The sequence below is a fragment of the Scyliorhinus torazame genome, chromosome 18 (assembly GCF_047496885.1).
Source record: "Scyliorhinus torazame isolate Kashiwa2021f chromosome 18, sScyTor2.1, whole genome shotgun sequence".
NCBI lineage: Eukaryota > Metazoa > Chordata > Chondrichthyes > Carcharhiniformes > Scyliorhinidae > Scyliorhinus > Scyliorhinus torazame.
Window position 1 is genome coordinate 57,188,512 of NC_092724.1, and position 72,089 is coordinate 57,260,600.

The window sequence follows — 72,089 nt, forward strand, 5'->3', positions numbered from 1 at the left end:
GAGCTGGTGGTACGCGGACTTCAAGTCAACTGTGGAGAAGACTCGATTCTGTGCAATCTGATTGACCATGTCCGATATGTGGGGGAGAGGGTACGCATCGAGCTGCGTGTACCGGTTGATGGTCTGACTGTAGTCAATGACCATCCGGTGCTTTTCCCCAGTCTTGACGACCACCACTTGGGCTCTCCAGGGGCTGGTACTTGTCTCAATGATCCCCTCTTGTAGGAGTCGCTGGACCTCCGACCTGATAAAGGCCCTATCCTGGGCACTGTATCGTCAGCTCCTAGTAGCGACAGGCTTACTGTCCGGGGTGAAGTTAGCGAAGAGCGAGGGTGGGGCGACCTTAAGGGTCGTGAGGCTACAGACGGTAAGGGGGGGCAGGGGTCCAGTGAACTTTAAGGTAATGCTTTGGAGGTGGCATTGGAAGTCAAGCCCCAGTAATAGGGCAGCGCAGAGATGGGGAAGGACGTAGAGTTTGAAGTTAGTGTACTCTAGGCCTTGTACAGTAAGGGTCGCGACACAGTACCCCCGGATTTCTACTGAATGTGATCCGGAAGCCAGGGAGATTTTCTGGGTCGCGGGTAAAATTGGGAGGGAGCAGCGCCTTACCGTATCTGGGTGAATGAAGCTGTCTGTGCTCCTGGAGTCGAAAAGGCAGGCCGTCTCGTGCCCGTTGATCCGGACGGTCATCGCAGATTTTGTGAGGTTATGAGGCCGGGACTGGTCGATCGTGATGGAGGCGAGCTTAGGAAGATGATGGGTAGGCCGGTCGGAGGTAGCGCAGCCAGCTACCCAACACCAACCGGGTGAGCAGGGCTCCCGGGAGGCTGTGGAGTGGTCCCAAGATGGCGGCCCCCATGGGTCGCGCATGGCGGGTGGCATCGGAGATGGTGTCAAAGATGGCGGCCCCCATGGGTCGCGCGTGGCGGATGGAGTACAAGATGGCGTTAAAGATTGCGGCCCCCATGGGTCGCACGTGGCAGGCAAAATCAAAGATGGCGGCACCCACGGATCGCACATGACAGGTGGCGTGGCAGCTGGGGGCGGCCCCGACAGGCAGCAGGCAACGCTGCTGGGCTTCGGAGTTTTAGGGAGAGATCGGGCCTGGCAGGCTTTCGCAAAGTGGCCCTTTCTACCACACCCGTTGCAAGTCACGTTCCGTGCAGGGCAGCGTTGTCTGGGATGATTACCCTGGCCGCAAAAGTAGCACTTAGGGCTTCTGGCGTTGGCGGGCTGCTGCGTGGCACAGGCTTGCGCCGCACTCAGGTCGGATGATGGCGGTGCCCACGAGGTCCACGAGGGTGCCGCGCGGTCGGAGGTTTAGGACTCCATGTTCTGGAAGGCCACCTCCAGCGAGTTTGGGAGCTGCACTGTCTCTGGGTGGCTATGTGTACCCCCTTCTAGCAATCGCTGGCGGATGCAGTTCGATTTCATGCCCGCGACATAAGCATCCCTGATCAACAGCTCCGCGTGTTGGGTAGCGATACCGCCTGGCAATCACAGTTCCGGCTGAGTACCCGCAAGGCACGCAGGAATTCTGCTAGTGATTCCCTAGGGCATTGTCATCTCGTGGCAAGAAGGTGTCTCGCATACACCTCGTTTACAGACTTTACATATTGAGGCACGATCAATTGGACAAAGACGATAGCAATAAAGCCTCCGTTGGATTCAACTATCAAATGTGTGGCCTCCCACAGCAGCTGGCGAAATGGCTGCCGGCTGGAGGACACATATATTTCACGCAGGCAGGGACTACCGGCGAACCTGTAGTACAGGTCCTACCGTACATCACCTAATACAGGTGCAACAGTGGTTTACCACATTCACCCCCTATTAAAAATTGATTCCGGCGGGGGTGGTGGATAACTATATACAACAATCAGTTAATATTTACAAGATTTGAGCAAACAAATGTCCTTTGCTGTCCGGTGGACCGGTCAGAGGTTTAGCCGGTCCAGGGCCTTGATTTTCCTCTGGGAGCGACGCAGTGGTGTCGGCGATGTTGGTGATGATCTGGTCAATGGTGACTCCGGGAGCGTGTCGAAATCCTCTTCATCGTCGGGCGTGGGCAGGGGGAGAACGGATGGTCCTGGTTTCTTCATCGTCGGGCGTGGGCAGGGGGAGGACGGATGGTCCTGGTTGAGGGGGGGTGGGGGGGGGGGGGTGGGGGGAGGGTGGCGCCGGGGGGGTGGAACCTGCTGGTGCCAGGTCCCTGAGGGAGACAGTATCCTGGCGGCCATCGGAGAACGCCACGTAGGCGTGCTGGGGATTAGCGTGGAGCAAGTGCACCCTCTCCACCAACGGGTCCGCCTTGTGGAGTCGGACGTGCTTACACAGAAGCACGGTTCCCGGAGCTGCGAGCCAAGTCGGGAGCGACACCCCGGATGTGGACTTCCTTGGGAAGGCAAAAAGACGTTCATGGGGTGTATTGTTAGTGGCAGTGCAGAGTAATGAACGAATGGAGTGGATTGCGTCAGGGAGGCCCTCCTGCCAGCGGGAGGCCGGGAGGTACCTTGCAGCACGGTAGCATTGTGGATAGCACAATTGCTTCACAGCTCCAGGGTCCCAGGTTCGATTCCGGCTTGGGTCACTGTCTGTGCGGAGTCTGCACATCCTCCCCGTGTGTGCGTGGGTTTCCTCCGGGTGCTCCGGTTTCCTCCCACAGTCCAAAGATGTGCAGGTTAGGTGGATTGGCCATTCTAAATTGCCCTTAGTGTCCAAAATTGCCCTTAGTGTTGGGTGGGGTTTCTGGGTTATGGGGATAGGGTGGAGGTGTTGACCTTGGGTAGGGTGCTCTTTCCAAGAGCCAGTGCAGACTCGATGGGCCGAATGGCCTCCTTCTGCACTGTAAATTCTATGATTCTATGACCATTGTGCCAGCTGGTCGGCCCTTCACACCGTCCCATTCTCCCTTTCTACCTGTCCGTTTCCCCGGGGGTTATAGCTTGTCGTTCTGCTGGAGGCGATACCCCTGCTGAGCAGGAACTGACGCAATTCATCACTCATGAATGAAGATCCCCTGTCACTATGGATGTCGGAGGGGAAACCGAACAGAGCGAAGATTGTGTTGAGGGCTTTAATGACGGTGGCAGACGCCATGTCGCGGCATGGGATGGCAAAGGGGAATCTGGTGTATTCGTCGACCACACTGAGAAAATATGTGTGACGGTCGGTGGAGGGGAGTCCACGCTGTGGCGTTCAAAGGAGCGGGAGGCCTTCACCAGACGTGCGCGGTCCGTCCGGTAGAAGTGCGGCTTGCACTCTGCACAGACCTGGAAGTCCCTGGTGATTATCCTTACTTCCTCGACGGAGTAGGGCAGATTTTGTGCCTTAATGAAGTGGTACAACCGTGTGACTCCTGGGTGACAAAGGCTGTCATGCAGGGCCCGGAGTCGGTCTACCCGTGCGCTGGCACATGTGCCTCGTGATAGGGTGTTTGGGGGCTCGTTGAGTTTGCCGGGGGGATACAGCAGGCAGGGACTACCGGCGAACCTGTAGTACAGGTCCTACCGTACATCACCTAATACAGGAGCAACAATGGTTTACCACACATTGTCCCTTCAGCAGCATTATCGTTTCCGTATACAAGGGGGCGTCCTGATGAGAAGGAAGACTTGCGGGCTCACCCGTGCGTTGAGGATCTGCTACTTTTGGAGGTCGGTGAAGTCTTTGGTGGAGGATCCGAGGTACGCTTCGAAGCAGCTTAGCCAGTGCTCGAATGTTACAGTGGCGTTGGCTGCCTGTGGGTCCAGCTCCAGGCGATCAGGCTTGAGCGATGAATTCATCTTAGATGTTTAGTTTATTAAATTGATATGCCATCAATGAACACACGACGAGTGGCGAACGTAACTGAGGCTTTAATAAACTAAACAGAAAGCCTCCTAGCCTCTGATCCTGAACTGGATCAGAGGCGGAGACCAGCCACCTTTATACCGAGCCCGAGGGGAGGCGGAGCCATCGGGCAGTGGTTTACCACATTACATATAATACAGTAGCCATTTACAATACACATATTATACACTACAGTGGTTTACTACACTCCACACGAGCAGTGACCCAGGGCCGGGATCGAACCCAGGTCCTCGGCGCCTTGATGAGACAGAAATTCTACTTTTCAGTCCGACCCCGGCCAAGGAAGAGGTGTTCATAACACGGTCAATCAGGTTGATTATTATCCTGCACATCCTTCCACCATGTGTCAATGCCAGGCAGTGAGAGTGGGAGAGATTCCTAGTCAGCCATTTGACTGCAAGAAGATTGGATCCTCTTTCATCACTATCCATAAAGCCAGACTAAAACATGTAAAAATGCATGTTGCCACAGCAACTCAAGACAGCCTGAGAGAACTGCACCACACCACCAAGATTAATATCAGAAAGCACATCTTCACATACCTGGAAATTCCATCGAGGTATTGAGGGAAACATTGTGGAATAATTGGAGACACAAATGATACTATAACAATAATCTTCTATTGTCAGAGTAGGCATACATTAACACGGCAATGAAGTTACTGTGAAAAGCCCCTGGTCGCCTCATTCCCGCGCCTGTTCGGGTACACAGAGGGAGAATTCAGAATGTCCAATTCACCTAACTGCATGTCTTTCGGAACTTGTGGGAGAAAACCAGAGCACCCGGAGGAAACCCACGCAGACACAGGGAGAATGAGCAGACTCCGCACAGACAGTGACCCAAGCCGGGAATCGAACCTGGGACCCTGGAGCTGTGAAGCAACAGTGCTAACCACTGTGCTACCCACGCTATGACGGCGAGAGAAGAGCCTTGCTCATTCCTACATACCTAATGTGTAGGAGAAAAGAGCTCTGAAGCCCAAGTAACTTGATATTCACATTTTTAAAGCAAAGCCATCGCTTTGGATTGCAATTTGAGATCGCTCGGTGTTAAGATTTGTCGAACTTAATAAACTAGTGTCCATAATCACTTTCTCTGCATGTTTGCAACTATCAATTAAAAGATAAATGACTAATTCTGTGCTTGCAGCAAGCAGCCGTATTTGAGGATGAGTCAGCCAGAGGTGGAACTATGAAAGTACTGCAAACTCTCCAACAATTCCTGCTGGGAATGCAGGATTAGTGACTTAACCCTCTCAATCACAAAACTGAAGACGGAGTAGGCTCGTCCTATTTTCTCTAATCGAAAAAGTTTTGGAGTGACCTAATCAAGGTCTTTAAAATTATGAAAGGTGTGGGGAAGATGTTTCCATCTGTGGAGGAACATAATAATTAGAGGATACAGATACAAGATAATCATGAAGAATCTACCAAGGAATTCACAAGAAATATCTTTTCTTAGTGAATACTTCAAATGTGAAACTTACTACCACATGGAATCATTGAGGTGAACACAGAATTATCCCTCAATCAAGGTCACTAAAAAACAAATTATTTGTTAATCATCACATTGTGGGAGACTGCGGTTCGTAAATTGGCTACAATGCCTACAAGAGTGACTATGCTTCATTTGCTGTAAAATACTCAGCAAGGTCCTAAGATAATGAAAGGGGCCATGTAAGTGCACATCTTTCTTTTTAAAAAGTATCAATGCATTTAAAGAGCCATTAGATGAACACAGGAGAACGAAAGAAATAGAAGGATATGCGGGTTGGGTTAGATGAAGCAAAGAGGATGGAAGGAGCAGTCAGTGATTTATAAAAGGGAAATTATGTTTGATAAATCGGTCAGAATGATTTTGAGGATGTAACTAGTAGGATGGATAAGGGAGAAGTCAGTGGATGTGGAGTAGTTGGATTGTCAAAAAGTATTTGATTAAGTGCTAAACAAGTGGTTATTCAAATTATGATCCAGGAATTGCCGGGGGGGGGGGGGTAAATATATTAACATGGATTGATTAATGGACATAAAACAGTAATAATGGGCAATTTGGGGGGTTGCAGGCTGTAACTAGTGGGTTGTCTCAACGAGCAGTCCTTCGGCCTCAGTAAGCTATATTAAGACTAGGATGAGGGGACTGTGTAATCTATTCCAGCTTGCAGAACATACAAAGTTTGGTGGGAAAGTAAGCAATGGGGAGAATATAAAGAGGCTGCAAATGGAGGTGAGTGGGCAAGAAAATGAGAGATGGAATACAATATGGTGAAGTATGAAGTTATCTGGCATGCAAAATGAAAAGGCAGTTTGTTTTCTTTTGAATGGTGAGAGACTTAGAAATGCTTGCATTCTGAGGGCTTTGGGTGTCCTTGTACATGAAAGAAAGCTAAAACGCAGGTACAGCACCCAATTGGGAAAGCAAATGGTGTGCTAGCTTTTTTTTAAAACAAAGGGATTGGAGTATAATTTTTTTTCGCATATTCTCACACCTCATACTGCTTTTCCCTTTGGGAATAGTGGGGAAGCAGTGGAAGGAGGGGAAGCAGTGGAAGGATGACAAGCCTGGTGACCCATGGGGGAGGCAGTGATGTAGTGGTATTGTCACTGGACTAGTAAATTAGGGACCCAGACCTGGGGACCAAGGTTCAAACTGCAGATGGTGAAACTTGAACACAATAATCTGGAATTAAAATTCTCATGATGAACATGAAACCATTGTTGCCTGTTGTAAAAATCCATCTGGTTCACTAAAGTACTTTAAGGAACGAAATCTGCCATCCTTACCTGATCTGTCCTCCACATGACTCCAGATCCCCAGCAACATAATTGACTCCTAACTACCCCAGGGCAATTAGGGATGGTCCAGTCTGCACGTTCCATTCATGACAGGGAAGGGCAGCACATGGTGCAGTGGTTAGCACCCCACAACCCAAAGATGTACTGGTTAGGTGGATTGGCTACGCTTCGTGTAGGTTAGATGGCTTTGTTTCGGTGCAACATCGTGGGCCGAAGGGCCTGTACTGCGCTGTATCGTTCTATGTTCTATACCAACATTGAGGGCATTTAAAAGTTTATTGGATAAGCATATGGATGATAATGGTATGAAGGAATTGTGGGTTGTCATCCACAACCCAAGATCAAAAGGAGGAAATTATCAGCCAGCCTTCTCCATTGTTATTTAATAACATTTTTCTTGTAAAGTCACATGTTGTGATATCAGGTTCGGTTATAACGCTGGAACAGCTTCTGACAATTGGCAGAAAACGTCCCTTAAATTATGCTACGAATCATTAAGCTTTACAGAAAGCAACATAAAACTTTACAGCACAGGAGGGCATTGAGCCCATCATATCAGTGTCAGCTCTTTGAAACAACTATCCAATAAGTCCCATTATCCCATGCTGTCCTCCCAGCTGCTTCACTCTTGTAATAATTATAATAATCGTTATTATTGTCACAAGTAGGCTTACATTAACATTGCAATTAAGTTACTGTGAAAATCCCCTAGTCGGCACACTCCGCCGCCTGTTCGGGTACACTGAAGGAGAATTCAGAATGCCCAATTCATGTAACAGGCATGTCTTTCGGGACTTGTGGGAGGAAACCGGAGCACCCGGAGGAAACCCACGCAGACACGGGGAGAATGTGCAGATTCCGCACAGACAGTGACCCAAGCCGGGAATCAAACTCAGGACCCTATGCTGTGAAGCAACAGTGCTAACCACTGTGCTACCATGCCGCACACGAGATCACAGATTACATAATAAAAGCACAAGTCTGATAGAAGTTATAAACTTTATTATTCACTTTTAGTAAACAATCGCGTTCCAATGAGAATCCATGAACTTTGTAAAGTTTTACGACGGGACATCAAGTTACCGAGTCTAGAAATTATCGTTTGTGATATTAGTGGATAATTGTTTGACATGTTTGATACAATGCTCCCTTGTCCACTGTTTTAGTTTGCTTATTTTAAACGGACCATTGACTCTGCTGAAATAGGACACAGGGAAACATATCAGGGTGATTGATTCCTTATAACCAACTTCAGGCAGATACAAGTGAAGTTTTGGACAACAAAGGTGATCACATTGTTTGGAAGGCAAGACTGATATTCTTGAAAATATTCTGGGATATTCAGAATAGTATGAGTGTTTGGAGAGGCATGTTTTTTAGCCTCTTAACTCTTAGGAATTGGTTGGAAAGGATGGCTGAAATCTTATGATGGATGGTGGCATGATGGAAGAAACTGATGGCATTTTCTCTTTCTGGATGCATAAATGTAAAGAGTGTCCATCCACCCATTAATGTTGCAAATAATAATTCAGTCTATAGTCTGGAATGAGAAAAGGCCGTCACTCCATACTCATGGATGATGCAGTGGTGGGCCTTAGAAAGATGTGTGGTCAGTAAAGAAATGTGGAACATGTCATCTCCCTGGCTGCTTGCACCTGGCAAACAGAACAGAGAATGCATCAAAATTAAACTTCCAAATCCTTCAGCTTCTATCTTGGGGAAGTAGTTCATTACCTGCTGATGAGTAGACACAGGAGTCAGACAGAACTCATGAAAAAGGGAAGTGGAAAGATATGGTGCAGTTCTTCGATCAAAATTAAAATTAAGATTTTCAAACTTTTTGTGCTTACAAATCATGCAAAAATAGAATCTGGTGGCTAAGCGTTCATCTAAAGAAGCAAAATCTTCACTAGGAAGACAATTCACCGAAAAATATTCTTCAGTCTCTCTCTGCTGAAGCCTTGGTTTTCACAGTGGGAGTAGTGTTATGTCTCTCAGGTTTCCATGGTCCATTGTCTGGTTCAGTTGTTTTCTTTTGATGCTGAGGTTTCCTTTGAGTGATAGAAAGAAACATGGTCACTGATATAGAATCCCTACAGTAAAGGAGACTATTCGGCCCATCGAGTCTGCATCGACCCTCCAAAAACAGCGCCCACTCCCCCGCCCTATCCCTGTAACCCCACCTAACCGTTGGACACTAAGGAGCAATTTTGCATGGCCAATCCACCTAACCTGCACATCATTGGACTTTTTCCTAGTCTAAAAGATCACTCTTTCCTTGATAATCATTAATATGAGAGCATTAATTAACCTGTCTCATTACAATGTCTAAAATAGCCCGTTTCCTGGTTGGTTTCATGATGTATTTGCTGTGTTTTGGATAATATTAGGATACTTTGGTGTGATATTCGAGAGCATGGGGGTTTAAAACAAAGAAGCTTTATTTACAGTGTGTTATCTGGCAACACGGTAGCACAGTGATTAGCAGTTGCTTCACAGTTCCAGGGTCTAGGGTTCAATTCCCGGTTGGGTCGCGGTCTGTGCGGAGTCTGCAACGCTTTCCTCCAGGTGGTCCGAGTTTCTTCCCACAGTCCAAAGATGTGCAGGTTAGTTGGATTGACCAGGATAACTTGCCCTTTGTGTCCAAAAAAGGCTAGATGGGGTTACTGGAATAGGATGGAGGTGTGGTCTTAAGTAGGGTGCTCTTTCCAAGGGCCGATGCAGAGCCTTCTGCACTGTAAATTTTATGATTCTCACATGGCTGTTCTTCTCTCTCTCATCCCTGCTAGGACTTATGTCACTTCCGGTGAATACAACAGAGCTTCACGAGAGCCAATAATAGTTTTTTTTTTTTATAAATGTATTTTTTTTAATCACTTTATCAGAGTTAAAAAGCCAGAGCTCACGTGTGGACAGGGGCAGACCCCTAATTCAACTCCTCGTCTGCTCCAAAAACCAATTCAAATTGAATCAAATTCATGGTCCTCACAAGAGACAGACTAGATCCTGGTATTACCACCGGACCTCACGCTCATCTTAGCCAAAAGCCCGAGAAGCAATGCCAATAAGAATTAATGCAAATACATAACAATATCGTTACAAGTCGAGCACAATTTTTCATTTCACCTACAACTTTTGTTCTGTCTCTGCTTACAATACAACAAACAGTTTTTAAAGTCACCATAGTGCCTGAGAGCCATAGGCTGCTCTCCCCTTTTGAGAGAGCGAGAGCGAGAACTGACTGGTGGCGATTTAACCGGAGAATCACCACACCTCAGGTGAGGGGCAAGGTGGCTTCCGGTTGCGGCTATGCTGAGCTAAGTCGCACGTTCGGCAGCTCCCGCCAGAAACGGACTTTTGGGCTCTTTTGAGGGGCCCCAACAGCAATTGTTCGACAGTTCCCAGCGTGGGAAGGTGACAGTACGGTTCCCCCGGCACTGTATGGATTGGACCAGGAGTGGAGCAGTCAAGAAAGTGATTTTAGTGCAGCAAAAAGTGCAAGGGAGGAGAAGCAAGATGGCGGCGGGTGGAGATCAAGCAGCGTGGGCGCTATGGTCACAGGAGCAGCAGGAATTCCTCAAACGCTGCTTTGCGGAGCTGAAGGCAGAACTGCTAGAGCCGATGAAGGCGTTGATCGACCAGCTGGTGGAGACCCAGAAGGCCCAAGGGGCGGCGATCCGGGAGGTGCGGCAAAAAGCCTCGGAGAACGAGGATGAGATCTTGGGCCTGGCAGTGAAGGTGGAGGCGCTGCACAAGAAGTGGCAAGAAATATTTGAGGGCATGGAGAATCGGTCGAGGAGGAAGAATCTCTGGATTCTGGGTCTCCCGGAGGGAATGGAGGGGTCTGATGCCAGGGCATATGTGGTCACTATGCTCGATGCGCTGATGGGCGCGGGAGCTTTCCCGAGGCCCCTGGAGCTGGACGGGGCTCATCGAGTCCTGGCGAGGAGGCCCTAGGCCAGCGAGCCGCCAAGGGCGGTAATGGTGCGTTTCCACCGCTTTGTGGACAGTGAGTGTGTCCTGAGGTGGGCCAAAAAGGAACAGAGCAGCAGGGGGAGAACACAGAGATCCAAATATACCAGGACTGGAGCATGGAGGTGGCCAAGAAGAGGGCCGGCTTCAACCGGGCTAAGGTGGTTCTACATCGGAAGCGGGGGGTGAAGTTTGGGATGCTGCAGCCAGCGCGATTGTGGGTCACATTTCAGGATTGGCACCACTACTTCAAGACGCTGGAGGCGGCGTGGACCGTTATCCAAACTGAAAAGTTGGACTCGAACGGAGGGTTGGCTGGGAGGGGGTGCCTAGGGGGGTTCTGTTCTGTTTTCTCTGGTGCTGGGTGGAGTTGGGCGAAATGGTTCGATGTGGGGGCTGTGTGATGTGGGCGTCGGTGTTGGAAGGACAGGGCCCGGGGGGGGGGGGGGGTTGGAGGGCCGGGGATGTAGAGTTCAGACAAGGCCGCAAAAAAGGGAGCTGCGCCAGAAGGGGCGGGGCTGGCTTGGATGGAGAGCGCGGGCTTTCTCCTGCGCTAGGGAAGGAAGGGGGCAGGGCCGGGGGGGGGGGGGGGGGGTGAGAGTAGGGCGGGGAGAAGGGCAGTGCTGGAGAGGAGCACACATTGATTGACATGGGGAGGTGGAGTGGTGGGAGAGGCTGGGGTCAGCAGGAGTCAGCTGACTTACGGGAGTGCCATGGGGGGAGCAAAACAGCTAGAGGAGGATCTAGCTGGGGGGAGGGGGTGGGGTGGAAACTGGGTTGCTGCTGCATTGGCCAAAGGGGAGCTGGAGCTAGGAGAGGGAGTCGGGGCGGGGGTCCGCCGCCTGGGGGAAATGGAGGATGCGGGGTGGCGCGGGCACGGCCCGGGGGGGGGGGGGGCCTGATCCGGCTGATAACTTGGAATGTGAGGGGCCTGAACGGGCCGGTCAAGAGGGCCTGGGTGTTCACGAACCTGAAGGGACTGAAGGCAGATGTGGTTATGCTCCAGGAGATGCATTTGAAAGTGGCAGATCAGGTTCGGCTGAGAAAGGGGTGGGTAGGGCAGGTCTTTCACTAGGGTTTGGACGCGAATAGAGGGGTGGCGATTTTGGTGGGGAAGCGGGTATCATTTGAGGCGCTGAACATTGTGGCAGATAATGGAGGTTGGTACGGGATGGTGAGTGGTAGGTTGCAGGGGGTGCGGGTGGTATTGGTGAACGTATATGCCCCGAATTGGGATGATGCCAGATTTATGAAGCGCATGTTGGGTCGGATTCCGGATTTGGAGGGAGGGGGGGAACGACGACATCAACACGGTGCTGGACCCATTACTGGACCGTTCTAGGTCCAGGATGGGTAAGAGGCCTACTGTAGCCAAGGCGCTTAGGGGGTTTATGGACCGGATTTTGGGGGGGGGGGGGGGGGGGAAAGAGTGGATCCATGGCGGTTTGCCAGGCCTGTGGTCAGGGAATTTTCCTTTTTTTTTTTCCACGTCCATAAAGCCTACTCCCGGATAGATTTTTTCATTGTCAGTAGGGCGATAATCCCAAGAGTGGAGGGCACGGAATATTCGGCCATAGCCATTTCAGATCTTGCCTCGCATTGGGTAGAGCTGGAGCTGGGGGAGGAAAGGGACCAGCGCCCGCTGTGGCGCCTCGATGTGGGACTGTTGGCGGATGAAGAGGTGTGCAGGCGGTTTCGGGGGTGTATCGAAAAATACTTAGAGGCCAATGACAATGGGGAGGTGCAGGTGGGGGTAATCTGGGAGGCGTAGAAGGCGGTGGTCAGGGGAGAGCTAATCTCCATTAGGGCCCATAGGGAGAAGAGAGAGAGAGAGAGCGAGAGAGGGAGAGACTGGTGGGGGATATATTAAGGATGGACAGGAAATATGCTGAGGCCCCGGAGGAGGGAATACTTAGGGAGCGACGGAACCTCCAGACGGAATTCGACTTGCTGACTACTGGGAAAGCAGAGGCGCAGTGGAGGAAAGCGCAGGGGGAGGCGTATGAGGAGAAGGCGAGTCGGATGCTGGTACATCAGCTTTGGAAGAGGGAGGCAGCGAGGGAGATTGGTGGAGTTAGGGATAAAGGGGGAAACACTGTGCGGAATGTGGTGGGAATAAACAAGGCATTCAGGGACTTCTATGAGGAGCTGTATAGGAGCCCCCGACGGGGAGGGGGGGATGCGCCAATTTCTAGATCAGCTGAGGTTCCCGAGGGTGGAGGAACAGCAGGTGGTTGGGCTTGGGGCACCGATTGGGCTGGAGGAGCTGGTTAAGGGACTAGGGAGAATGCAGGCAGGGAAGGCCCCGGGGCCGGATGGGTTCCCGGTAGAATTTTTTAGGAAGTACGTGGACCTGCTGGGCCCGCTGCTGGTGAGGACTTTCAATGAGGCGAGGGAGGGGGGCCTTGCCCCCGACAATGTCCAGGGTGCTGATCTCTTTGGCCTTGAAGCACGACAAGGACCCATTACAGTGTGGATCGTACAGGCCGATCTCGCTCCTCATATGTCGACGCGAAGTTGCTGGCGAAGGTTCTGGCCCCGAGAATTGAGGACTGTGTCCCGGGGGTGATTCAAGAGGACCAGACGGGATTTGTGAAGGGTAGGCAGCTGAACACCAATGTGCGGAGGCTCCTCAATGTAATTATGATGCCTTCGGTGGAGGGGGAAGCGGAGGGCAGTGGCGGCTATGGACGCAGAGAAGACCTTCGAAAGGATGGAGTGGGAGTATCTTTGGGAGGTGCTGCGGAGGTTTGGGTTCGGGGAGGGGTTCATCAGTTGGGTTAGGCTATAAAGCCCCAGTGGCGAGTGTGGCTACAAACTGGCGGAGGTCGGAGTACTTTCAGCTGTACCGGGGGACAAGGCAGGGGTGTCCCCTGTCCCTCTTGTTGTTTGCACATGGCATTGAGGGAGTCCAGGAACTGGAGGGGTTTAGTTCGGGGGGGGGGGAACACCGGCTGTTGCTGTATGCCGATGACCTGTTGTTTTATGTTGCGGATCCAGTGGAGGGGATGGCGGCGGTCATGCGGATCCTTCGGGAGTTTGGGGACTTTTCGGGGTATAAACTTAACGTGGGGAAGAGTGAGCTCTTTGTGGTGCATCCAGAGGACCAGGGAAGGGGGATAGACGAGCTCCCGCTGAAGAGGGCGGAAAGGAGCTTTCGGTACCTAGGGTACCAGGTAGCTAGGAGTTGGGGGGCCCTGCACAAGCTCAATTTGACGCAGTTGGTGGAGCAGATGGAGGAGGATTTTAAAAGATGGGATATGTTGCCACTCTCACTGGCGGGTAGGGTGCAGTCGGTTAAAATGACGGTCCTCCCGAGGTTTCTCTTTGTATTTCAGTGCCTTCCCATTCTGATCCCCAAGGCCTTTTTTAAACTGGTAAGCAGGAGCATCATGGGATTCGTGTGGGCGAATAAGACCCCGAGGGTAAAAAGGGTTTTCCAGGAGCATAGCAGGGACAGAGGAGGGCTGGCATTGCCGAATCTATGTGGCTACTACTGGGCAGCTAATGTGCCGATGATCCAGAAGTGGGTAATGGAAGGGGAGGGGGCGGCATGGAAAAGGCTAGAGATGGCGTCCTGTGTGGGCACGAGTCTGAGGGCGCTGGTGACGGCACTGTTGCCGCTCCCGCCGTCAAAGTACACCATGAGTCCGGTGGTGGCGGCGACTCTGAAGATTTGGGGGCAGTGGAGGCATCATAGGGGTGAGGTGGGGGTCTCGGTTCGTCCCGGGAAGGATGGATGGGGGGGTTTCTGAGCTGGCATCGAGCAGGGATTAAAAGAATGGGGGACCTGTTCATTGATGGGACGTTTGCGAGCCTAGGGGTGCTGGAGGAGAAATTTAGGCTACCCCCGGGAAACGCTTTTAGGTATATGCAGGTGAGGGCATTTGTGAAACGGCAGGTGAGGGAATTCCCGCTGCTTCCAGCACACAGGATTCAAGACAGGGCGATCTTGGGGGTATGGGTTGGAGAAGGCAAGGTCTCTGTGATTTACCAGGAGCTGCAAGAAGAGTAGGAGACCTCGGTGGAGGAGCTAAAGGGCAAATGGGAGGAGGAGCTCGTGGAGGAGATAAATGAGAGTCTGTGAGCTGATGCCCTGAGTAGGGTTAATTTGATACAGTTTAAAGTTGTTCACAGAGCGCATATGACAGGGGCGAGGTGGAGTAGGTTCTTTGGGGTGGAGGACAGATGTGTGAGATGCTCGGGGAGCCCAGCAAATCACGCCCATATGTTCTGGATGTGCCCGGCGCTGGATGGGTTTTGGAGGGGCTTTGTGAGGATTATGTCCAAGGTGGTGAACGCCCGGGTCAAGCCGAGCTGGGGGGGGGGGGGTAGCATTATTTGGGGTATCGGACGAGACGGGAGTGCAGGAGGCGAAAGAGGCCGGTATTCTGACCTTTGCATCCCTGGTAGCCCGGCGGAGGATTTTGTTACTGTGGAAGGATGCAAAGCCCCCTAGTGTGGAAGCCTGGATTAATGACATGGCAGGGTTCATCAAGCTGGAGAGGATAAAGTTTGCCTTGCGAGGGTCTGTGCAAGGGTTCTTCAGGCGGTGGCAACCGTTCCCATACTTTCTCGTGGAGCGTTAGGGGGAGGTCAGCAGCAGCAGCAACCCGGGGGGGGGGGGGGGGGGGGGTTCTTTTGGGTGTGGCATGTTTCCCTATTTGTGTTTTTATTGTTATAGGGGGGGGTTATTGTAGTTTGGGGAAATTCTATGTATAATTCTTGCGGGTTGTGTTCTTATTTCTTTTTTCTGTGGGGGGGGGGGGTTTGTTGAAAATCTGTTGAAAATTTGAATAAAGATATATATATATATATATTTTTTTTATTTTTTTTTAAAAAGGTGAGGGGCAAGGTTGAGAAAGTGAGGCATTCATGGAGAACCTCAGCAAGTACTGGAATTGAACCCGCATTGTTGGTCTCGTTCCACATCACAAACCAGTTATCTAGCCAACAGACCCCCAGCTGAACTGTACTCCGCGTCTGTACACTTTTCAGCTACACTGCAACCCTTCTGCTGAACTACAGTATATGAATCCCTTACAAAAAGTCTGCGATACACATTAAATGTCCCATATGATTGTATCCCTCCCAGGCATTATACAATAGTGACCCATATGATCATACTACTAAGATCCTCTCCATTTGCAAAGAAAATCTCTTGTAGCCTATACTTTCTCCACTACTGTGTGCTATACCCAAGAATGTTTCTCTACTGATAGATGTGATACAGCCAAAGGTCATATCCATGATGTTGTGCTGCAGCTGCATCGAAACATGCAACTTAGTATGTCACCTAATTACACTGAATCCCAAGTGGTTGCGTTCACCCTGTAACTGTGTTACTGTGTGCTCCAGCTCTTGAAAGTTAGCTCTGCCCAAGAAATTCTCCTTTGGCTATGTCCATGCTGTTGCTGCTAGTCTTCAGAAGCAAGAAACTCAGATTCCATTAGGATGGATTCTAATTCTCTGCATTTAAATACATTATGTGATTGCATTTCCTTTTGATAACTTGGTGACAGGTGGCTCCTTCAAAATTATCTTAACATTTGATTGTGTATCTAGGAGGAAAAAAACAGAAATAAATTGAATTCATAAATAGCTGAATGTGGACAGGCCACTGCACAGGGGCATGGAGTAAATATAGATTGGAAGTATCAATGCATTGTGCAATAAACCACCAATGCAGTGTTACGAAGAACAAATACATTGTAGCAAAGGAATATTGCACTGACGTTTAAAGCTAATGTTTTGTACCATGGCATACAGTATCTCCACGAGGCACCTTTATAATGCCACCCGGGTGACTGGTTTTTCCTGTGCCCTTCAGGGAGCTGCCCACAGTGATAGAAAACAAAAATCAGATGGGCACAGTAGAAAGAAAGGTGGACACGTGGAAACATGACAAGACATTCACTGGCAGCTAGGTTATTTTCCACAAAACATGTGCTCCAAATATTTTCCCTCCTTTCCTGAATGTGCTGACTTTTGCTGGAGTGTGGTTTCACAGGTGCACATCATCTTCTGACAGTTTGTCCAAGTAGCTTAGAGAGTGAATATCAACAGACTTTGAAAGCCTGGAGGACATCACAGATATGCCTTATCCTGTCTTCATTGACATGGATAATGATTGGGAGTGGAACCATGGTCAGATTTTCCTCTCCTATATTCAGGGTGTTCAGAACAAATTTAGGACATATACCACTGCCTTGGCAGTGTAACAGTCTAGGGGTTGAACGTGGGCACCTTTTTGTTTCTGCCCAACTGAAGTGTCACAGTGGGTAATGTATTAATCCACTGGGTTGCCAAGGAGATATTCATGTGCTGATTATACCACATTTCCAAACAAAAAAAAGAGATCTAGGACAGAATGAAATCCCAATTGCGACTGCCATGTCATAATATTGGACCTCTATTGCCAAAGTTCAGGGGTGTTGAGAATCTCAAGCATTGTACCCCACAGCTATTATCCAATGCCTTTCTTCGCCACTTACAAGAGGATTTTTTTCACCAAATCTGCTCCAGAAAGTCATTTTGACTTGGTTCTTGTGTCCTGTTCTTTCGTCAAAACAATGACAACTATCGAATGGTGGACTGTACAGGTGAAGGCTGACGGCAGATTCTGTGTGACTCACATTTTCCACACGGTGCAGGCCAATGGTATCTGTGGTTTGAGGGAGGGAGTATGCATCAGTTAGTTCATTGGAGTAAACTTGCCAATTTGTTTTCTCTCCGTACAGGCATAGGCTGCCCTTTGGCACCTCATGCACATGGCATCATCATTAAATCATGAGCATCAGCCAACTGTTCCATTGAAAGGAACATCAGAGTTGACTGAAATAGTGATCACATGTACAAACTTCGGACTACAATTTTTCCTCTCCAAAACAGTTCACAGCACCTCTGTTGACCTGGTGTTGTTCATCATTCGCCACTCACTGACAAATGGATCTGATACTTTTAGTCAGGTCAGAACAGAAAAACAAAAATTGAACTGTGCATCCAGGCCACTATTTCTCATTCAGTATGGTCATTCATTTATTTATTATTTGTGAAACCTGTACACATTTTTCTCACATGATGACAGGAAATACAGTTCAAAAGTAATCTATTGATTGTAATGCACTTCTGGAATGTGCTGTGGTCATGATAAAGCTGTTTATAAATGCAAGTTCTTTGCTTTGAGGGCTTTTAAAGCCCCCCAAAAAAAGGGCAAACTTTACAGCTGGAAATTAGTCAAACATGAGAATCCTTCATCCAATTCCAGTTATTTATCCTCTGATATGTTATCCTTCATCCAATTCCAGTTATTTATCCTCTGAAATGTTATCCTTCATTCTTTCTTATTGGCTGCACTCAAATTCAGTTCTTCCTCCCTACATCTTTGCCAAATCAAAATGAAGACTCATTCCAGGATCTCCTATAGTTGTCGGTGAGACCTGACTATACAGCTCAACATTCCTCTCCTGCTTTCAACCTACGCGGAATTCTGCAAGGTGGCCTTCGGGTTGAAATCGCAATTTCTCTACCTTAAAAACCTCAAGAGCTTTAAAGAGTGCTTTCTGCAAACATGGTTTCCAAAGTGCTTTTACTTGCAGAACCCAATACAGTCATTGGCTACAGATTTAGAATAACAGCTTAAAAATGCCCGTTAGAGTAAAGCTTTAATGTTCCAATGTAATTAACAGGTCAAACCATCTTAAAACCCAGACCAATTTTAAATTTAAGAGTGCCCAATTCATTTTTTCAAATTAAAAAGGGCAATTTAGTGTGGCCAATCCACCTACCATGCACATTTTTGGGTGGTGAAATCCACGCAAACACGGGGAGAATGTGCAAACTCCACACGGCCAGTGTCACAGAGCCGAGATCGACCCTGGGACCTCGGCACCATGAGGCAGCAGTGCTAACCACTGCGCCAACGTGCTGCCCAAAGTTGTAATACATTTATAAGGATTTATTTGGAACAATTGTTGATGTTTAGTTTCATTTAACTATGTAGTTTATTATGCAATCTTTGCATTTCAATGTTTTATAAGTATTGTTGATCACTGCTATAGTTACATTGCAGCAAACAAATGCATTACATGAGTTTTCCTTTGGGAGTTCCTATACCCCACACACACCTAGACCAATGCAATCGAACACTGTCAAGTAGCAAGAACGTTTATTTCTAGTATACAGCAGCTTTGATTCTACTTAAAATGACCTTACCATTGATGTAGGTGCACTCATTTTCATGAAAGGTTTTCTCCCATTTCCTGGTCAGTTCCTCATTCTGGTGATCACCATCTGGCCAATTAAACAGAGTTTCTTTCAGCTGCCCCTGTAGTAGCTTCAGGAAGCAATGAGAATTGGAGTGGTCATGGATACTGCTGTGGAGTAACCAAATGAAAAAGATACTCAACACAAATGGTAAATTAAAGAGAGTTGATAAAGCACAGATCTGAGAACCCTAGTTTTATCCGAGATGCTTGTGTATGAAAACAAGGAGCTCCCCAAATGCAAGAGAGCTAGTGCCCGTGGTAGCGCCGACTCTCATTCGGTACAAATGTTTGTGCTGATCAAAGCCAAAATGAGCGGTGAGCTTGCTATATAGTGACTTTGGGCTAAACTTTAGTCAGGTACTTGCACCTATTGTTACCCAGTGAATCTGGAATGACTAGTGTATGTTTGGTGAGACTATCATTACAGCCCCCATATTGTAAAAGCCTGCTGACACTGTTTTCCAGCAGAGAAGGGAGAAAATGGTGCTCAAAAGTATGCAACACATTGTGAATGGCACTGAAGACATCTGAATTTTACATCAATTCCACAGTAGCGATCAGAACATGCAGGGAGATAGTTTTGGAGTCTTGAGAGCTAGTAGTTTAGCTGTGTTCCTGTAGTAATGGAAATCAAAGCAAATGAAAGCCATGTCAAAAAAAAAAAAAGAGCATTTAGCACACTAGGGGAAGATGTACATGGATTCCTTTAGTGACCACAGGCGAGTCTGAGGGAAGTGGATAAGAGAAATTAGATTTATTACGAGGTACAAGTACGTACAATACTCTTCAGATCCCAGCCGGGTCTCCGTGTTATTGGTTCCAAACTTGGCCGAACTTTATATTACAGGTTATTAGAGTCCCAAGGGCTCCATGCCCCTCAGTGGGGGAGCTTGAACTCAACGAGGCTCATGGGAAAGCTAATTGCTTCTACCCTGTAGGTCTTGTGCAGGTTATAACAATTCCTCAAAGTTGGATGGACACCAGTCACGTGAAGGGATTGGAAAGATTCACAAAAATGATTCTAGGGATAAAGAACTGTAGCTGAGACTAGATTGGAGATGTTGGGACTGCTTTCTCTGGGGAAATGAACGCTAGGAGGAGACTTGATAGAGGTATTCAACATCCTGAGGGGTATGGACAGGGCAAATAATGAGAAGCTGTTCTCGCCTAACAATGCATCGAAAACTAGAGGGCAACAGATTCAAAATAATGAGCAAACAGAGTAAAAGTGATGGGAGGAAATATTTTTTCACCCAAAGGGTGGTCGGAACTTGGAAGGAACTGGATTTTTATCTGAAACAAAAGAATGTGTATGGATCAGGAGTGCTGAGGGGGACCAGAGGTCGGGAGGGCTGGTGGGTGCAGAGAGAGATGGAGATCAGGCCAGAGAGGCCAAAGGCTTGCATCAGGGCCTGGGAGAGCATTAGCCAAAAGGACTCCACAAAGGAGTGCTGGAAGATTTACACGCTCTGGGGAGCTGCCAGGGATCATAGCTTAGATCCCCGATTGGGCTGGGGTTGCCCACTGTGGGCCTCGAAGATCGGGACACCATTTAAAAATAGCATCCCGATCTCTTGCTACAACGGGGAGTTCTGGCAAGCAGAGCTTGTTCCCAGTTCAGGCCCCTTATTCAAAGCGAGGGGCATTGAACACCCATGTGTTTCTCGGCACTGCAAGTGGCTGGGAGTGTAGAACTAGGTTATAGTCTCAGGCTAAGTGATTGATCTGTAGTGAATGTATAATTACTGATAATTCACCAGTGCACTGTGTTATGTTATTAACCCTGTGGGCTCTACCTATGGGCCATTATGTGGCTTCACCCACAGGGAATATGTTGGGGCATGTACGGACTCCGCCCATGGCTCCACCCCCTTTACAGGAAGTATAAGAGCTGCTGACCTGCGGGGCCGCACGGTCACAGGCAGGCTCAGTTCTAAGCTGATTAAAACCACGGTTTACTTCTCCACGTATCTTCGAGTGAACTGATGGTCGCATCATGATCATTTAGCACCAAGTTGGGAACACACTTCTTCACTCGAAATCCCTACCTCAGAGCTTTTTAAAAAAGTATTAATTTAGGGGATATGAATGTCACCGGCTAGGCCAAATGCCCTTGAGCAGAGCAGCTTGCTTGGCCATTTCAGACTGCAATTAGGAGTCAATCACATTGCTGTTGAATTGGGAGTCACATATAGGCCAGACCAGGTAAGGAGAACAGATTTCCTTGCCTAAAGACTTTAGTGAACCAGATGTGTTTTTACAACAACCCAGAATGGTTTCAGGACTTTTAATTCCAGGTATTTATTGCATTCAAATTCCACCATCGGCCAGGTGGGATTTGAACACAGGTCCCCACCTTAGTTTTTGGATTGCTAGTCCAGTGACAATACCGCAACGCCACCATCTCCACACTGTGGATTTGCAGACTGTGTATATTGGAGGCCAAGATTGATAAGATTTTTCAAGTTTTAAGTGATAATGGGGGGCAGACAAGAAAGTGGAACTCAGTTGAAAGTCAGCCACAATCTTTTCAGTAAAAAGAGACCAGGCAACAGAACCTATTCCTGCTCCCGATTCTGGAGCTGAAACTAATTTCTGACCTAACTTGCATCGTCTCTCCTAATTTCTCCCTTATTGACTCACCATCTGTGAAGCTCCTTGAGACTTTTTTTTTTTTTTTAAACATTAAAAATTTCATCATAGAATTTACAGTGCAGAAGGAGGCCATTCGGCCCATCGAGTCTGCACCGGCTCTTGGAAAGAGCACCCTACCCAAGGTCAACACCTCCACCCCATCCCCACAACCCAGCAACCCCACCCAACACGAAGGGCAATTTTGGACACTAAGGGCAATTTACCATGGCCAATCCACCTAACCTGCACATCTTTGGACTGTGGGAGGAAACCGGAGCCCCCGGAGGAAACCCACGCACACACGGGGAGGATATGCAGACTCCGCACAGACAGTGGCCCAAGCCGGAATCGAACCTGGGACCCTGGAGCTGTGAAGCAATTGTGCTATCCACAATGCTACCGTGCTGCCCCTAGTGTTCTAGTTAAATTAAAAATAGTTTTCTCGGTCACTGTTTTCCCTCCCCTACTGTAGGAACATTCACTACAAGGACTGTCGCAGCTCAAGGAGACGATCCATCATCTCTTTCTCAAAGCAACTATAGAAGGGCAATAAATATGACTTTCTAAAAATTACCGTAAATCACAAAAAGAGTACCCAATTATTTTTTCCAATTCAGGGGCAATTTAGCATGGCCAATCCACCTACCCTGCACATCTGGATTGTGGGGGTGAGGCCCACGCAAACACGGTGAGAATGGACGGGTGACCCGGGGTTGGGATCGAACCTGGGTCCTCGGTGCTGTGAGACAGCAGTGCTAACCACTGTGCCACCGTGCTGCCCCAGATTTCACTCTCATAATCGGCATGCAAGTCAACATTTTTTTTTGAAGGATTTTGAATTTTGATTAATTTATACACCTACGTCTACTGGTAATTGCCTGGAAGAAAACAAAGCGTCTCCTGGACAGAAGGGCCAAAATTCAGGGAAGATATACCTTTGAGGATACAATACATTGTGAAGGGCACAACACCGGGTGGCACAGTGGTTAGCACTGCTGCCTCTAGCACCAGGGACCTGGGTTCAATTCCAGCCTTGGGTGACTATGTGGAGTTTGCACGTTTTCCCTGTGTCTGCGTGGATTTCCTCCGGGTGCTCCGGTTTCCTCCCACAGTCCAAAGATATGCAGGTTAGGTGGATTGGCTATGATCAATGCAGTGTTATGGGAAGTGGGCAGTGGAATGGGTTGTGTGCTCCTTCGGAGGATCCGTGCAGACTCAATGGGCTGAATGGCCTCCTTCTGCACTATATGGATTCTATGGAAGCATCAGTTTGCTTTATCCTGGGAATTGGTATGGAATCAGGTCACCATGTTTCAGGACATCCAATTGAATTTAGAAATGGGTACATGTATCCCTGTATTTGACAGATGCTTCAGTTAGCTTTGCACCATGACAATGGCTGTAGAATAGATGTCAACAAATTCAGGTGGAATTTGCTTTTCAGATGGAAAACAAAGAAATCAGGGTCAACTGACTCACCTGGCTGGCTCTCAGTTAGTCTGCTTTGTGGGACTACTTCTCTCACAACAATCATATAAAACATGTGATTTTCGATGAAGGAATTCCAAGTAGAATGCACTGTCCTTGAACCACCCACTCCGTGATTGATAATATGAGTTGCCATTGTAAACACACGCCCTCGTCTCTCAATAATGCATGTGACATTGAAATATTGAGCCTTCCAATAATGGTTAATGGAGAAGCAAGTCCATTTTGATATTTCGCCTCGATTTTAAGAAGATGCAAATGGAAGGGCCTCCATATCCCTGGGTTTGCCAAGTTCTTGATTTAAGCCTCACTTGTATCCTTTCCACCTCCCCTTAGAAATATTATGGCCATTAATCATGTGTAGGTGATTAACATGCCCATGCCAGTAGTTCAATTAGTTGAATGAGAGTAGGGCTAATTGTGCATAAACATATACTTGAACCAACTTTGAATCTGCTCCAAATTCCACTCTGCAGTAATTGGAAATTTCATAACTGAGATTAATATAGATTTTTATTAGGCATAGGTAATGTAATGGAACGAAGGTATATCGGCAGAATTGAGATACAGCCATGATTGAATTGAACGATGGAAAAAGCTTGAGGAGTTGAATGCACTCCTATAGTTTCTACATTTCCCCCCTGAAAATCGCTTAAAACTGACCTCTAAAAAACCGTTTTATCATCCATCCTCATTATTCCATCTTCTCATTATCAATCTTTTTTACTGGCATCTCTGTAATTCTTTTATCTCATATAAACAGCTCACATCCTTGGTCAGTTAGTGAAAAGGGAGGGCATTTGGAGAAGGAAAGGGTTGATGATTGTGATGGGCACAATCTGGTGAAATCTGTTAATATTTCAAATAATTGCCAGACATAATTGAGCTAGAACGCGTGCAGCCTTGTAGGCTTGAGGTTTAGCGGTGTTCCCAGAACAATGCAAATCAAAATACGTATGACATTAAAAGATTTCCATGTCATGATGGAAACAACTGATGCATTAGGTAATTTAAAAAGGGAGAGAAAAAAAAGGTTTTGTTCGTCCAAAGTTGGTTGGCCCCAAGTCAGGATGTTTCAGGAGAAATACAGAATTTATTTAATCGCTTGACTGAGATGTTTTGACTACTATTGCACAACAGTTATGAACTCGGGTCCAATTTGCCTTTGAAAACAAAGCAACAATGGTTAACTTATCAGGTTGGCTTCACAAGAGTTTCATTTCGTTCTCTGGGTTCATATCATTCATGGCAATCATATAAACCAAGTTCTTTTCTATAATGGGAATCAATCACCATGTGTTCCAATTAGATTAGACATTGCCCTTGTATCTCCTATTTCACTGACAATTGATCATGTGACTTCCCACTGTAAAAACACCAGCCATCTCTTTCTAGAGAAAGCTGGTGTTACAGTAATATTGTTAACAGAGAAGACCCACAGTGGTAATGATTGTCACAGGTACCGAAGTACAGTGAAAAGTATTTTTCTGCAGCCAAGGCAACAGACACAGTAGACAAAAAGAATAATCAACAAGAGTACATTGACACAGTGATTGGTAACAGTGTGGAACAAGAGCCAAACAAAGGACTTCCGGGTGCGGCGATGACCAGCTAAGTCGCACGTTTCGGCAGCTCCCGGTGGAACGGACTTTTGGGCTCTTAATAAGAGCCCCAACGGCAATTTTAACGGCTAAAAGCACTGTGCGGTAAACCAGAAGGGAATCCCCCCTGGATACGGATGGAAAAAGGAGAGGAAAGTGGCCGGATTGCGGTGGATCCTTTAGAGCAGCGGCAAGGAAGGCAAGCAAAAACCAAGATGGCGTCGGAAGGTGGCAGTTTAATATGGGGCCCTGAACAACACGAGTTTTTGAAACGCTGCGTGGAAGAGCTTAAAAGGCGATGAAGAAGGAGCTGTTGGCCCCGATATTACAGGCGATTGAAGGGCTAAAAGATGAGCAAAAGACCCAGGAGCGGGAGCTTCAAGTCGTGAAGGCAAAGGCTGCCGAGAACGAGGACGATATACAGGGCCTGGTGGTGAAGACGGAGATGCACGAGGCACACCATAAATGATGCGTGGAAAGGCTGGAGGTGCTGGAGAATAATGCGAGGAGGAAGAATTTAAGGATTCTTGGTCTTCCTGAAGGTGCAGAAGGGGCGGACGTCGGGGCATATGTGAGCACGATGCTGCACTCGTTGATGGGATCGGAGGCCCCGACGGGTCCGCTGGAGGTGGAGGGAGCCTATCGAGTTATGGCGCGAAGACCGAGGGCTGGAGAAATTCCTCGAGCCATAGTGGTGAGATTCCTCCGTTTTAAGGACAGAGAGATGGTCCTAAGATGGGCAAAGAAAACTCGGAGCAGTAGATGGGAGAACGCGGTGATCCGCGTATATCAAGACTGGAGTGCGGAGGTGGCGAGAAGGAGGGCGAGCTTTAATCGGGCCAAGGTGGTGCTTCATAAAAAGATCAAATTTGGAATGCTGCAGCCGGCAAGACTGTGGGTCACATATCAAGGGAAGCACCACTACTTTGAAACGGCGGACGAGGCGTGGACATTTATTGTTGAAGAGAAATTGGAATGAGTGGGTTATTAAAAAAGAACGTTTGAGACAAAGTGGTGGGGCAAATATGGGGGGCGAGGAGGGGGGAAAAAGGGGGGAGAGATGATTTTTATGTTGTTAATCCTGCGACCCGGTAACTTTTCTCTCTTCCACAGGTTGTGGGGGAGGAAGGGAGGTGGAGGAGTTGGGGGCGTTGGCCATTGGGGGCGGGGCCAAAAGGGAAGCGCGGGCTTTGTTCCCGCGCTATGATAATTATGGCGGGAATAGGGAAGCAGGAAGGAGGGGGCGTCGCACGGTGCGAGCCGAGGTCAAGGGGGGAAGCCGAGGTCGGCCAGAGTTTGCTGACTTCTGGGAGCAACATGGGGGGTGTAACTACGCTAGTGGGGGATCTAGCGGGGGGGGGGGGGGGTGGGGGGGGGGGGGGGGGGTGGGGGGGGTGGATTTACTGGGTTGCTGCTGCTGGGGAGAAGGGGGAGCTGGTATGGGGTGGGGTGGGCGGGGCAGGGGGGCACAGCCTGGGGGGGACACAGCTGCGTGGGAACCGGGTGAGGAGCTGGGTAAAAGGGGATGGCTAATCGACAAGCGGGGGGGGGGGGGTAAAGAGCCCCCCAACCCGGCTGATCACGTGGAATGTGAGAGGGCTGAACGGGCCGATAAAGAGGGCACGGGTACTCACACACCTAAAGAAACTTAAGGCAGATGTGGTTATGTTACAGGAGACGCATTTGAAACTGATAGACCAGGTTAGACTATGCAAAGGATGGGTGGGGCAGGTGTTTCATTCGGGGCTAGATGCGAAAAACAGGGGGGTGGCTATATTAGTGGGGAAACGGGTAATGTTTGAGGCAAAGACCATAGTGGCGGATAGTGGGGGCAGATACGTGATGGTGAATGGCAAATTACAGGGGGAGGCGGTGGTCTTAGTGAACGTATATGCCCCGAACTGGGATGATGCCAACTTTATGAGGCGCATGTTAGGACGTATCCCGGACCTAGAGGTGGGGAAGTTGGTAATGGGTGGAGATTTTAACACTGTGCTGGAACCAGGGCTGGACAGATAGAGGTCCAGGACTGGAAGGAGGCCGGCAGCAGCCAAGGTGCTTAAAGACTTTATGGAGCAGATGGGAGGAAATTGCCCAAGGAGATTTAGTAGACCTAGGAGTAAGGAGTTTCGTTTTTCTCCTATGTCCACAAAGTTTATTCGCGAATAGACTTTTTTGTTTTGGGAAGGGCGTTGATCCCGAAGGTGAGGGGGACGGAGTATACGGCTATAGCTATTTCGGATCACGCTCCACATTGGGTGGACTTGGAGATAGGGGAGGAAAAAGAACGGCGTCCACCCTGGAGAATGGACATGGGACTAATGTCGGATGAGGGTGTGTGTCTAAGGGTGAGGGGGTGTATTGAAAAGTACTTGGAACTCAATGATAATGGGGAGGTCCAGGTGGGAGTGGTCTGGGAGGCGCTGAAGGCAGTGGTTAGAGGGGAGCTGATATCAATCAGGGCACATAAAGGAAAGCAGGAGAGTAGGGAACGGGAGCGGTTGCTGCAAGAACTTCTGAGGGTGGACAGGCAATATGCGGAGGCACCGGAGGACGGACTGTACAGGGAAAGGCAAAGGCTACACGTAGAATTTGATTTGCTGACTACGGGTACTGCAGAGGCACAGTGGAGGAAGGCACAGGGTGTACAATACGAATATGGGGAGAAGGCGAGCAGGTTGCTGGCCCACCAATTGAGGAAAAGGGGAGCAGCGAGGGAAATAGGGGGAGTGAGGGACGAGGAGGGAGAGATGGAGCGGGGAGCGGAGAGAGTGAATGGAGTGTTCAAGGCATTCTATGAAAGATTATATGAAGCTCAGCCCCCGGATGGGAAGGAGAGAATGATGTGTTTTCTGGACCAGCTGGAATTTCCTAAGGTGGAGGAGCAGGAGAGGGTGGGACTGGGAGCACAGATCGAAATGGAGGAAGTAGTGAAAGGAATTAGGAGCATGCAGGCGGGGAAGGCTCCGGGACCGGATGGATTCCCAGTTGAATTTTACAGGAAATATGTGGACTTGCTCGCCCCGTTACTGATGAGAACCTTTAATGAGGCGAGGGAAAGGGGACAGCTGCCCCCGACTATGTCAGAGGCAACGATATCGCTTCTCCTAAAGAAGGAAAAAGACCCGCTGCAATGCGGGTCCTATAGGCCTATTTCCCTCCTGAATGTAGACGCTAAGATTCTGGCCAAGGTAATGGCAATGAGGATAGAGGATTGTGTCCCGGGGTGGTCCATGAGGACCAAACTGGGTTTGTGAAGGGGAGACAGCTGAATACGAATATACGGAGGCTGCTAGGGGTAATGATGATGCCCCCACCAGAGGGGGAAGCGGAGATAGTGGTGGCGATGGATGCCGAGAAAGCATTTGATAGAGTGGAGTGGGATTATTTGTGGGAGGTGTTGAGGAGATTTGGCTTTGGAGATGAGTATATTAGATGGGTACAGCTGCTGTATAGGGCCCCGATGGCTAGCGTGGTCACGAATGTACGGGGTCTGCATATTTTCGGCTCCATAGAGGGACGAGGCAGGGATGTCCTCTGTCCCCATTATTGTTTGCACTGGCGATTGAGCCCCTGGCAATAGCATTGAGGGGTTCCAGGAAGTGGAGGGGAGTACTCAGGGGAGGAGAAGAACACTGGGTATCTCTGTATGCGGACGATTTGTTGTTGTATGTGGCGGACCCGGCGGAGGGGATGCCAGAGATAATGCGGATACTTGGGGAGTTTGGAGAATTTTCAGGATATAAACTGAACATGGGGAAAAGTGAGTTGTTTGTGGTGCATCCAGGGGGGCAGAGCAGAGAAATAGAGGATTTACCGTTGAGGAAGGTAACGAGGGACTTTTGTTACTTGGGGATCCAGATAGCCAAGAATTGGGGTACATTGCATAGGTTAAATTTAACGCGGTTGATGGAACAGATGGAGGAGAACTTCAAGAGATGGGACATGGTATCCCTGTCACTGGCAGGGAGGGTGCAGGCGGTTAAAATGGTGGTCCTCCCGAGATTCCTTTTTGGGGGATCTGGGGGCAGTGGAGACGGCATAGGGGTAAGACGGGAGCCTCGGTGTGGTCCCCGATAAGAAATAACCATAGGTTTGCTCCGGGGAGAATGGATGGGGGATTTGGAACATGGCAAAGAGCAGGAGTAACACAATTGAGAGATCTGTTTGTAGATGGGACGTTTGCAAGTCTGGGAGTGCTGACCGAAAAATACGGGTTGCCCCAAGGGAATGCATTCCGGTATATGCAACTGAGGGCTTTTGCGAGGCAACAGGTGAGGGAATTCCCGCAGCTCCCGACGCAGGAGGTGCAGGACAGAGTGATCTCAAAGACATGGGTGGGGGACGGTAAGGTATCAGACATATATAGGGAAATGAGGGACGAGGGGGAGATTATGGTAGATGAGCTGAAAGGGAAATGGGAAGAGGAGCTGGGGGAGGAGATTGAGGAGGGGCTGTTGGCTGATGCCTTAAGTAGGGTAAACTCATTGTCCTCGTGTGCCAGGCTAAGCCTGATACAATTTAAGGTGTTACACAGGGCGCATATGACTGGAGCACGGCTCAGTAAATTTTTTGGAGTGGAAGATAGGTGTGTGAGATGCTCGAGAAGCCCAGCGAATCACACCCACATGTTCTGGTCATGTCCGGCACGACAGGGGTTTTGGGTGGGGGTGACAAAGGTGCTTTCGAAGGTGGTGGGGGTCCAGGTCGAACCAAGCTGGGGGTTGGCTATATTCGGGGTTGCAGAGGAGCCGGGAGTGCAGGAAGCGAAAGAGGCTGATGTTTTGGCCTTTGCGTCCCTAGTAGCCCGGCGCAGGATACTGTTGATGTGGAAGGAAGCCAAGCCCCCGGGTGTGGAGACCTGGATAAATGACATGGCAGGGTTTATAAAGTTGGAACGGATTAAGTTCGTCCTAAGGGGATCGGCTCAAGGGTTCACCAGGCGGTGGCAACCGTTCGTCGAATACCTCACAGAAAGATAGAGGGAATGGAAAAGAAGAAGACAGCAGCAGCAGCCCAGCGGGGGGGGGGGGGGGGGGGGGGGGGAGGAGGGAGGAACCAGAAGGACTCTCAGGGATGTTAGTGTATATGTATAAGTTGTTGTTATAGGTAATTGTATATTGGACAGCTGAATTGTATTTTTGGAGAGTATTTATTTGGGACAAGGCAGTTGCCATTTAGTTTTGTTTTGCTTTTTTTTTTTTTAAATTTTGATGTTGTTTATATATATTATTTATTTCTTGCTTAAAACTGGCCATTGTTATTTATATTGTTATATTACTGTGTAAAGGATACACAATGTACTGTCATGGTTGGCCAAAAATTTTGAATAAAATATATATTTTTAAAAAAGAGCCAAACAAAGCAAATACATGAGCAAGAGCAGCATAGGGAGTCGTGAATAGTGTTCTTGCAGGGAACAGATCAGTCAGAGGGAGAGCCGTCGAGGAGTCTAGTTGCTGTGAGGAAGAAATGTTTCCGCACATCGGATGTGCAGGTCTTCAGACCTCTGCCTGATGGAAGGGTCTGGAAGAGGGCAAAGCCTGGGTGTGAGGGGTCTCTGACAATGCTGTCTGCTTTCCTGATGCAGCGGGAGGTATAGACAGAATCAATGGGAGGGTGGCAAGCTTGTGTGATGGGTTGGGCTGAGTTCACCACACTCTGCAGTTTCTTGTAATCTTGGGCTGAGCAGTTGCCATACCAAGCTCTGATGCAGCGGGATAGGATGCTCTCTATGGCACATCTGTAGAAGTTTGAGTGAGTCGATGCAGATATGCCAAATTTCTTTAGCTTCCGTAGGAAGTAGAGACATTGTTGGGACCAGGATAGACTGTTGGTGATAGTGACCCCCCAGGAACTAAAGCTATCGATCATCTCCACTTCGGAGCCATTGATGTAGATCTGAGGGGGTGGGGGTGGGAAGAAGGTGTTGTGCTATGCTTCCTGAAGTCTATGATCAGTTCCTTGGTCTTACTGACATTTGGAGAGAGGTTGTTTCCGGTACACCATGCAACCAAGTGATCTATCTGTACTCCGATTCCGTTGTTTGTGATACGACCCACCACTGACACTTATAGATCGAATTGATGTTAAATCTTTCCACACAGTCGTGTGTGTATAGGGAGTACAGTAGAGGACTGAGCACACATCCTTGCTGGGCCCCGGTGTGGAGGACTATTGTGGAGGAGGTGCTGTTACCTATCCTGGCAGATTGCGGTCTGTTGGTGAGGAAGTCAAGGATCCAGCTGCACAAGGAGGGGTCAAGTCCAAGATTACATAGTTTGGTTATTAGTCTTGTCAGGATGATGGTATTGAGAGGCAGCGCCGTGGTGCAGTGGTTAGCATTGCTGCCTCACGGTGCCAAGGTCCCAGGTTCGATCCCAGCTCTGGGTCACTGTCCATGTGGGGTTTGAACATTCTCCCTGTTTTTGGGTGGGTTTCACCCCACAACCCAAAGATGTGCAGGGTAGGTGGATTGGCCTCGCTTAAATAGTCCCTTAATTGGCAAAAATGAATTGGGTAATCTAAATTTTAAAAATAAATAAATAAATAAGACTTCAGGACCACCGGTTGGTAGTCATTGAGGCAGGCTACCATGTTCTTATTCGATACTGGTATTATGGTGTTGTTCCTGAAAGAGGAACTAACCTCGGAGCAGAGAAATGAGGTGTTGAAAACATCTGCGAATATACTCGCCAGCTGGTCTGCACAGGATCGGAGTGTTCGCCCAGGGACTCCGTCGGGGCCCGTCGCTTTCCACAGGTTCACTTTCAAGAAGGCAGCTCTTACTTCTGACGCTGTAATAGTGGATACGGGTGTGTCCAGGGCTGTTGGGACAGGTGGCTGTCTGTTCAAAGCAGGCATAGAACTTGTTCAGTTCATCGGGGAGGTATGCTCCAGCCCCAGAGATTCCGCCTTGCCTTGCTTTGTAGCCTGTGATCTCATGTAAGCCCTGCCATAGGCATCGTGGGTTTGTGTCATTGGTCTGGGATTCTAGTTTGGTCCGGTATTGTCTTTTGGCATCCCTGATAGATTTACGTACGTCATACCTGGATTTCTCATATAGATCAGGGTCGTCAGACTTCAATGTCTCCATCCGAGACGTCAGGATGGACCCTTCGGTTAAACCAGGTTTCCAATTGGGGAACACCAGTATTGTCTTCTTTGCTCGTGTAGCAGTGGTCCAGGGTGTTTGTGAGAGTTTGGCTAAAGATAGAATAGAGCTTGATGGGAAATGGAATGTCAAAGCTTTGTGTAAACTGTGTACGTAACTTTAGAGATGAATCGCTTCTACACTAGACAGTCTGCAATAACAGGACGTAGCTGAAGGAATAAGTTCCTCATTTAAAGATAATAATAACTTAGCTGAGAACAACAGAATGTGTCCCTAACTTGGGCCTCTAAGGGGGCCGGCCTTAGAAAAGGGACAGTGTCATATTGTATATAAGCTACTGTCGAATGTACTAATATTGGCTTGCTGCTGTGCTCCCCCGAAGTACAGTGGTGCAGCCCCGGCCGTGAATAAACGTACGTTGAAGTGACTTGGTGTTCAATTGATCATTTCTTCTGGACTGAGAATAGAGAATTCTCATTTGCCCCTCTGGTGGGGCAAGAGATATTTGATAGAGTTTGGGTAGAACCCTCCTGGAGGTTGGCCTGGTTGAAGTCTCCAGCCACGAGGATTGTCAGGGCTTCAGGGGGTTTTGTTTCTTGGTTGTTGATGGTAGAGTATAGTTGATCAAGTGCTGTTTTATTATTACACTCAATTTTACCCTCCATGTTAAGAAATTATTAATTTGGCGAGTTGTTAATTGGGAGGCTAGCCCACAAGAAACAAAATGCAAAATACTGCAGATGCTGGAATCCCGAAACAAAAACAGAGAAGTTGGAAAAATCCAGCAGATCTGACAGCATCCATAGGGTGCTTCCAGAGCTGTTGGGGCAGGTGGCACTGATGGCTTGGCTGCCTGTTCAAAACAGAGTTAGCATTTTGAAGGGTGGCACAGTGGTAAGCACTGCTGCCTCAAAAGCACCAGGGACATGGGTTCAATTCCAACCTGTTCGGAGTCTGCACGTTTTCCAGTCTCCGTGTGGGTTTCTTCTGGATTTTACTGGAGCATTGCAGTAGGCCAAGAATGGACATGTGGAAATGGGAGTTAGGTGCGGAGTTAAAATAACAATCAACAGGAAGTTTGGGGTCATGCTTGTGGCAGAGTGACGGTGTTTTGAAAAATGATCACCCAATCTGCGTTTAGCCTCCCCAATGTAAAGGAGACCGTATTGGGAGCAGTGATAGCTGTGGAAAGGGGATGGGAAGTGGAGAGTGATGGAGGAGTGGACCAGCCCATCATGAAGGAAGCGGTCACTGCAGAATACTGACCAGGGTGGGGGAGGGGGCTGATGGTGACAGAAGATGTATTTTGTGGTGGCATCAATTTGCAGTCGGTGGAAGTGGCAGAGGATGATCCTTTGAATGCAGAGGATGATGGGGTGGAAAGAGAGAACAAGAGGACCCCTATCATGGTTCTGGGAGGAGGGCATAGGTGCAGAGTAGAGTACCCAATCAACCACCGGGGGGGCGAGGAGAGGTCTCAGTTAAAGGAATGAAAAAAAGGCAGATATATCAGAAGCACGATTTTCAAAGGTGGCATTATCAGGACAGATGCAACAGAGGCAGAGAAACTGGGCTGGGATGGAGTCCAACAGAAAGTAGGGTGAGGAGCTGGAGTTGAGGTAGTCAGTGGGATTCTAATGAATATTGATGGTCAGTCTATCACCAGAAATGGAGACAGAGGCCAACGAAGGGAAGTGTTGGAGATGGATCGCTCACATGGAGGAGAAGTGGAAGCAAAAACAGAACAGATAAATATTTCCAGATCCAAACAAGAGCACAAGGTGGCACAAATACAGTTTTTGATGTAACAGAAAAAGAGTTGCAAAAGCAGGCCCAAGCACGGCTGAAACAAGGAGTTTCACATAACCCACGAAAAGACAGACATATGGGACCCATAGCCACACTCTTATTTGCAGGAGGTGAGACAAGTTAAAGGAGAAATTGCTGAGTGACAGAACATGTTCAGCCAGATGGAGAAGTGGTGGTGGACAGGATTGTTTGGACCTCCACTCCAAGGAACAAGCGGAGAGCCCTCGGACTTTCCTGGTGGGGAATGCAGATGAGGAGGAATTGAATATCCATCGTGAAGAGGAGGCTGTTAGGGCCAGGGAATTGTTGATGTGATGCAAGCATCAGTGGAATCATGAATGTAGGTGGGAAGAGACTGGACAAAGGGAGTGAAGATGGAGTCAGGATAGGAAGAAATAAGCTCCGTGGGGCAGTGACAGGCTTAATCGATGGGTCTACAGGGCAGTCCCGTTTGTGGATTTTGGGAAGGAGGTAGAAGAAGGCTATGCAGGGTTGGGGAATAAGAGGCTGGAAGCTCTTGAGGGAAGGTCTCCAGAAGCAATGTGGTCACCGACAGTCCTGGAAATAATGGCTTGATTTTTGGTGGTGAGGTTATGGTCCAGGAGGAAGTGTCTGAGATTTGCCACTCAGCCTCTACAAGGCAGATCAGTATGCCAGACAACAGCAGCACAACCCTGGTCAGCAGATTTGGTCAAGGTTTGACCCAAGAGAACGGAGTGCAACAAGTTCAGACGGAGACAGATTGGAGTGGTGAGAGGGTAGAGAAATTGAGACAGCCGATGTCGCGCTGACAGTTCTCAATGAAGGATCAAAAGCAGGTAGGAAACTAAAGGATGGGGTCCAGGTAGAGGGAGGACACTGGAGGTGGATAAAAGGATCCATTGAACAGAGGGGAAGGGGTACACTGCCCAAAGAAGGAACACGGAGACAACAGAAGAAGAGTTCAGCATCGGGCTCAGCCTGAAATGCATTGTGGTAAGGATGGATGGGGATGAATCAGAGTCCTTTGCTGAGTACAGAACCTGTATCATCAGAAAGGGGAAGATCGTGAATACAAGGGATGGGATAAGAAGGAGGAATGGGGTCAGCAGGACAGGAAGATGTGGAGGGTCATACAGCAACTAATTCATGAGGAAATGAATACATTTTTAATAACTGTTGCAGAGACACAATTATATACACAGATATTGTTCTCATTCAGTTACTTACCAGAAGTCAGATACTTGCTTCATTATAAAAGGATAAAGATGTTTGATAAAGAAATATAATACACAAATGCTGTTGATGTTAAATAATTGTTTTAAGGCTGTAGTTCTGATCCCCAGCTTTCATTTTTTTAATAAATTATTTGGAGAGTTCAGTGAGGGCTTATATATATATATATATATATATTGTGGCTCCTTGTTCTGGGTACAATGTGACTATTTTTAGTTGCTTGATGGACTTGGCTTATTCCAAATGATTGTTCTTTCATCAGTCGTAGTTTGACAGAGAAAATTACTTTGACACAAGCGTGACAGAGAAGTGTGTTGGACAGACGTTCCTACTAGACATTATAACCATCATTGTAACCCATTCGCAGAGAGTCAAAGTTGGGCCCCATGTCCCGATATTAACAGGGGGAAGCAGGTCACAAGGCAAACAAACCTGACAAGGCCAAAGATGTGGAGGTCCTACCAATTTCAACAGCAGAGCCTCGTTGCAAGATTGTTGGCCTGCCTCTTGCCCAGGAGGCATGTGGGAAAAATGAGGGGCAGGAAGTCGCAGTGATTTATTCAGTGGAAACGGCATTGGGCTCAGAGTCCTTCAACTCACCAACAACCACACATAAAAAACGTATATTTGGGCCATGGGTGCCTGACACCTGTGGAATTATTCCCCAGCGTGTGTTACTGGCTTCAAAAGAGAAAACTGGCGAAAAAGAAATTCTGACTTTGAGAGTTTCTCCCTTGTGGTTTCTCTTACCTGCCATGACCTTCACCCCAGCACAGAATCATCAGGTTAAACTTCCCATTCCCATGGTCCACAAGGTTTCGAGTGTATCTGTAAAAATACAATCGGATTATGGAACGCAGATTAATATGAAGTGAGAATTTAGAAAAAGCACAGACTCCCATTTCATATTTATGAAACGGTCAACTCCAACGTACTTAATAGCTGTTGAGGTTCAAGAGGGAAGGGACCCATAGGGTAAATTCAACAATCCTGAAGGGAAGCCTCATTCACAGGAAGTGAGTTGGAGGTAGGGTAATGTCTACTTCCATTCAAGTCGGCTGGAAGTGCTTAATTACCCTTATATCTCAGTATTTTTCATGTCCTTGAGCAAGATATGGTACAATTGGTTAATGTGAAGTACAGATATCCTTAAATATACTTCTGGGAAGAGTGATTGACACCACTGAACCCTGGAAAAATATTTAAGATAGAAATTTGTAGTAGACACCCTGTATTGCATGTATCCTATGAGCCTGCCCTTGCTCCTGTACCAGCAGATAGATTGAGATTACCACATTGGGGATCTTAATAACAATCCTTCAGCCAACACACAGTTAATTTATGGGGTATAGTCATGAAATCCAAGGGCATCACAAAATAAACACCGAAAAAAATCACTGTATCAACATAACATTACATAGAATTTACAGTGCAGAAGGAGGCCATTCAGCTCATCGAGTCTGCACCGGCCCTTGGAAAGAGCACCCTACCCAAGTCCACACCTCCACCCTATCCCCATAACCCAGTAACCCCACCCAGCATGAAGGGCAATTTTGGACACTAAGGGCAATTTAGCTTGGCCAATCCACCTAACCTGCACATCTTTGGACTGTGGGAGGAAACCGGAGCAAACCCACGCAGACACGGGAGAACGTGCAGACTCCGCACAGACAGTGACCCAGCGGGGAATCGAACCTGGGATCCTGGAGCGGTGAAGCAATTGTGCTAACCACCATGCTACCGTGCTGCCCTAAAATGATTTGATGCAACTACCAAGCAGGGACTCTCTGAAGAACAGGTAAACTAGTATGTGGGCACACAAACTGGGTATTGCTGCTTAGGTCTTGAGGCATCATTGTGGAACTAAGGTGTTTTGTGGACAAGTGGTCCACAGCAGGATAGACAGGAGAGCAGGCAAGATATATACAGCATCACCCTTTATAACAACTGGTGCATCAATTACATCCCCCTACCCCTCAAGTGACCTGCATTTGTTGTCTTATCTATTATATCTTTCAAAGGACATGTATCTGACCCAAACATTTGCCGAAATTAAGGATTACACAGGTCGAATTTGTCGGTGTCCTGAATTTGCCTTATTGGATTGGACAGAGACCTGACCATCCACAGGCTGGTCTGTGGAAGAGGGAAAATTGTAATGCACCTGGAGGTAATTGGCCTGAACCTACTGTATTTCTGGGGTCCAGGAATTTAGGCTAATCAGACAGATGCCCATGTCAGTCTGGGAGCTTGTTGGGTATCCACTGGGGTGCCAAGGAGAATATCCAAGAGAGCAGGCAAGCAGTCTTCAATTCAAGAAGCAAAAAACTGGCAGAAAAAAGTATTGGAAATTCTTGGGAGAAATCTCCAAATTTAAAATGTCACAGGTTTTCCAGATCATGACCATGGACGGAAACCCATGTGTGCGCAGGTCCCACTTCTTTGTTATGTCATCCTGGATTCAGGAATCCTGCCAATGTCCCTCCTGGCAGAGACCTGCAGGCAACTCAAAGGATGATACTGGAGTGCTGTAGGGTCCCATCAGTTGCCAGTGTATGAAGCCAAGGCTAGAGTAAGCTTTAGAGCGAATCGGATCTCAATACATAATTCTGATACTGAATGGAATTATATTCCCAGCATGTGGAGTTCCCAGTGTTGGTGACATGATGATAACATAACCCTTTTGAGAAAAAATATCATTCACCCTTAAATTATTGCACCTTGCTGTCCATCTGCCCAGAAGTCACTGTGCGAAAAAGAAAAAAAATTCATATCCTTGTGCTTATTAAAATTTATGTGCCAAGTCTGGTTTTGTGACTTTGACAATGTCTATACCAGCAATAGACACAAGGGATCCAGTATTGCATTGGTCGCTCCAATTCACTAATAGGGAAGTGGATTTGATTAGATGTTGGGTGTTAAAGGTTTTAAAGGGAACAAAAGGTACGTTTGCCATTTAAGTTAATCATACCAACTCTTAACAGAATGCAAAACTGGTGCGTAAAGATAAATGGACATAAAGATAAGCGGTTCCAAGACTCCACACGATAGTCAGTACTTAGATTTTCTGACTTAAAATAGATTGGCCCGACATGGGGATGGGGAGTTGAAGGAAGAGAGCAGAATAAATTCCCGAAATGCCGAGGAGGAGAAAACAGCTCCCGAGAAGGACACCATGAAAACCTTGAATAAAGTGCCATTGAAGGGCAGCAAAAAGAGGAAGAGGTTGAGGCAGGGGAGTTACAGCATCTACATCCACAAAGTGATGAAGCAGGTTCACCCTGAAGCTGGTCATCTCCTCCAAAGCCATGAGCATCATGAACGCCATTGTGAACAATATTTTCGAACACATGTCTATTTCATCATGATTTTTCAAAATTCATTTACGGGATGTGGGCGTCGCTGGTTAGGCCAGCATTTATTGCCCATCCCTAGTTGCCCTTCAGAAGATGGTGGGGAGTTGCCTTCTTGAACCACTGCAGTCCATGAGGTGTAGGTACACCTACTGTGCTGTTAGGGAGGGAGCTCCAGGGTGTTACCCCAGCAACAGTGAAGCAACGGCGATATATTTCCAAATCAGGGTAGCAAGTTACTTGGAGGGGAGTGGGGTTCCCATGTATCTGCTGCTCTTGCCCTTCTAGATGGTAGTGGTCATAGGTTTGGAAGGTGCAGTCTGAGGAACCTTGGCGAGTTACTGCAGTGCATCTTGTACAGTCGGTGGTGGAGGGTTTAAATGTTTGTGGAAGGGGGAGCAATCAAGCAGGCTGCTTTGTCCTGGAGCTTCAAGTGTTGTTGGAGCTGCACTCATCCAGGTTAGTGGAGATTATTCCATTATACTTCTGACTTGTGCCTTGCATATGGTGGGCAGGTTTTTTTTTTGGGGGGGGGGGGGGGGGGGGGGGGGGGGTCAGGTGGGGAGTTACTCGCCGTAGGATTCTTAGCCTTAGGCCTGCTTTGGTAGCCACAGTATTAATATGGCCAGTTCAGCTTCTGATCAATGGTAACCCCCCAGGATGTTGATTGTGGGGGTTTCAGCGATGGCAATGCCATTGCATGTCAAAGGGCAGTAGCTAGATCCTCGCTTGTAGGAGATGGTCAATGCTTGGCACTTGTGTGGCACAAATGTAACTTGCCACTTGTCAGCCCATATCCACTGATCAAACACAAATGGGAGAGCACATAAGCAGATAATTTCCACACCACCTGCCGTCCATCCAGTACTCGAGCAACAGGTAGAATGCCTAAAAAAAAGTTACGTGTTTGGTCAGCAGTGTAAAAGGCAGCTGTAGTGAGGCCACAATGTCCACATCTGTCCTTGATCCGGAGTTGCCATAAATGGCCCTGCTGAAAGTCAGATGACAGTGCAGCAAGAGGGCTAATTTGGCCACAGCAGGTGGTGATTTGAGCATGACAATGCAAGCTGGTTGTGGAGGGAGGGGAATGGAGAGTGAGAAAGTGATTTGTGGTTTCTGTACGGGTCATTTCTACGCAGTCTGTTTTGCTGACTTTATCCATCATGAACCTTTCACAACACATCAAACACAGCCACAAGAATGGAATGTACTGGCAAGTAAAATAAAGGGCTGTGTTTGTTTGAGGTCACCAAGAATGAAGAGGTGTTCATGACCTGCAGCAGAGTTTTTGGCAACATTTACAACAAAAAAAATACATGCAAGATCAGTACTCAAACGAACTGGAGACTCCAGATCTAGATTCAGAGTCTAGTCAGACTTCCAGGCACAGTAGCAGATCTAGGATATGGGAATGGTCCCTGCAGAATACTGACATGAGGGGAAGGTATGTTTTGTGGCGGCATCATGCTAGACGCAAATTCTTTATTGTTCGGTCCCTCGGAAAAGACATCTTCAGGTGCTGAAATTCCTGGTAATTTGAGGGGCATTTAAGCGTACAGAACCCAGATCTATGCCGTTTCCACCCCCACATGCAATATGTTGGATACAGTGCACTCCACCATCACTACCTGCAGACAGCTTTTGGATGTGGCTGGAATTATTCGGAGGCGATCCTGGGGTTTCTGGTCATTCCACCTTCCCGAAGTACAATGAAAGTCACTCACCCCGGATGAAAGATGGCTTAGCCTCTGAAGGCTTCAAAAAATTCATGGGTTGAAGGCCAATCCCATTCCAATGCAAGCTATGGTCTGGAAAAAGTCAGTTTGTACATTAAGAGACTTCAAAAAGAATGGGTTGATAATTTTGCTAGGACGTGATGAGGAAATTTTCCCTCTCCCAACACGGCAAGAGAAATATTTGCTATCCTGTTTTCCCCTCCGATGTCATTAATGTGCTTTGTAAGCAAGATAGAAGAAATGGAAGGTCAATATTCACTGATATGGAGAGATTAGCAAAATGTCCAATTTTTTTTGAGAAGAAAAACAATAAATCAGCCAAAACAAATGTTTTTTTTGGGCCCGACACACTGGTCACCAAGTAATTTTCATCATCTGTGTCCTTGTATTGTTAATCTTAATAACATTGTGTTTATAATTAACCAGATATTTGGCACGATGTACTCAACTTTTAAATTGAGCTGTCTGCCAATAATTGCAGCTGATTTTTTGTTTTTTTGCCCACGCCAGAGAAATCGGGGAGGGGGGTCGAGATATTTAAAAATGGTGGCCTGATCTCTTCCTGCATTGAGGACCTCAGAGCGGAGCAGAAATTATGCTAAGTGCGGCGATGCTCAAGTGCGGCCTCGGAGGGGCTTTCTCCATTGAGGTCCAAAATTAAAACAGAGTGCCGTTGGATAGCGGGGTGTTTCCCGGCGCTCTGCTACTCCCGTCCAGTTTCTTGATACATGAAAGTTTTTTTTTTTTTAAATTTAATAAACATTTTATTGAGGTATTTTTGGTATAGTAAAAACAAAATAAACAATATACATGAAACCATAAACATAGTGCAAAAGCCATTTATCTCTCGTACAGGTCCTTCCCTTATTGACCCCCTACTCTAATCTAAACTACTCTTTCCCCCCCCCCACCTGCTGACGATTAATTTTCCGCAAAGAAATCGACAAACGGTTGCCAACTCCAGGTGAACCCTAACAGTGACCCTCTCAAGGCGAACTTGATTTTCTCCAAACAGAGAAAGCTAGCCATGTCCGATAGCCAGGTCCCCGACTTGGGGGGCTTTGAGTCCCTCCATGCCAATAGTATCAGTCTCCGGGCCACCAGGGAAGCAAAGGCGAGAACGTCTGCTTCTTTCTCCTCCTGGATCTTTTGAAACCCCGAAAATCGCCACCTCTGGACTTAGCGCCACCCTTGTTTTTAACATCGTGGACATGACGTCCGCAAACCCCTGCCAAAATCCCCTAAGCTTTGGACATGTCCAAAACATGTGGACATGGTTCGCCGGTCCTCCCGCACATTTTGCGCACCCGTCCTCCACCCCAAAGAATCTGCTCATCTGGGCCACTGTCATGTGAGCCCGGTGAACAACCTTAAATTGTACCTGATTTTTACTTCCTCTCGGAAACAAAAATCGACAGGGATATAAAGCAAGCTACCTACTCATTATAACCCGTTTTACACTATTGGACATAGTCAAGGTTCAGTGAGGATGTTCTTGGCGAACAAATGCAAAACACTTGGGCACAAATTCAAAGTCTTGTTCTGCAGCTACTATGGCACTGGGCTTGACCTAGATTCAACTGAACAAATATACACATTCAGAGTCGAATATGGAAACAAAATTCAATGCAGCTTTAATTTTGTCTAGTCAAATGAGACCATGGGTGCAATTCTCCCAATTTCAAAGCGTGGTCTCCAGCAGGAAACGAAGTGGACCTCAATCCACCCACACAATTGGGGGGAGCTTGGAGTGAACTGCACCCCAAATGGGCAGCACGGTAGCAGTAGTTATCACTGTTGCTTCACGGCGCCAGGGTTCCAGATTAGATTGCCGGCTTGGGTCACTGTCTGTGCTGAGTCTGCGCGGTCTCCCAGTGTATATGTGGGTTTCCTCCGGGTGCTCCGGTTTCCTCCCACAAGTTCCAAAAGACGAGCTGATAGGCAAATTCAACACTCTGAATTCTCCCTCTGTGCATCCGAACAGGCACCGGAGTGTGGCGTCTAGGGGCTTTTCACAGTAACTTCATTGCAGTGTTAATATAAGCCTACTACGACAATAATAATAAAGATTGTGATTAAGATAAATGTATGCGAGACTATAAGATGCTGGCATGTCTGGCTTCAAAGGGTGCCTACTCTCAGACTAATGCTCCACATCTCTCTCTCTCTCTTCCCCCCCCCCCCCCCCCCCCCCCCCCCACACAGGTAAGCGACACCCCGCTATGGGGTTGCCATATGCCCCCCCCCCCCCCCCTTGCACTGCCAAGTTGCGAGAGGGCAATGCTATGGCCCCAACCACCCGGGGGTTACACTGGCCTCCGAGCATCCCGACATGGCCATCTTGTCTGGTCTCCATTTGTTGAGACCGGTAGCGATTCGCGCTGGTTCCACCTGCACATGAGAATTACGAGAGTCGGGAGACTCCAGCTTTAAACAGACCCTGAAAATGTTAATATGCTAATCTGGTTCACGCCAGATGGAGGGGGCCTGGAGCATCAGAAACCGTTTGACACCCGGTGCAAATCCCTTTTCAGGCATCTCCCAGCATAGCGGGATTTGTGGCGGACTCAAAGTGACAAGAGAATTGCCTTGCACATCTCTTCTCGCTAAATAACCTCCTGTAGACAGTTTGAGTATTCTACTTGCATTGAAAAGCTACTCGATTTCTTGAGGCTTCTCTTGATCTGCTATCATAACTTCAACAGAATCACTAAGCAAGCTTTCTGCTGAACTTCTAGCAAAGTTATGGTGGTGGAGAGGGTCCAGTTATTTACCTGCACCCTTGTTGTTGGCTATCCTTAGATTTGCTGATGATGTCAATTTACAGACAGTGGTTTCTGCAATGGGTCTTCATGCGACTGAACAGGCTGAGATTCACAGATCTTTGGGCACAATTGGACAGGACATCCCACGAGCTAGTGGAACCCGGAATGCAAGATTTGCTTCCTTTATTGCTGCCATTTTGCCCCATTACTAAATACCAGTGTGATGTAGTTTTTGTTTTTTAAGTTAAGTGCTCAATTTGTTCCACCCCCCCAGTTAAGGGGCAATTTAGCATGGTCAATCCGCCCACCCTGCACATCTTTGGGTTGTGGGGGCGAGACTCATGCAGACACGGGGAGAATGTGCAAACTCCACACGGACAGTTACCCAGGGCCAGGGTTGAACCCGGGTCCTTGGCACTCTGAGGCAACAGTACGAACCACTGCGCCACCCGTGTTGCAGGTTGTTGCTATTCTGAACGTTTCAGGTGCTCCTGCATTTAACGAGAGCTTCAAACTGCCTTTGAGGCATTGGCCCTGCTGAGTTCAAATAACAGGATCTGGTTGGGAGGGGGGGGGGGGGGGGAAAGGTGGTTTACGGCCATTTGGAGCTGACTTTGCAGGATCCCTAATGATAATAATAATCTTTATTGGGGCAGCACGGTGGCCCAGTGGTTAGCATTGCTGCCTCACAGCGCCGAGGTACCAGGTTCGATCCCGGCTCTGGGTCACTATTCGTGTGGCGTTTGCACATTCGTGTGGAGTTTGCACATTCTCCCTGTGTTTGCGTGGGTTTCACCCCCACAACCCAAAAATGTGCAGGGTAGGTGAATTGGCCAAGCTAAATTGCCCCTTAATTGGAAAAAATGAATTGGGTACTCTAAATTTATATTTAATAATAATAATCTTTATTGTCATGAGTAGGCTTACATTAACACTGCAATGAAGTTACTGTGAAAAGCCCCTAGTCGCCACATTCCGGCGCCTGTTTGGGTACACAAGAGGGAGAATTCAGAATGTCCAAATTACCTAATAGCGCATGTTTTGGGACTGGTGGGAGGAAACCGGAGCACCCGGCGGAAACTCACGCAGTCATGGGGAAAACCTGCAGACTCCACACAGACAGTGATCCAAGTCGGGAATCAAGCCTGAGACCCTGGTGCTGTGAAGCCATAATGCTAACCACTGTGCTGCCCTAGTGTCCAATATTCCAATCTGCACTTTGCTTTGGGATTAATTGGAATGTTAAACCCTTTGGATCAAAAAGGAAAAGGCAGTAATCTCAGCACAGTCAGACTGTATGGGTTGAGGTAATCTGACCTCCAAAGCTGTGGCTTGTTTTGGACAAGAGAATGATTGCAGAGAGTGAAAGTTAACCAGCATTTGTGTACACATGTTAGACGATCATCTGGAAGAGTCAATATCACGGAGCCATGAATTTTGAATTTGTGCTCAGGATTTCCCCTTCAGTGAGTTGCTTCCAATATTAGTTTCCTGGAGGTCACTGGTGTGGAAAGCGTATGCCAGAAAAGAGGAAGAATCACGCAAAAAGATGCCCGAGCTACTCCGTACTCAACTATTCTCAGAATGATCCCAATTTTTCACTCCAAGTCATATTGACCCAAAACATTAACTGTTTCTCTCTTGCCAGACCTGCTGAGTTTTCCCAGCAATTTCTGTTTAGATTTCAAGTTTCCAGCATCCACACAATTTTGCTTTATTACCCAATTTCAACTCTCCCTCCCAACGGAAACTGATCTGGGGCAATTAAAAATGAGGGGAAAAAAACAACAACTTACTGCCCCCTCAGATGCTGAAGGCATCACTTGCTATTTTAGTCAGAGATACAAGTGAGTCAGCAGTGATGACTTCCCTAACTGGCAAGAGCACTTATTGAACTACTGGGTAATGATCCTGCGGACAACTGACTGCAGACTTTTGCAAACTATCCAACCGGGTATGTAATGTAATGCAGTCAGAAATAGAAACCGAAGGACACCACGGTGGCACAGTGTTTAGCACAGCTGCCTCACGCCGCTGAGGTCCCGGGTTCGATCCTGCCTCTGGGTCACTGCCCGTGTGGCATTTGCATGTTTTCCCCGTGTTTGTGTGGGTTTCACTCCCCACAACCCAAAAGATGTGCAGGCTAGGTGGATTGGCCACGCTAAATTGCCCCTTAATTGGAAAAAATGAATTGGGTACTCTAAATTTTTTTAAAAATAGAAACCGAAAATACTCAGCAGGTATGGCAGCATCTGCGGCGAGAGAAACGGAGCGAAAATTAGACCCTTCACCCTCAACCTGGAACCTTTTCTCCCTCCAGTGATGCTGCCAGACCTGCTGAGTATTTCCATCATTTTCGGTTTTTATTTCAGATCTGCAACAGCTGCAGTATTTTGCTTTCGCAACGGGGATGGATGCAGACATCCCAGGTTCAGTACTCACATTTGGCACTTGCATGCACAGTATATACTCTCCCTTCCCCTTTAAAATTGGGGCTATTGGGTAGCAGAAAGCATGGAACAATAACCCAATGTCAAAGACTTTTCATTGTTTGCTTCATTCTTAGTGGCAATAAGCGTGCTGCAAACATCCTGTTTTAACCAACCAGTCTGACCGTCTCCACTCAGTGCCTCATTTGGAACATGCACCCAACATAGCTGCAACTTCAGGGAAAGATCAGAAAGATGTCACTAAACATTCAAGTGAGTTCCAAGATTTATTTTGTATGTAATAATGTGCACTGATAAGTTGTCAAGGAAAAGAAAACCCAAGGCCTTTTAAGGCAAAAATGTCAAGGCCAGAAGGGAGGAATGGCAAGAAGTGAGCAAAAGCATTAAAAAAAAAAGATCGAGAGTAGTGAGGGGGCTCCTGAGAACTGGATCTTGCCCTCACTGGGCAAGATCCAGATTAACATATTTAACTGAGCCATTGGGCTCTTTTTAAAAATTCATTTACATGAGGTAGGCGTCACTGGCAGGCCAGAATTTATTGCCCATCCCTGGTTGCCCTTCAGAAGGTGGTAGTGAGTTGCCTTCTTGAACTGCTGCAGTAGGTACACCCACTGTGCTGTTAGGGAGGGAGTTCCAGGATTTTGTCCCAGCGACAGCAAAGGAACGGTAATATATTTCCAAGTCAGGGTGGTGAGTGACTTGGAGGGGAACCTCCAGGTGGTGGGGTTCCCAGCTATCTGCTGCTCTTGTCCTTCTAGACGATAACAATAACATATTGTCACAAGTAGGCTTCAATGAAGTTACTGTGAAAAGCCCTGGTCGCCACATTCCGCCTGGGAGGGCAGTACGGGAATTAAACCCGCGCTGCTGGCACTGTTCTCCATTACAAGTCAGCTGTTTAGCCCACTGTGCTAAACCAGCCCCTTTGATGAAAGGGGTCGTGGGTTTGGAAGATGCTGTTGAAGATACCTTGGGCGAGTTACTGCAATGCATCTTGTAGATGATACACAAGGCTGCCACTGTTCGTCGGTGGTGGATGGTTTGAATGATTGTGGAAGGAGGAGCAGTCAAGCTGAGCGTGTTGTTAGAGCTGCACTCATCCAGGCTAGTGGAGAGTATATGCCATTACATACCTGACTTGTAGATGGTTGACAGACAGGCTTTTTATTGTGAGGGGGGGTGGTCAGGAGGTGAATTATTTGCCGTATGATTCATGGCCTTTGACCTACCCTGGCAGCCACAGATTAATGTGGCTAGTCCAGTTCAATTTCTGATCAATGGTAACCCCCAGGATGTTGATTGTGGGAGATTCACTGATGGTAATGCCATTGAATGTCAAGGGGCAGTGGTTAGATCCTCTCTTGTAGGAGATAGTCATTGCCAGCTGATTCAAATGGACAAGGGGGTGGGATTCTCCATTGCCCGCACCGAAATAGTGTTTCACGATTGGGCTCTGACACTGAAATCGGGCCAGTGCTGGTTTGATGCCGGTCAGCCATGCTCCACCCCCTCCAAAATCGGACCATCGTGACGCGCGCCACACGCAGTTGCAATGCCGTTGGCGCCTTATCAGCTGGCCCACTCGCAATGCTCCGCCCCTGATGGGCCGAGTTCTCGATGACGTGGCCAATCGTGAACCCGGGACCACGCCATTGTCCGGCCATTTTTGGCGGGGGAGGCAGGAGTTCCAGTCGGTGCCGGTGCTAGCCCCTCACCAGTACCAGAATCGGTGAGGGGTTCGCACTAGTTTTTTGACGTAAACCTCCCGCAGATTCTCAGTTTGAGCCAGCACATTAGCCACAGAAACCCGCCCAGGATGTCGGCTATTAAAGCTTTTCCGCGATCCTGCACTTCCCCCATAGTGACTTGCGTGGCAGACCTGTTGTCCATCGGGCTTTAATTCCGGTCTTGGGAATCTCGACCCAGAATGTAGGTTTGCTATGTACAGAGATTTATAATAATAATAATCTTTATTCTTTCACAAGTAGGCTTACTACACTGCAATGAAGTTACTGTGAAAATCCCCTAGTCGCCACACTCCGGCACCTGTTCGGGTACACAGTGGGAGAATTCAGAATGGCCAGGAGTACCTGGGAGGAATCCCACACACACACATGGGGAGAACATGCAGACTCAAGCCAGGAATTGAACCCAGGTCCCTGGCGCTGTGAAGCAACAGCGTTAACCACTGTGTTACTCATTAAGGAACGACTGAATTACAATGACCAAATAATATTCTTTTTTAAACCTTGGATATCTGCAAAAGGGAACTTGTGCTTTTCGCATCCTCAGGATGTCTCAATGGGTTTCCTTCAATTAAGTACTTTTTGAAGCATGGCTGCTGTTTATTATAGAATCGTTACAGTGCAGAAGGGGGCCATTCAGCCCATTGGGTCTGCACATTCAGCCCATCGGGTCTGCATCGACCCTCGAAAGAGCACCCTACCCAGGCCCACTCCCCCCTGTCCTTTCCCTGCATATTAATCATGACAATCCCCTAACCTGCACATCCCTGGACACTAAGGGGCAATTTACAGTCAATCCACCCACCTGCACATCTTTGGACTGTGGGAGTAAACCAGAGTACCTGGCGGAAACCCATGAGGAGATGTGCAAACTGCACAGAGACAGCCACCCAAGGCAAGACTTGAACTTGGGTCCTTTTTTAAAAAATATATATTTATTAAGATTTTTAACAAAATTTTCCACCCATACAAACAACCCCCCCCCCCCCGTAACAAATAGAAAGAAAACGCACATAGCAAGACATAAACATGGTAAGACGATATGTTACAGAACTTTGTACATTGGATTCCTCCCGTATGTCAGTTTTCCAGATCCTTCATGTATTTTCTTGCTCAAATACCCCCAGACAGACCCCACTTCCCCCTCCCTCTTTCCCCCCCCCCCTCCCCTAACACCTTGGGTTGCTGCTGCTGCTGACCGACCTTCCTCTAACGCCCCGCGAGATAGTCTAGGAACGGTTGCCACCGCCTGTAGAACCCCTGCGCAGACCCTCTCAAGGCAAACTTTATCCTCTCTAACTTGATAAACCCTGCCATATCATTTATCCAGGTCTCCACGCTGGGGGGCTTCGCCTCCTTCCACATTAGCAAGATCCTTTGCCGGGGTAATAGGGACGCAAAGTCCAGAATGCCGTCCTCTTTCGCCTCCTGCACTCACGGCTCGTCCGCTACTCCAAATATTGCTAGCCCCCAGCTTGGCTTGACCCGGGCTTTCACCACCTTAGATATTGTTCCCGCCACTCCCCTCCAGAACCCCTCCAGTGCCGGGCATGACCAAAACATATGGACATGGTTCGCCGGGCTTCCTGAGCATGTCCCACATCTGTCCTCCAACCCAAAGAAACCTACTCAGCCTCGCCCCTGTCATGTGCGCTCTATGAACCACATTAAACTGTATCAGGCTAAGCCTGGCACACGAAGAAGAGAAATTAACCCTACTTAGGGCATCAGCCCATAGCCCCTCCTCAATCTCCTCCCCTAGCTCCTCCTCCCATTTACCCTTCAGCTCCTCTACCAATGCCTCCCCCTCTTCTTTCATCTCCTGGTATATTGCCAACACCTTGCCCTCTCCGACCCATACACCCGAGATCACCCTGTCTTGAATTTCCTGTGCCGGGAGCAACGGGAATTCCCTCACCTGCCGCCTCACAAACGCCCTCACCTGCATGTATCTGAAAGCATTTCCCGGGGGTAGCCCAAACTTCTCCTCCCGTGCCCCTAGGCTCGCAAACGTCCCATCAATGAACAGGTCCCCCATTCTTCTAATCCCTGCTCGATGCCAGCTCTGAAACCCCCCGTCCATCCTCCCTGGGACAAACCGATGGTTACCCCTGATCGGGGACCACACCGAGGCTCCCATTGCACCCCTGTGCCGTCTCCACTGGCCCCAGATCTTTAGCGTTGCCACCACCACCGGACTCGTGGTGTACCTTGTCGGCGAGAGCGGCAGCGGTGCTGTCACCAACGCCCCCAGGCTCGTTTCCTTGCAGGACGCCATCTCCAATCTCTTCCATGCCACCCCCTCTCCCTCCATCACCCACTTACGGATCATCGCCACATTTGCTGCCCAGTAGTAGCCACCCAAATTCGGCAGCGCCAACCCTCCTCGGTCCCTACTGCGCTCTAGAAACCCTCCCCTTACCCTCGGGGTCTTATTCGCCTACACAAAACCCATCATACTCCTGCCTATCCTCTTAAAAAGGGCCTTGGTGATTACAATTGGAAGGCACTGGAAGACCAACAGAAACCTCGGGAGGACCACCATTTTGACCGACTGTACTCTACCCGCTAGCGAGAGCGGCAACATGTCCCATCTTTTGAAGTCCTCCTCCATCTGCTCCACCAGCCTCATCAGATTCAGTTTATGTAAGCCCCCCAACTCCTAGCTATTTGGATCCCCAGGTACCGAAAGCTCCTTTCCGCCCTCCTCAGCGGTAGATCGTCTATCCCCCTTTCCTGGTTTCCTGACTGTACTACAAAAAGCTCAATCTTCCCTACATTGAGCTTATAGCCCGAAAAATCCCCAAACTCCCTTAGAGTCTACATGACCTCCACCATCCCCTCCACTGGATCCGCCACATACAGCAACAGATCGTCTGCATATTGTGACACTCTATGCTCCTCTCCCCCTCGGACCACCCCCCTCCATTTCCTAGACTCCCTTAATGACATGGCCATGGGTTCAATTGCTAATGCAAACAGGGGGGACGGGGGCACCCCTGCCTCGTCCCACGGTACAGCCGAAAATACTCCGACCTCCGTCGATTCGTAACCACACTCGCCATCGGGGCTCTGTAAAGGAGCTTAACCCAACTAATAAACCCTCCCCCAAACCCAAACCTACGCAGCACTTCCCAGAGGTACTCCCACTCTACTCGGTCAAAGGCTTCTCCGCATCCATAGCTGCCACTATCTCCGCCTCTCCCTCCACCGATGGCATCATTATCACGTTTAGGAGCCGCCGCACATTGGTGTTTAGCTGCCTACCCTTTACAAATCCTGTCTGAATCACCCCCGTGACAGTCCTCGATCCTCGTAGCCAGCACTTTTGCCAGCAACTGAGCATCCACGTTGAGGAGCAAGATCGGCCTGTACGACCCACATTGCAGTGGGTCCTTGTCCCGCTTCCGGATCAAAGAGATCGTCGCCTCCGACATTGTCGGGGGCAGGTCCCTCCCTCCCTTGCCTCATTAAATGTCCTCACTAGCAGCGGAGCCAACATACTTCCTATAGAACTCAACGGGGAACCCATCCGGTCCCGGGGCCTTCCCTGCCTGCATACTCCCCAGACCTTTGCTCAGCTCCTCCAACCCAATTGGTGCCCCCAAACCACCCACCTCCTGCTCCTCCACCCTCGGGAATCTCAATTGGTCCAGGAATCGTCACATCCCCTTTTCCCCCGCCGGGGGCTGGGATCTGTACAGCTCCTCATAGAAGGCCTTGAATGCCTCATTTACTTTCGTCGCACTTCGCACCGTAGCTCCCCTTTCATCCTTGACTCCACCCATTTCCCGCGCTGCCATCCTCTTACGGAGCTGGTGTGCCAGCATCCGACTCGCCTTCTCCCCATACTCATACGTCGTCCCCTGCACTTTCCTCTACTGTGCCTCTGCCTTCCCTGTGGTCAACAGGTCAAACTCCGTCTGGAGACGTCGCCTTTCCCTAATTAATCCCTCTTCAGGGGCCTCTGCGTATCTCCTGTCTACTCAAAATCTCCCCCACTAACCTCTCCCTTTCCATGCCCTCTATCTTCTCCCTATGAGCCCTGATGGAGATTAGCTCTCCCCTGATCACCGCCTTCAGCATCTCCCATACCACCCCCACCCGCACCTCCCAGTTGTCGTTGGCCTCCAAGTACCTTTCGATATACCCCCTCACCGCCTCATCTGCCAGCAGTCCCACATCCAACCGCCACAACGGGCGTTGGTCCCTCTCCTCTCTCAACTCCAGTTCCATCCAGTGCGGGGCGTGATCTGAAATGGCTATGGCCGAATACGCTGTTCCCTCCACTTTCGGGATCAGCGCCCTGCCCAGAACAAAAAAAAGTCTATTTTGGAGTAGGCTTTGTGCACATGGGAGAAAAAAGAAAATTCCCTGGCCTGCGGCCTGACAAACCTCCACGGGTCCACTCCCCCCCATCTGATCCATAAACCCCCTAAGCACCTTGGCCGCAGCCGGCCTCTTTCCGGTCCTAGATCTGGAGCAATCCAGTGTTGGGTCCAACACAGTGTTAAAATCCCCACCCATTATCAAGCTTCCTACCTCCAGGTCCGGAATGCGCCCCAACATGCGCTCATGAATCCGGCATCATCCCAGTTCAGGACGTATACATTTACCAATACCACCCACGTCCCCTGCAGCTTACCGCTCACCATCACGTATCGACCTCCATTGTCCACTACGATACTTTTGGCCTCAAACGACACCCGCTTCCCCACCAATATTGCCACCCCTCGGTTCTTCGCATCCAGCCCCTAGTGTAATACCTGTCCTACCCATCCCTTTCTTAACCTGACCTGATCCGCCACCTTCAAATGTGTCTCCTGGAGCATGACCACGTCTGCCTTCAGTCCCTTTAAGTGCGCGAACACTCGGGCCCTCTTTACCGGCCCATTCAGGCCACTCACATTCCACGTTATCAGCCAGATTGGGGGGCCTCCCTCCCTCCCTCCCTCCCTGCCGACTAGCCATCTCCTTTTCTGGGCCAGTCCCGTGCCCGCTCCGCCCTCACCCTCCAGTCCCCCAGACGGAAGACCCCCGCCCCGACCACCTCGTGTCCCATTCCCCTTCGGCCAGTGCAGCAGCAACCCTATTTCCCCCCCCTCCCGCTAGACCCGGGTCTAGCTTTTTTGCTCCCCCCATAGCACTCCCGTAAGTCAGCTGACTCCTGCTGACCTCGGCTTCCCCCCCCCCCCCACCCCCCGTGTGGGAATCTCCCAATCAGTGTGCGCTCCTCCATTCCCCCCCCCCCCCCCCCCCCAAGTTCTTCCCTAACGCGGGAAGAAAGCCCGCGCTTTCCTAAGCCTGCCCGGCCCCCTCTGGCGCAGCTCCGGTCGCGGCCTTGTCTCATTTCCCCCATCCCCGAGCCTCCTCTCCCTCCAGCACCAGCGCCCACCGTCTCGTACGGTCTTCTCACCCGGTCCCTTGCCTCGTCCATCCCCCAGCCTGTGAAACATTTCCTGCGCGTGATTAACACCCGATGTACAACAAACATCAAACGTCCCCCCCCCCCCACCCTCACAAACCCTCAGTTTGAGTCCAACTTTTCAGTTTGAATAAAGGTCAAAGCCTCCTCAGGCGTTTCAAAATAGTGGTGTTGATTGATCCTTGTATACATGTGACCCACAATCACGCTGGCTGCAGCATTCCGAATCTCACTCCTTTCCGGTGCAGCACCGCCTTGGCCCGGTTGAAACCCGCTCTCCTCTTTGCAACCTCCGTGCTCCAGTCCGGGTATATTCGGATCTCCGCATTCTCCCAGCTGCTGCTCCACTCTTTCTTGGCCCATTTCAAGACCCTCTCTCTGTCCGTGAAACGGTGAAACCTCACCACAATCGCCCTTGGCGGCTCATTAGCCTTGGGCCTCCTCGCCAGCACCCGGTGCGCCCCATCCAGCTCCAAAGGCCTCGAAGGGGCCTCCGCGCCCATCATCGACTCGAGCATCGTGCTCGCATATGCCCTGGCATCGGCCCCCTCCACTCCTTTTTCCTCGACCTGTTCTCCAGGTCTTCGAATCTTCCCACCCACCTCTTGTGCAGCACCTAGTGCGCCTCACCCTCACCGCCAGGCCCAAGATCTCATCCTCGTTTTCATTAACTTTTTTCTGCACCTCCTGGATCTTTACCTCGTGGGCCTTCTGGCTCATCCCCAATCCTTCAATCGCCGACAGCATAGGCGCCAGTATCTCCTTGCGCAGCTCCTCAAAACAGCGCTTAATGAACTCTTGCAGCTTCGGCCCGCATTCCACTTTATCTCCGGCCGCCGCCATTTTGTTTTTCTTCCCTCGCTTCTCCCGCTGCTCCAGCGCCGCTTTTTTGGCCGTTTCGCTTCTAGTCCAATACATAAACGGTGAAGGGGGACCTCACTCTCCCCTTCCCACACGGAAAGTCTTCAAAAAATTCCCGTTGGGGCTCTTCTCGAGAGCCCGAAAGTCCGTTATCGCGGGAGCTGCCGAATCATGCGGCTTAGCTCCGCATCGCCGCAACCGGGGAACTTGGGTCCTTGGTGCTGTGAAGCAGCAGTGTTAACCACCATGCCACCCAAATACTGTGGGTGTACAAAAAGCAGCCACCAGTTTGTGCTCAGCAAGGTACCACAATCAGCAATATTATAAAATTACCAGATCATCAGCTGCAGTGTTCTTAAAAGGATGACTATTGTGTCAACTTGCCAGGGCAGACACCATGGCCCATGATACTTCCCCAGAATTGCACTGGAATAGCAACCTAGATTTGTGCATGGTTCTTGAGTGGGACTTCAACCTTCCACCTTCTGACTCAAGAGGTTCAGGTGCTGTGACTGTGCCCCAGGGTGCAGGATTAGAATTCCAAGTATTGACATGCAAGAGGCCAATATTCCTTTGTGAAGCCGTGTTATGTGGAGCAGTGTTATGCAATAGCAACCTAGATTTGTGCATGGTTCTTGAGTGGGACTTCAACCTTCCACCTTCTGACTCAAGAGGTTCAGGTGCTGTGACTGTGCCCCAGGGTGCAGGATTAGAATTCCAAGTACTGACATGCAAGAGGCCAACATTCCTTTGTGAAGCCGTGTTATGTCGAGCAGTGTTATGCTAAAAGTCAACTGGCATTCATCTATACAGTATTAGCTACTGAATTTGCCTATGCATCAGCTACTTGAAGAATATTAACATAGATCAAGACTCCAAACAGGAGCACAAATCCAATGCTCATGCAAACAGCCAATGTTGTGTTACCAAATAGAGTGACAAGTTTGAAACAAGGAAGTTGTGTAATTACTGTCTCCAACAATGTATCCAGCTTGGAGAATGTTTATAAACTAACTCTACCAACAGAATGTTTGCTGTTACACAAAAGATTCAGTATTGGTGGGCGGGGAGATTTAAAAAGAATATTGTAGGTTGCTGGGGAGCAACGAAGATTTATGTTAATGTTACGTAGTTACATACCTCTGCTTGTAAAGTATCTTTGAAGGAATGGAAGCAGATTGAATTGGATAGGCTAGTTTAGTGCAAGAGGTAAAGCCTCCTGAATGTGTTCAACAAATCTTTCATTCGCTTAAGTCTTACCATTTTAGATCGTGATGAAGGTGGCTCTTTGTACTTTCACTTAAAATAATAAAATGCCAAATAATTACGAGGAAAACAACACTTTCTAACCTCTCCAAGAGGGTGGGGTTTCTTTTTAAGAAAATAATTAACTTTCCTCTCCTGAAGACGCTGAGGAATGGTGCCAGCTGCCCACCTGCACCAAGTTAACAAGCCTACACATGCTGAGGAGTGAGAATTGCAAGCTGTATGACTTGGAAAGGCACATAAACATACCGAGAAAAACCAGTTTTCAACAACAGATGCTGTTAATAAAGTGACAAGACAGACATTGAGCACTAACTTGCAGGCATCCCATTTATATAGATTTCCTAGAAGAAAACACGGTTGTAAATGGCACACAGTGCGAAGTTGTCCATCGGCACTGCAATACATCAAACCATTAATTAATCAATCAATGCATTAACTTAGTTCGGAATTTGGGGGGGGTGGGGATAGGGTTAGCGTCAAAAATTCCCGGACTCTACCCCCAGCGATGGAAAAATGTTGTTAAATTTTAGCTCAAGACTTTGCAACATTATCACACCTTATTGCAACAATTTGACCACATCAACGCTTACAATTGAGCCTCAAGTAAACAAATGTCCCGAACAGCTTGGATTTTACCAGTCTGAAACTTAAACTTATTTTGCAACGTTTAATGCACACACAAAAAAAAAAATGTATGTGGAGGACAAAAGTTCCAGACCAGAGACGATTTAACTTTTCGACGCTGTTTCCAGTGGTGCTGTGAATCTCAATGCTGTGAGCGTTGAAGTGGGTTACCTGTACTGGTCGAACTTTGCGAATTTACTCCAATCCACAGGGTTGCTTTTATAAGATTCCATCAGACCGTGCACTTCTTCCACGTTGACTTTGTCACTGGAGAAGATTTCATGAAGTTGTTTGATCAGATCTTCCAAAGTCTCCGGTACTTGGAGCTGGGTCTGATTCATCTTGATTCCGCGTTTAAATTAAAAGAAATACGCCGAACCAGGCTTAAAGAAATAAAGGTGACTTTAAGACTGCAGCAAAGTACTTTATAAGGAGCCTGGAAAAATTGTGGGCGGGTCAGAGGGAGGAGCTCCAGGGAATGGAAGTAATTAATTTATCAAATCATTCCCACTGTTGGTTCCCTGCATTCTGAATTGATGACTCAACGTATCAAATCGTCTGGACGCTCAGTTTAATATTTTGTGTCAAAATAATCTAGAATTCTGCTTAGTTTTTGGAATTTTTTGTTATTCAACTTATGATTCGAACAAGTGCCCAAGGCTCTGGTGAAATTTTACAGATGATTCGCATTTCTTTAGGTTCTTGAAATGGATGACGATGCACATGGGTTATGCTACATTACTGAAGTAATTTTACCATTATCTTTATACTATTGTGGTGTTACACCACTGTACTTCCCTACCATTGTACATAGTATATAATAGTTGTGTGTAACGTGGCCCTGTAATACTGTGTATTGTACTGTAACTCTGCAGAGGTTCGGTCACTGGTAGGTAACCCGACCTGGCCACGGAGAGCTCCGCCATAGCCACTCCCCCGGGAGTTACGTATAAGAACCCTCTTCTGGGACCGGCCCCATTCTGTCTGGGGTCGTCTGTGTCGGGTAAGCTTCCCATGTAGTATATTAAAGCCTTAGTTAAAGTCTCACATGTCTTTGTGGTTCTTGACGCTTAGTGCATCAATTTGATATACTACAGTTATAATGGAGGCTGCTCTGAAACCCGACAAGCTCTCGCTCGACCCCCACGCTCCACGCGCGGATCACCTTTTCAACTGCTGGCTCCAGTGTTTCGAGGCCTACCTAGAAGCATCCTCCGCCTTCGCCAAAACGGATGCCGACCGACTCAACCTCCTGTACTCACGGCACGACTACGGTCTTTTCGACCTCATCACGGGAACTACGACCTACGCCGATGCCATCGTGAAGCTCAAAAGCCGGTATGTACGAACTGTTAATTCTATTTACGCCCCTCTCACCGCTTCGCCTCCCGGCACCAGCAGCCGGGTGAACCCCTATCCGTGTTCATCCGGGACCTCCGTGCCCATTGAAGGCTGTCAGGATTTAGCTCCAGTATCTCAATCACTGTTTGATTCAGAAGGACACTCCCACATATTGACTTTCTCCCATTGTCAGGGTCCTTGTTGTCCAATTTCTGTGTCTCTGAAGAAAAATCGATGCAAATTCAGCCTTGCAAGTAAATTCCCACTTCTTCCTGTGTGGTTCCCGCTCACCCCCAACTCGCCCTGTCCCCTACCTGAGCCCCAGACCTAAATCCCTGCCTGAATCTCATTCCTACCTGAAGCCCCACTTGAGTCCCTCCCTGACCTGAATCTTGTTGCTACTGAAAACATTTCTGCCTCTGAAACTAGGGGTCAAGTTCCCCAGAGAACTACCACTGCTGCCTCACCACGCTGAGGGCCTGAGTTTGATCCCAGACCCGGGTCACTGGCCGTGTGGAGTTTGCAAATCCTCCCTGTGTTTGCGTGTGTCTCACCCCCATCACCCAAAGATGTGCAGGGTAGGTTAATTGGCCACACTTTTGAGGTCAAAAAATAAAATGGAAGAAAGGAAGCACATTTAAGGACAAAGCAAAAAGGGCCGCTCCTGTTAGGGGCACTGCCGAACGTAACAAAAATCAACGCAAACTTAAAAACATCAAATGAGAGTGCAATTAAAGGGGTGAATAAAGCACTCCAACTCCTGTGGTGCCCACCGGGCCTGGAAGGCCTCAATGGTGGCAGGGGACACCGCATGCTCACTTTCCAGGGACAGCCGACCACAAATGTTGTCGCGGAAGAGGGGCAGATAGTCTGGCCGGATGACCGCCTCAGTCGCCCGCTGCCTGGACCTATAAATGGTGCGCTTCGCCAGGCCCAGGAGCGGAATTTGGGCCTTGACCTCCTCTGGATCCAAGACGAGGGACCCGTCGCGGTCAGCAGCATAAGGAGCTGCTGACATATCTTGCGCCTTTTCCAGGCGAGTAGATGAAGCGAGAGCCGTGGCCCATGTCCGTGAGGATCTCGATCTGCGACCTCACATATACGCCACAGGACCCAACAAGTTGCAGGTCCCGCAGCGCTTTCTTCTCCTCTCTGTACACCAGCCGCAGGGCCGGGTCCTCATCAGGCTGACCGAGATGTGACTCCAGGTTGAGCACCTTCTTCTCCAACTCAACGACCCTGACTTTCCACATCTTTGTCGACCCCCACGCATACTCCTGACACAGGTACGCACCTGAGTCTTGCCAACGTCCCACCATAACCTCAAGGAGGGGAAGCCTCACGCTTCCTTCTCCAGCCGGTCCAGGAGCGACAAAATGAGCCAAGAACCACTCGTCCTCCAGCAGCAGGTTGTTAAAGTGCCAGTACGCGGACCGCGACTGAGTGTGAGACAGAGCGCGCTCCGCCCACAATAGACGGTGGTCCGAACATGGCATCTGCTGCACAGAGGCTGTTGGGATACGGGGCAGGTACGCCCTGAAATGTAGAAGCGGTCGATCTGGATGCTCCGACTCCAGGCCTCACAAAGGTGAAGATGCTGGAGTCAGGATTGAGAGTCCTCTAGACATCCACCAAGTCAAAGAATCTGTCCAGGTTCCTTAACTTCACCACCGCAAGAGAGCCGCACTGGGTACCAAAGCGGTCCTTTGTCTCGAGGGTACAATTAAAATCCCCCAAGATGATGCACTCACCCTCTGCAATGGTGCCAAGATGAATGGACACTTGCTCGAAGAAAGTCGTCTGTTGCTGGCCATATTCACAAAGTGATATACCTTGCCCACCCTCGTGGTCCGTCTGATGCAGCAACCGGCCTGGCACTGTTTCCTTGACCCCCAGGATCTCCGGATGAAAATGTGGTGCCAACAAGCATGCCACCCCTCCTAAACGTGAGGTCAGGTGATTGATATAGACCCCCTTCGCCACTCCAGGGGCCATGTGGTTTTGTCTCCCGGAGCGGTGTGGATTTCTTGCAGGAAGAACGGCGCATATTTCCCGTCCCGGAGGAGCGAGAAGTTCTGGAAGCTTTGGAGCATGTCCCTGCTGCCGTTGATGTTGAGGCTGGCTATGGTCACCTCCATGTCAGCAGTAAAGTGCCACCTTCACCGTCACCTTTTCAGTGGTCGGAGGGAGCAGAGGACCGTGTGCCCTCCGATCCCTCAAGTCCGGTGGGGATAGATTTCAGCCAGCGCTGCTCAGGCACATCCGCATCTCCCGCCTCTCTAACGTAGGCACGGGAAGACTTAATGAGCAGCACCATGTCTGACCACCGGTCGAGGGCTAGCTGCACTTGGTTTCGGCGACCGCAGTTGGCATATGGAAAATCTTGGAGTTCCCCTCGGGGATTGAGGGGCGATCAGTGTCGGGAATGAGGGAGTCCACCGCCTCCCTACAGATGGACTCAAAATCACACCCCGTGCCTCCCACCGAGCAGCTGTCCTCCTCCAGGCAGTCGCCTTCTGAGACCGGGTCCCCCACCATACTGAGTGTGGCGGACGGCATGGACCCACCAAGTAGCCCCGGGTCTGCCTCGATTCCAGCCCCCAGATCGTCGACAGATGGGTTCCCACGGGCTCCTCTCGGGAAACTGGAAAAGACGGAGGCAGTGGTTCAGACCCCCGCTCCTCTCGTGATGCCGGGCCACCGGACAGATCCGGGAATAATTCCGGGAAAAGCTCCAGAATAAAGGTGAAAGCGCCCGGCATCAGAGTCTAGGGTGGAGAGGGGGTCCCTTCACCCAATTAACTTGAGGTCAGACAGCCGTCACAGGCCTCCAGCATCGTGAAAACGAATCCCTCCAGGGTGCAAAATTGCACCAGGTGCAACGAGCACGCGGGGGGTCCCGCTCTCACCCAGCCCAGAGGTATCCTGCTCGGGGGACTGCGACAGCTCAGGGGTCAATATATGTTTCATCTTTTTAGTTTCCTTGCAGGGCAGGGGTCGGGGCACCATCCACTCCGCACAGTTGGGGGGGGGGGGGGGCGTTATGATGCTTATCTCCCCTCTCCAAGGAGTGGCGCCACCTATGGGGGGTGGCCTGCACTGAGGAAACCTCCATCCTCACATCACCCCCCTTACCTCAACACTCTACCCCCCGGGACGGCTCGGGGTCGAGCACATCACCGGTGCCCCCCTTGTTGACCCATGCTGAAGCGACGCTGGGCTCAGTACCCCACGCTGAGGCGCCAATGGGCCCCAGATGAGATGGAGTGTCTGTGGGGCAAGGTGTATCGGTAGCTCCGAAGCTGGAGTTCCGGGGCGTGAGGTTCTCTAGGCCAATGGGATCGGAGGTGTGTGGGGCCAATCCCTGCCTCCCTTTCTTATGGGCCTTGTGTCCTCCCTCCTCCACGCCGGCAGCCGATTGGTCAGTAGGCACCGGCATGGTGTCCCTTCATGGGAGTGGAGTGGTAATATCAGTGGAGGGGGAGAGGACGGTGGTGCCAACCGTGGCCGTCTTGGTATCCTTGGTGGCCTTGGAGGCGGGGCAAATCTTTTGCACATACCCCAACCTCCTGCAGGCATGGCATGCCATCCGCAGACAAAATATACAGAAAGTCGCCCTTGATGGGAGACCTCGAATCCTCCCATTAACACTTCCTCCCCAGCCAGGCGGACAAAAGCCTGGCGCTGGAAGGAATAGATGTGCCTGAGGAGGAGGGGGGGGGGGGGGCATCCTCTAGGCCAAGAGGGAGTAGCACCACCTCAGATCGTACCTCCCCTGGTAGTTGGAGGTGGGGGAGTAGGGACTCCGTAGTGAGGTAGGGCGGGACTTTGAAAGTATGGCCCTCTCAGGGGTGGCCTTAAGAGCGTCCAACGCCATGTAGATCCTGCCCAGCATGAACTCCTTTTCAAGGACGAGGTGGACCGCCCTCTGGGCCCTCAGGAAAACCATGACCTTCCTGTACAATCGAGAGGCGGCCACAATGGCTGAGGGGCCAACGACCCTGGCCATTACGCAAACTCACGCTTCTATGGTGAGGATGGGGTGTGTGTAGCACTTAACCCCCAATTTCCAGGTTAGCAACCGGAAGGGTGGCGGCACTGCGGGAATAGTGGAGGCCGAAGGGGTCACCATTCCCGCATAGGTGACTCTGGACTGTCCGGCCACCGGCATAGGTGGAGTGTCCATCAGGGCAAGTGCCTCGCCCACCCCAATGTGGGCTTTGCCATGTTGGGGTAGATTGGAAAATAGATAGGGTGGTTAGGGGAAGAGCGACGTGGAACAATGTACTCTTCCCCTAAGAAGGTAAGCAAAGGAACGAGGAAAGGAAGGGAAGAGAGAGCAAGGGACACAACGGGAGGATGAGGATAGCGGCACAGGAGGTTGGGGCACTGTGGAAGGATTGGTGCCTGAGGTGGGAGACTCCTGTGAAGCTGGAGGGTGGGAGGATAGGAGAACAAAGGCAGATCTTCAGCCCACGAGGGGGCCCAGCAAAATCACAGTCCGTGCTCCCACCCTAGGTCGGCCACACTGATGTAAGTAGGTGCTGGTTTGCGAGGTCTTTAGCCTGAGTAGGGCTCAGCAAAAACAGTCTGTGCTCCCAACCTGGAGCGACAACCCAATGGAATCCAACGTCCTCCTTGCCAAAACAAGCCGCTGGTGTAGGGGGTCTTCAGCCCGGAGGGGCTCCGAGAACACACTGTCTACCAGATCCACCTGTCCTGGAATAAGATTACCTGATGGGAGAAGGACGGCTTCGTCCTTGCTGAAGGCAGATGTTGATGATTGGGAGAACCGGGCCGGGCAGTTCCTCAGCCCAGGAGGGGTCCAAAGGCCTCTGCTCCCACCTTGGTGTTGAAGTCACTTTCTTCTTGTCCTTCTCTCCTCTCTCCTTCCTTCCCTGACCTCTCCATCCTCCAGGTAGCTCAGCAGCAACCAAGCCTGGGAACAGGCAGCAAACAGAGCAACAGAGAGAGAGCAGCAGCAGCCTCTCTCCACCACATCAACAACCTCACAACTCCAAAGTTTGCACAGGGAGTGCCTGCTTCGGATTGGCCATGCAAAATTGCCCCTTAATTAGAAAAAGACAAAGAATTGTGTATTCTAAATTTATTTTCAAAATTTCCCCAGAGAACATGATTTACTATCTTCACTATAGAGCAGGAGTGAGTTTAAACATGAGCATAAATTGGTGGGGATGACGAGGTTAGAAAGAACATGATACAGTTCTAATTAGGGGGACAGAGGGTGTTCTGTGCACCCACAATCAAGAATCTAGAGGGGTGTGTAGCTTGCCCAATGATCAGTTAAAAGATATCTGAAAGTGGCTGGAAAGGGTTGTGGGAATGGAAAAATAACAGTTGTCATGGCCCATGTCAGAACCATTGATGTAGGATGGAACAGGGAACAAGGTTCCTGGTGACTGAACATCAGGTGCTAAGTTTATTGTACAATATCATTGCGATAGTAATCTTGGATTATTGCATGGGGTTCTAATACTGGGACTGGAAAGATCTGTAAGACTGGAAGGGGTTGCAGCTGAAGCAGGCTGTGATCAAAGCTTCAGTGGAAAGGATCAATAGGACTACACGGGGACTGCAATAGGACTACAATAGCGCAGCACGGTAGCACAAGTGGATAGCACTGTGGCTTCACAGCTCCATGGTCCGAGGTTTGATTCCTGGCTTGGGTCACTGTCTGTGCGGAGCCTGCATGTTCTCCGCGCGACTGCGTGGGTTTCCTCCGGGTGCTCCGGTTTCCTCACACAGTCCAAAGACGTGCAGGTTAGGTGGATTGGCCATGAAAAATTGTCCTTAGTGTCCAAAAAGGTTTGGATGGGTTATTGGGTTACGGGGTTAGGGTGGCAGTGAGGGCTTAAGTGGGTCGGTGCAGACTTGATGGGCCAAATGGCCTCCTTCTGCACTGTATGTTCTATGACTACAGAAAGAATTTCAAAGCAAAAAAGGAGAAAGGTTTGATATAAATGATATTAGAAAGAACAACAACTTAAAAGATAAGAAACAGAACGAATAAGTTCAAAGGTCAGAGCACAAAGATTGATAAAGGTAATAGAAATACTTTGTGTACAGGTAAGGTTCCAGGAATGAAAAACAAGATGCTATACTTTTATAGGAACATATTTGATTTGTTAATTGCATGTGTCAGTCCACTATTTAAGACAAGTGAGAGAGGAAAACGAGCGACTTACGGACCAATTAATCTGACACCTGTTGTTGGGAAATTACTAAGGATATTATTATTTTTAAAAAAATATATATTTATTCAAATTTTTCAACAAATTTTCAACAAACCCCCCCCCCCCCCCCCAACAAGAAGAAAAGAACAAGAACACAGCAATCAGAAATTATACATTGGATTTCCCCCATATACAATAACCCCCCATATAACATTTAAAAACACAAATAGGGAAAAAAACCCGCCTTCACCCAAATGCCACCCCAGCTTGATGAACCCTGCCATGTCATTGATCCAAGCTTCCACACTAGGGGGCTTCGCAACTTTCCATAGTAGCAAAATCCTCCGCCGGGCTACCAGGGATGCAAAGGCCAGAATACCGGCCTCTTTCGCCTCCTGCACTCCCGGCTCGTCCGATACCCCAAATAATGCTAATCCCCAGCTCGGCTTAACCCGGGCGTTCACCACCTTGGACATAGTCCTCGCAAAACCCCTCCAAAACCCATCCAGCGCTGGGCACGACCAGAACATATGGACGTGATTTGCCAGGCTCCCCGAGCACCTCCCACATCTGTCCTCCACCCCAAAGAACCTACTCAACCTCGCCCCTGTCATATGCGCTCTGTGAGTAACTTTGAACTGTATTAGGCTGAGCCTGGCGCAAGAGGAGGAAGAATTAACCCTACTCAGGGCATCAGCCCACAGACCCTCATCTATCTCCTCCCTGAGCTCCTCCTCCCACTTGCCCTTTAACTCCTCCACCGAGGCCTCCTCCTCTTCCTTCAGCTCCTGGTAAATCGCCGAAACCTTGCCTTCTCCAATCCATATACCCGAAATCACCCTGTACTAAGGATATTATTAAGGGTAAGGTGACTAAACAGTTTGAACATTTTGAGCAGATCAGAGAGAGCCAGCATGGATTTTTAAAAAATAAATTTAGTGTATCCAATCCATTTTTTCCAATTAAGGGGCAATTTAGCGTGGTCAATCCTGCACATCTTTGGGTTGTGGGGGGGCGAAACCCACGCAAACACGGGGAGAACATGCAAACTCCACACGGACAGTGACCCAGAGCCGGGATCAAACCTGGGACCTCGGCGCCGTGAGGCAGCAGTGCCAACCACTGCGCCACCGTGCTGCCCGAGAGCAGGGTACTTTCTAAATGGTGAAAAATTCAAAATAGTCCAATGATATTTGGGGAGTGGGGGGGGTGGGGGAGAGGGTGGGGTTCAGGCATTAAGATGTCAAGAACAGGTACATAAAATAATCAAACAGGCTAATGGAATACTGACCGTTATATCTTGAGGACTAGATTATATAATAAGAAGTCTTACAACACCAGGTTAAAGTCCAACAGGTTTGTTTCAAGTCATTAGCTCAGGAGATGAAGGAGCAGCGTTCCGAAAGCTAGTGATTCGAAAAAAAACTGTTGGACTTTAACCTGGTGTTGTAAGACTTCTTACTGTGCCTCTCCCAGTCCAACGCCGGCATCTCCACATCATAGATTATACAATGAAGTAGTAGCTATGTTTCAACTATTCAAAACCCCAGTGAGACCACACCTGGAATATTGAGAACTGTTCTGAGTGCCAAATCCCTGAAACAGTACATTGCCCTTGGAGGGTGTCCTACATCTTTTTACCGGAATGATACCTGGACTCTAAGGGTCCAGAATGACAAATTTGGGTTGTATTCCTGGAATGTAATAATAATAATCTTTATTATTGTCACAAGTAGGCTTACATTAATACCGTGAAGCTACTGTGAAGATCACCTAGCCGCACCAGTTCAGGTGCACAGAAAGAGAATTCAGAATGTCCAATTCACCTAACAGCATGTCTTTCAGGACATGTGGGAAGAAACCGGAGCACTCGGAGGAAACCCACGCAGACACAGGGAAAACGTGCAGAGAGCGACCCAAGCGGGAATCGAACCTGGGACCATGCGCCATAAAGCAATAGTGCTAACCACTGTGCTACCGTGCTGCCCATGTAGAAGGCTATTGGGTAATTTAATTGAAATTTTCAAGGTGTGAAGGGGAACAGATAGGGTAAGTACAGCTGGAGAAACTATTTGTCGGTTGGGGAGTCGAGAATTAGCAATCATGACCTAAAAGATGAATGCCGGGGGCGGGATTCTCCACCCCCACGCCGAAGTGGCCACGCCGTCGTGAACGCCGTCGAGGTTCACGACGGCGCCGAACGGCCCCGGTCCCGACCGATTCTGGCCCTGACAATGGGCCAGTATCGGGGCCGCGTCATCTACCCGTGCCAGGCCTTGTCGCCCGCGTAAAAGCGGCGCAGCAGAGATGACGCGGCGGGCACCGCATAACGGACGTCATCCGCGCATGCGTGGTTGCCGTCCGCTCTAAGTCCGCCCCGCAAGAAGATGGCGGATGGATTCCTGAGGGACCGCGGAAGGAAGGAGGTCCTCCTTCAGAGAGGTGGGCACTGATCGCGGGCCACCCCACATTTAAGGTACCCCCCGGTGCAGGATCTGCCCTCGCCCCCCCACAGGCCGCCCCCCCCCAGCGTTCACGCACCGCTCACGACTGTAGCGACCAGGTGTGGACGGCGCTGGGGGGGAACCCGCCGTTTTGGCCTGGCCGCTCGGCCCATCCGGGCCTCAGAATAGCGGGGGTGCCGGAGAATCGCCATTTTCGGTGTCTCCGGCGATTCTCCGGCCTGCAGCCCGCGAAACTCGACCGGGCCATTCCCGCCGCTTGGGAGAATCGCGGGAGGGCGTCGGACCAGCGTCCCCGGAAATCTTGGCGGCCCAGGCGATTCTCCCAACCGGCGTGGGAGTGGAGAATCGCGCCCCAGATCTTTTAGGGATGAAATTAGGAAATATTTAGACACACGAAGGGTGGGAGAAGTTTGGATGTCTTTTTCACAAATGGCAATTAAAAAATATTATTTCATGGCATGTGAGTGTCGCTGGCAAGGCCAGCGTTTGTCGCCCATCTCTAATTGTCCTTCAACTGAGTGGCTTTCTATAGGTTATTTCAAAGCGCAGTTGAGTTAACCTCATTGCTGTGAATCTAGAATCACATTTAGGCCAGACCAGGTAAGGACAGCAGATTTCCTTCCCTAAAAGACATTTGTGAACCACAAGGGGTTTTACAGCAATTGATGGTGGTTCCATAGTTACCGACACTGAGACTAACTTTCAGTTCCAGGCTTTTAATTAATTTGAATTTAAATTCCATCAGCTACCATGGTGAGATTGGAATCCATATCCCCAGAACATTTGCCTACACCTCTGATTTGCTAGTCCAGTGACATTACCATTACCCCACCATCTCCCCTATTGACGCAAGATGAATTGTCATTTTTAAACCTGAGATCGATAGACTTTTGTTATCCAGAGGTATTAAGGGATCTGGGGCTCAGACGGACGCGTGAAGTTAGGTGAACACAGTTGAACTACAATCTCATTGATTGGAAGCGGAACACATTTGAGGGGTTAAATGCTATGCTCCTGTTCCCTTGTTCCATTCTGTATGTTATATTGCTCGTTACAACGGCAACAATAATTATGATAAATCAACAGGTATGATAAAAACACCATCAGGATGTATGGACTGGGCAGGGGGAACTGTAACTCAAACAAGGAAGAAAGAAACTTGCATTTATATTCTCACATCCCAAAAAGCTTTTCAGCCAGTTAAAGATGTTTTGAAGTACAGTAACTGTGTGATGTAAGAAACGCAGAAGCCAAATAGATTGTACTAAAATCAGGGAAAGCAAAGTGCTGTCATGATAGTAAATGATTTTAATTTTCAGATAGATTGGGAGGAGCATAACAAGACATAAAGGCAAAGGTTTCTCGAGTGTTTTCTTGAGTGTTTTCCCAGCCCTGCAGAGGCAGCTTTGGAAATGGGGGAGGGTAGAGAGGCTAATTTGATTGACTTGGTGTCAGGCCAACACCATGACTTGATCCTGCTGGTGTACATTTCCTTGATCCTGCCTGTGTATATTTCCTTGATACTGCCTATGTACATTTCCTTGATACATTGCGCTGGTCAAGGAGACACAGCCTGAGTGAGTGAGACGCAGACAGAGTGAGAGTTTGGTAATTTGGTGCAGTGAGGTAATTCGGTGAAGAGTGGAAGAAGGTGCTTTTTCCCGACTGTTTTGTTCTCTCTCTTCCTTCGGGCCTAATTTTGGGAGCCGTTCGGAGGAGTAGGAGCAGTCTCTGTGAGTAACGTAACTTCCTGTTTTCCAGTTTTCTCCCCCCAAAAGTGACGTCAGAGGGAAGCTGTGATCTGATTGGTTGATAGCAAATCTGCCCCAAATTTAAAAAAAAACACAGCTAAACTCGTAAACTTAAATTAAACTAATTAATTAATTAGTGATGGCTGGTCAGGTGATGTGCTTGAGCTGCTTGATGTGGGAGCTGGCAGATCCCATTGCGAGCTGCAGTGACCACATCTGCAGTAAGTGTTGGCTGCTCGAAGAGCTCCGGCTCAGAGTTGATGAGCTGGAGTCTGAGCTTCAAACACTGAGGCACATCCGGGAGGGGGAGACTTACCTGGACACTGTGTTTCAGGAGGCAGTCACACCTGTCAGAGTAAGTAGTTTAAATCCTGCCAGTGGCCAGGGACAGCAGGGTGTGACTGCAAGTCAGGCAGGTAAAGGGAACCAGCAGTCAGGAACTCAGGAGCCTCAGCCCTTGACCCTGTCCAACAGGTATGAGGCACTTGCTCCCTGTGTGGATGGCAAACAGGGCTGCAGGAAGGATGAGTCAGCTGACCAAGGCACCATGGTTCAGCAGGCCATTCAAGGGGAGGGAGTAAATAGGCAAGTTGTAGTTGTAGGGGATTCTATGAAATGAAATGAAAATGAAATGAAATGAAAATCGCTTATTGTCACAAGTAGGCTTCAAATGAAGTGACTGTGAAAAGCCCCTAGTCGCCACATTCCAGCGCCTGTTCGGGGAGGCTGTTACGGGAATATTATCAGGGGGATAGATAGTATCCTTTGTGAGCAGGATAAAGAGTCCCGCATGGTATGTTGCCTGCCCGGTGCTAGGGTGCGGGACATCTCTGACCGGCTTGAAAGGATACTGGAGAGGGAGGGGGAGGATCCAGTTGTTGTGGTGCATGTTGGTACCAACAACATAGGCAAGTCTAGAAAGGAGGACCTGTTTAGAGATTATAAAGAGCTAGGATTCAAATTAAAAAACAGGTCCTCAAGGGTCATAATCTCCGGATTACTGCCCGAGCCACGTGCAAATTGGCATAGGGAGGCAAGAATAAGGGAAGTTAACACGTGGCTGAAAGAGTGGTGTGGGAAAGAGGGGTTCCTTTTCATGGGACACTGGCATCAGTTTTGGGACAGGGGGGACCTATACCATTGGGATGGTCTCCACCTGAACCGAGCTGGGACCAGTGTTCTGGCGAAAAGAGTAAATAGGGTGGTCAATAGGACTTTAAACTAGAGATTGGGGGGGGGAAGGGAAAGTCAGGGAACCAAGAGGTGAAGTAATCAGTGGGAAGCGTAGCTGCTTAGGTATACAAAAAAGCACGAAAAGACAAAACTCAGGAGAGGTTACGATAGTCCCCATCCCACAAAATATGACACAGTGTTTGGAAAGGCTCAGTAAACCAAGGTCCACCACACTAAGAAAACAAAAAGGCACGATCAATAGAGAATTAAAGGTGCTATATTTAAATGCGCACAGTGTACGGAACAAGGTAGATGAGCTTGTGGCCCAGATTGTGACTGGCAGGTATGATGTGGTAGGTATCACAGAGACGTGTTTGCAGGGGGTTCAGGACTGGCATTTAAACATCCAGGGATTCACAACCTATTGAAAAGACAGAGAGGTGGGCAGAGGGGGCGGGGTTGCCTTGTTAATTAGGAATGAAATTAAATCAATAGCACTAAACGACATAGGGTCAGATGATGTGGAGTCTGTGTGGGTAGAGTTGAGGAACCACAAAGGCAAAAAAAAACATAATGGGAGTTATGTACAGGCCTCCTAACAGTGGTCAGGACCAGGGGCACAAAATGCACCACGAAATAGAAAGTGCATGTCAGAAAGACAAGGTCACAGTGATCATGGGGGACTTCAATATGCAGGTGGACTGGGTAAATAATGCTGCCAGTGGACCCAAGGAAAGGGAATTCATTGAACGTTTACAGGAATGCTTTTTGGAACAGCTTGTGATGGAGCCCACGAGGGGACAGGCCATTCTGGACTTAGTGTTATGTAATGAGTCAGACTTGATTAAAGATCTTAAAGTAAGGGAACACTTAGGAGGCAGTGATCAGAATATGGTAGAATTCAATCTCCAATTTGAAAGAAAGAAGGTAGAATCAGATGTAAAGGTGTTACAGTTAAATAAAGGTAACTACAGGGGCATGAGGGAGGAACTGACGGAAATCGACTGTGAGCGGAGCCTAGTGGGAAAGACAGTAGAACAGCAATGGCAGGAGTTTCTGGGAGTAATTGAGGACACAGTACAGAGGTTCATCCCAAAGAAAAGAAAGGTTATCAGAGGGGGTATTAGGCAGCCATGGCTGACAAAGGAAGTTAGGAAATGCATCAAAGCAAAAGAGAAAGCCTATAATGTGGCAAAGAGTAGTGGGAAGTCAGAAGATTGGGAAGGCTTCAAAAACAAACAGAGGATAACAAAGAGAGAAATAAGGAAAGAGAGGATCAATTATGAAGGTAGGCTAGCCAGTAACATTAGGAATGATAGTAAAAATTTATTTAAATACATTAAAAACAAACGGGAGGCAAAAGTAGACATTGGGCCGCTCCAAAATGACGCTGGTAATCTAGTGATGGGAGACAAGGAAATAGCTGAGGAACTAAATAAGTACTTTGCGTCAGTCTTCACAGTAGAAGACATGAGTAATATCCCAACAATTCAGGAGAGTCAGGGGGCAGAGTTGAATATGGTAGCCATCACAAAGGAGAAAGTGCTAGAGAAACTAAGAGGTCTAAAAATTGATAAATCTCTGGGCCCAGATGGGCTACATCCTAGAGTTCTAAAGGAGATACCTGAAGAAATAGTGGAGGCGTTAGTTATGATCTTTCAAAAGTCACTGGAGTCAGGGAAAGTCCCAGAGGATTAGAAAATCGCTGTTGTAACCCCCCTGTTCAAGAAGGGAACAAGGAAAAAGATGGAAAATTATAGGCCAATTAGCCTAACCTCGGTTGTTGGCAAGATTCTAGAATCCATTGTTAAGGATGAGATTTCTAAATTCTTGGAAGTGCAGGGTCAGATTAGGACAAGTCAGCATGGATTTAGTAAGGGGAGGTCGTGCCTGACAAACCTGTTAGAGTTCTTTGAAGAGATAACAAATAGGTTAGACCAAGGAGAGCCAATGGATGTTATCTATCTTGACTTCCAAAAGGCCTTTGATAAGGTGCCTCACGGGAGACTGCTGAGTAAAATAAGGGCCCATGGTATTCGAGGCAAGGTACTAACATGGATTGACGATTGGCTGTCAGGCAGAAGGCTGAGAGTTGGGATAAAAGGTTCTTTTTCGGAATGGCAACCGGTGACGAGTGGTGTCCCGCAGGGTTCAGTGTTGGGGGCACAGCTGTTCTCTTTATATATTAACGATCTGGATGACGGGACTGGGGGCATTCTGGCTAAGTTTGCCGATGATACAAAGATAGGCGGAGGGGCAGATAGTATGGAGGAGGTGGGGAGGCTGCAGAAAGATTTAGACAGTTTAAGAGAGTGGTCCAAGAAATGGCTGATGAAATTCAACGTGGGAAAGCGCAAGGTCTTGTACTTTGGAAAAAAGAATAGAGGCATGGACTATTTTCTAAACGTTGACAAAATTCATAATGTTGAAGTGCAAAGGGACTTGGGAGTCCTAGTCCAGGATTCTCTAAAGGTAAACTTGCAAGTTGAGTCCGTAATTAAGAAAGCAAATGCAATGTTGTCATTTATCTCAAGAGGCTTGGAATATAAAAGCAGGGATGTACTTCTGAAGCTTTATAAAGCATTAGTTAGGCCCCATTTAGAATACTGTGAGCAATTTTGGGCCCCACACCTCAGGAAGGACATACTGGCACTGGAGCGGGTCCAGCGGAGATTCACACGGATGATCCCAGGAATGGTAGGCCTAACATACGATGAACGTCTGAGAATTTTGGGATTATATTCATGGGAGTTTAGGAGGTTGAGGGGAGATCTAATAGAAACTTACAAGATAATGAATGGCTTAGATAGGGTGGACGTAGGGAAGTTGTTTCCATTAGCAGGGGAGACTAGGACCCGGGGGCACAGCCTTAGAATAAAAGGGGGTCACTTTAGAACAGAGATGAGGAGAAATTTCTTCGGCCAGAGAGTGGCGGGTCTGTGGAATTCATTGCCACAGAGGGCGGTGGAGGCCGGGACGTTGAGTGTCTTTAAGACAGAAGTTGATAAATTCTTGATTTCTCGAGGAATTAAGGGCTATGGAGAGAGAGCGGGTAAATGGAGTTGAAATCAGCCATGATTGAATGGTGGAGTGGACTCGATGGGCCGAATGGCCTTACTTCCGCTCCTATGTCTTATGGTCTTATGATACAGCCTGTGTACATTTCCTTGATCCTGCCTGTGTACATTTCCTTGATACAGCCTCGATACAGCCTGTGTACATTTCCTTGATTCAGCCTATGTACGTTTCCTTGATACAGCCTATGTACATTTCCTTGATACAGCCTGTGTACATTTCCTTGATACAGCCTGTGTACATTTCCTTGATACAGCCTATGTACATTTCCTTGATACAGCCTGTGTACATTTCCTTGATCATGCCTGTGTACATTTCCTTGATACTACCTGCGAACATTTCCTTGATCCTGCCTGTGTACATTTCCTGAAGAAAGGATCTCAGCAGTGACACCTACACCTGCCTGTCAGCAGTGGGTAATCAATTGGGGCGGTTAATGGGGGAATTTTGGAATTGGATTTCCAGGTTTTCTAATGATACATGGGCTGGGAGGCTGCGTAAGGAACCCTGAAATTGCACAGAGGCGGCTTCACAGTGGGAGGTTCAAACCATGAACGATGTGAGAACTTTTATCAAGTTGCATTAAATTGCAGTGTCCTGGTCTCCCCTAGCAGAAGACATGCCATTGCAGCCATTCCACAGAGACTGAGGTCTCAACTAATGTAGTTGTTTCTGCAATGGCAACTGCTGCCCTCCTACAGATGGCACCTCCATGGTGCCACTGATGCATCTATTGCTCTCCCTGTGCAACACCCACACCTTGAAGGGCAGCACGGTAGCACAAGTGGATAGCACTGTGGCTTCACAGCGCCAGGGTCCCAGGTTCGATTCCCCGCTGGGTCACTGTCTGTGCGGAGTCTGCACGTTCTCCCCATGTCTGCGTGGGTTTCCTCTGGGTGCTCCGGTTTCCTCCCACAGTCCAAAGACGTGCAGGTTAGGTGGATTGGCCATGATAAATTGCCCTTAGTGACCAAAAAGGTTAGGAGGGGTTATTGGGTTACGGGTATAGGGTGGAAGTGAGGGCTTAAGTGGGTCGGTGCAGACTTGATGGGCCGAATGGCCTCCTTCTGCACTGTATGTTCTATGTTCTATGTTCTAAAGGTGACTGATGGTCCTAA

The 72,089-nt window shown here is 48.8% G+C and overlaps 1 protein-coding gene across 1 annotated transcript; it reads right to left on the minus strand.

The window, feature by feature from the left end:
- Window positions 1-7,629: 7,629 nt before the first annotated feature.
- Window positions 7,630-55,417, minus strand: LOC140395221 (cysteine dioxygenase type 1-like). Its single transcript, XM_072482766.1, has 5 exons — window positions 55,144-55,417; window positions 35,495-35,572; window positions 18,831-18,991; window positions 17,111-17,280; window positions 7,630-8,695 (listed from the first exon to the last, which is right to left on the minus strand). Exons 1-5 carry the CDS (start codon window positions 55,311-55,313, stop codon window positions 8,666-8,668), a joined length of 609 nt encoding a protein of 202 aa, XP_072338867.1. The 5' UTR covers window positions 55,314-55,417; the 3' UTR covers window positions 7,630-8,665.
- Between the last annotated feature and the right edge of the window lie 16,672 nt (window positions 55,418-72,089).

Coding starts and splice junctions, on each gene's coding strand:
- LOC140395221 (XM_072482766.1), bottom strand. CDS start 55,313: ATGAATCAGACCCAGCTCCAAGTACCGGAGACTTTGGAAGATCTGATC. Junction 35,573..55,143: donor GCAAAGTTCGACCAGTACAG/GTAACCCACTTC, acceptor GTATTTTTACAG/ATACACTCGAAACCTTGTGG. Junction 18,992..35,494: donor TGGGGTGAAGGTCATGGCAG/GTAAGAGAAACC, acceptor GTTACTCCACAG/CAGTATCCATGACCACTCCA.